Raw genomic sequence first — 60,948 nt, 5'->3', positions numbered from 1 at the left:
ACCCGCGTCTTTCGGGTCAGCAGCCAAGAGCCTCATATTTTGTCATCGTTCACACGCGTGACGTCACACCCACACACACCAAGCTCCACTCCCATTCACCCTCTCTCCCCTTCCTTCTTTCTGCACGCTTACATACGCGGTCAGCCTCACTGACGAAATGGAGGCGTCGCCGCGGCAGCCCCTTCTGCACAAAGGGGTTGGGAAGAGGAGCGGCTGCGGCCGAGGCGAGCGTATGCGCGCACACGCAGACGCACCGGCCGTCACGACTTGGTGCGGCGGCTGGGTTTCCGGCTATCAGGAGTGACCTCCTAGCGGTCGCCGCCGCCGCCGCCATTCTTCCCTCGCACCGTTCGTCGTCCCGCGCCCGTGCGAGCGGCACGCTCGCCGCTGCAGCCGCGGCGAAAGCGCTCGCGAAGTCGTGAGGTGGTGTACCGCGCACGCCTCTGTCTCTCCGCTAGGTCTGCACGTGACGTGACTGCTGCTGGCTGGAGCCGCGTCCCGTGGTGGAAGCATCGCGCGTGCAGAGAAGAAGCTTGTTCGGCTCGGATATGATCCTGACGACGACCGGTGAGTGGTGGACTCTTTTCTTGCCGCCTGTCAAATGGGCGCCGACTGTCTTTCCTGGTTCGTTCTGGCGTGCACTGTTTTTGGCCAGGGAATGGTCTTGGCGCTTTGCAGCGAAGGGGTCCGCGCTTGCTGAGTGCAGAGTAGGGAGTCGCGTTTGGAGTAAAAACCCAAGCAGCACAGGTCATCGGCCCAATATTGCAACAGGATGGTCCCATCCTGGCCCTTTGTAGGGCCGGCCTTTGCCAATACGGTTCCAATGTTGGGCCAATCACTTGTGCTGCTTGGGAATTCAATGGAAATCCATATTTTGGTTGTGTTCAAGGCCAAGAAGGCTGTGGACTATATATCGTGAACTATACTGCAAACTCAATTATAATTTCAAGCTACTCACATGTCTTTGGCTGGCCCTACTCAGAGGGTGCTGTTTTTTCGAGCGTGTACGAAATATGCGGAAGGTATGACCTAGCAATAAAAGCTGACACGTGCCGTCATTTGCACCTGGGTGGAATGGTGGCGGGGGATACATACGTACGGAAATTTCTGTGGTAATGTTTCTAACAGTTCCAAGACGGAAGAAATCCTGGTTCGAGGCTTCGCACGAGGAATCCGCATGGTCCTTTCTTGTCCTTGGCGGATCAAATTAGACGCGGTGTCACTTGCCTCCAGAAGAAAACGCTCATTATAAGCCGTGTTCACTGCGTGTGAACAAATGCAGTGTTCATAAAATGAAATTAAGTTTCAGTTTTTAGTGCAAAAGCACTAATCCGGTGGTTCTGAACCGAGCAAAATCGTCTAACATTTGTCTGTCTGCCTGTCCGACACCAACCTGGATCGCACAAATTCCACCGCTGGCAGAACCTGCCATCTTACGCCGTGCTTTCGCACTGTATACGAATGTTCTCAACATTCTCTTTTTTTATGGTTTCGTGGTGTTTAACGTCCCACAGTGACTCAGGCTGTGAGGGACGCCGTAGTGGAGGGCTCCGGATAATTTCGACCACCTGGGGTTCTTTAAAGCGCACTGATATCGCGCAGTACACGGGCCTCTGGAATTTCACCTCCATCGAAATTCGACCGCCGCTGCCGGGATCGAACCCGCGTCTTTCGAGTCAGCAGCCGAGCATTGTAACAACTGGGCCACCGTAGCGGCACAAAGTTTCGATGTCCTTATAGATTGTAATAAACTGTTTATCACATCCACGTTCACCTCAGTTTAAAAGCAAAGCATGTTCAATGAAGATGATGATGATGGCATTGGAACTACGATGCGGCAAACTTGTGCTTCGTCTGCCGTGGCAGTGTTCGGTAACGCGAGACAGTTCGACAGCCCACCCTTGGCCGCTGAAACCGTTATGGCTTACGGTGGGCATACCGCCAGGGTGGCGATCTTTTCGTTCGCAACATTTAATCAGCTCCCCCGCTATGTAGCAGACAGCAGGTGCATTCCCGCACTATTTTGCTCTGATTTTGCTTGAACACGTGTGCTCACATCTTTTCTTTTTTTCGTCACTCGCCTTATCAATCGATCATCTTTTCCTTTTCTCATTGCCGCCGCGGTGGCTCAATGGTTAATGGTGCTCGGCTGCTGACCCGAAACACGCGGGTTCGACCCCGGCCGCGGCGGTCGAATTCCGATAAGGGGCGAAGTGCTCGAGGCCCGTGTGCTGTCCGATGTCAGTGCACGTTAAAGAACCCCAGGTGGTCGAAATTTCCGGAGCCCTCCACTACGGCGTCCCTCATAGCCCGAGTTGCTTTTGGAGGATAAATCCCCATAAATCTTTTCTCATTGGTTAAGGTCAGTGTTTAATGGGTATTTTTTATTCGGTGCTCAAATCTTGAGTTGATCTGGGAAGCACTTTCGCGTGATATGAGGTGTCGTTATTCCAACATACATAGCGACACCTTATAGCGCGTTACACACCGCATGCCAAAACTGCTGAGTGCTATTCCGGAAATATTCAAAACGTCCGCCGACTCATGCCTAGCGCCAGGAAATTAAGGCTCCACGGTATAAACGCATTCAAGAAGGTTGCAGCACTTGCAAGCTCGTTAGGCGAGCCGCCGAGGACGAAAATGCAATTCGAAAACTCGCCAGACGCCCACGTCGGTGAAGATGCAGAAAACTCTGCGCGTATACTGTACTCGAATATTTTTTTTTGAACATCGTGGTCGTGTCTAGACCCCAGACTGAACAAAGATTAGGAAAGCCTACGTCTTTCTAAGTGAATGCGCCAAGCATCACACGCAGAACCGTCGCAATTCCAGACACGCCCGCGGCTCGACTTCAACTTCACAAGTCCCTTGGAAGGTAAATTTCATTGCCCAAGTTATCTTACTATATTTCAGCACATCTTCTATTCACTGCAGTGCTGCTCTGGTTGCGCGTAGCGTTTTTTTTTTAGATCAAGACCTGCCTGTGCGAATGCAGTGCGAGCGCTGATGGGAGACGCAAGAAAGGAGAGAAAAATTACTGCCCCGTTGTCTGGCTTTTCTGGCTTCAATGGAACAAAGTGCCTCCGCATTTCCTAGGGCCCTTGATCATCGCAGCATTTGAATAAGTTGGCACAAAGTCCTAAAGCACTTATCACCTGTGATCTGCATGTTAAACACGCGGTAAGTTATAGTATATGAGGATGGCAGCTGTAAGGTGGTGGCAAGCGTTCCTAGATAATAGACTCTGCCAATAAACGTGGAATCGCTGATAAGACACGCGTCTGGAATGAGTCAGACGAATGAATAGTACGGCACCGTTAGAGTCAACCTGGCTACTGGCTAGATTTCGGTGAAACATCCTGACGCACAGCATGAAATTGGGACATAGAAAGGAACTAACAGGGCCACGTGTCCTGTTTCTTTCTTAGAATGAAAATCTTAAACACTGCCACTGAACAAATATGATGACCACTCTAGGTTAAGGCTTGAATATAATTACCTGTTGGTGGTTTAATAAACAGGTAAGAATGGGCTTACTACAATATCGGTCTCTCACGCAGCATTAGCTGACAGCAAGAAGTCATATATTACCTGCAAGGCGCCAAATCATCTAGACTGCATGTATACTAGGTACCCCAGAAAGAGGGGAACCACTTTTCTTTTTCAGAAGTGACTTCTTTAATTAATGCATGCGACGGAAGATGTTGACGCACTAATTCGAAGACATCCTAAATATAACGAAGGCAGCTTTTGTCCTAATTAATTTTCTTTGCGAAACTTCTTCGTCTGTGGTGGCCGGAGATGCATTCAGACTTGATTGCGCTATAGGGCGCACGCATGTAATACTGAAAGGCTTTTTGCGCCAATAAGAATTGCAAATTCACCTTCATTTCTTTAACAAAAATTTCCACCTCCCATTTCCTGTTCCTTTTATTCCCTCTTATGCTGGCAACAACACTGGTTGTTGTCTTTGCTAGAAATGGCACTCATAGAATGAACCGACTTATTAGTTAACAAAGAAGAGTATGTGTCCTGACCATCTTACGAGCAGCTTTTATTTCGAGGAGGCTGAGGACTATTTTCTCGCTTTTAATTTAAAAATTATAGAGTAGTTCTCTCTGAAGCGACATTTTTTTTAGCCAAGGTGTAAAAGTGTAAAAGGTGTTTCGCAAGGACCAATAGTTACCAGAAATGGCATTATTGCTGTTTCAACCAGTGCTTGTGAAGAATTTCTTGCGAATATTTGAAAATAGTAAATAAAGCAACATTGTAAAAAGTGTAGCATTTTCCATAACGACTGCAGCACAGGTCAATTTCCACAATATACCTTTTGCTGCAGCAGCTGGAAATTACGGAAGCCACTTTCAAAATGATAAAATTTCGTAACTTAGTCTATCAAGCAGTTTTATGATTTTACACATTTTTTCAGGCCTAATAACAGCCAGAAAAACGCTTGCTGCAGGAACATTGATACTTTCGCATTACGTGGAAAAGGCTGTTGTGGCATAAAATATTATTTTCGCGCCACTAGACTACACCGTCATACACCGTCGTCACATGAACGTTTAGATCGCGGGTGGGGCCATGCGAGGGCCCAGAGCCCTAAAGGGCTGCACACCTTTGCTTCAATAAATTTTTCACCACCACCACTCCTGTTTCTTTTTTTTTTTTCTAGTCTTGAGCATTTTTTGCAACGTGGAATAAGTCCTTAAAAGTGGAAATGCGCTTCGTGGGGCCAGCAGCGACAAAATGCTGTTGAAGTTTTACCTCTCCAGACCGGAAGCGGTCAGAGTGGGTCAGGGAACAAGCGCGGGTTAATGACACCCTAGTCGAAATCAAGAGGAAGAAATGGGCTTGGGCAGGGCATATAATGCGAAGGCAAAATAACCGCTGGTCCTTAAGGGTATCGAAGTGGATTCCAAGAGAAGGCAAGCGTAGCAGGCGACGGCACGTGTCTTTTCTTTCGGAACTTCGGAACTCTCTATGAACAACCCGCACAGCCACAATTTTTTTTTACTCATTCTCCATGCACTCCTAACCACGCCTCTATAACATTTTTAACTTAGCACGGACCGCTCCCGACTAGTTTTCCCCCTGAATACGTCCAAGCATTAGATTCTAGGCGAACATTTACAACTTCGGACGGAAAGCGCGATGCCAAACCTACGAATAAAAGTTTCCGTTAACCGCAGGCTTCCTAGTCTTCATTCGTGTAAGAATATGTTAAAGGCTGTGGTCCGAGTGGTGAAAATAAGAGTGGCGTAAACGTGTTTCAGGGAATAAGGCGGGAAGCTTGTGAAGAGAAGAGTCATACAAGCCGCGAGTACAGCGAGAGATATATTTCGCGAGGCGAAAACAAGCGTACCTGACATCGTCACTTAACATTCTTCCTACTCTGAGCACTAAGTACCAGCAGGTACAGCATTTACTAATATGATTGGAGTAAAGCAAGCACCTTTGTTCAGCCTAAGTAAAGGCTATGTCGCAATGATGTGAACTGCATGTACCGTCAGCATCTATTCTGCCATGCCTACGGTTGACCTACTTGGAGCTCTGATGCCATATCAAGTAATTGCCAGATACGTTGTTTGTTCGGGAGCACTGTTAAGTGAGGCCCATTATACGTGTTTCCGTACGCACGCAGAAGACATACGTATGAGGCCCCAGTTAAGGTGAAAACACCCTATCCCTCTCTCTTCACCCTCATCAATGACGCCTTTCGCGTCATTCAGAAAGCGACCTCTTGGAGCGCTCCGCCGAAGACACCGTTCACGCACCGTGGTTTAAACTGCGCCCGGCCCGCCCGCCCTGAGCCCCGTACTACAGCCGCCTAGTGCGCCATAAGCTCAGCATACTCAACGACTGCGTGGATCGTTTGGATGCAAATGCTGTTCGGTGCGTGTAGCAATCTGCCGACATCCTACGCGCGAACAATGAGTGAGCGATTATGTCTTGGCTACAGTTGGCCGTTGGTCGACTGCATCGGCGGCGTTGGAGTCGTTTGTACTTGGGGCCTTTCTCTCGGTTCGATAGCCCCCCTCTCCCCACACCCTCCGTTAGGCGCCGCTGTTGTGCAACAGGTTTCACTCAACGAGCGCTCCCCTCCCGCCGTGTGGCCTTGGCGCGTCGTAGAGAGCGCTGCCGCCAGCACATGGCGAAAGGAAAAGCAGCTGCACAGTCGCTGGCTGTCTGGACCGTTTCCTCGGGAGTATCTCGCACGACGGCGCGCGACTCCTCGTGCATTCGTGCTTCCGGCGTCCCGGCGCACCACGCCTTTGTCGCAAGGTTTACAAACTTGTGCCGTCGCTGCAGGTGTCCGCGGGGAGACGACGCCCGGAGTTAGCGATGCGAGGTGTCTTTGTCACGTGAGATTGTGAAGTTTGCGACTCCCGATTTCTCGACACGTCTAATGACACATCCGGTGTTAGTCTTAGCCTGTTTCTTTCCTTTGTTCTTTTCTTTCTTCCTCTCTTTGTCTTTTTCTTTTCCTTCTTTCAGCTGGCGTCACTATAGTGCAAATGCACCCTTCACCGACCGTCGGCGAGGTGCCAGCGGCCTTCTTGCGTGTCCGCCTGGCATGCTAATCAGTGTGGTTCCATTCTTCTGTGAAAGTTTCTTGCAGTGTCTCGAGATAACTGGTTGACCCTTTACTCGACCGGCCGCTCCGTTGCTAAGGCCACGGCACATAGTCCAAGGAACAATCGTGTTCAACCCGTGCCCGAGCTGGTCCAAGAAAGCATAGTGGCCTGCACACGCCGGCTAATTCAAACGCCTACTTTTAGGCACACCTTTTGTCGCAATACCGTGCCGACGACGTGTTGCCCGTCCAGTCACCTGGCGCCATTTTCGGGGCACTCTGTACCGCCCTGTGCTGTCTTCCTCTCCACAGTCTGTCGCGATAGGTCAGTGGTTGACTGCGTTGCTCGAGTGAGCTTTGGTTTGCAAGTTACATTGGGACCAGACGATTTGAAATGAGGATAAGCGATCCGAAGGAAAAGGTTTATGTAACATGTGATCCGCTAACTGCTCTGCACGGTAAACTGTGAAGCTGAAGCCCTTTCAAACCAGTTTTTTTTCCTTACCTGCCATCATACACCGTATCAGGACTGCACAGCCCGGAAAGTATATTGTTAGCTCGATCGTTGCTTATAACAGGACGTGAAGCCGTTGGGTGAAGATGCAGTTAAGCCTGATATATCGCTCCTCTCATCTTTCCCCTCATGTCTAAAAATTGCTAGAGTTTTTGTAACGCACAAAAGCAGGCCATATGAAGCACTTGCAACGCTTCCAATACTCAGCCAGTCATTCCCTATATGGTTCTGCCCGTCTCAGACGATTCTCTGCTGCCCCTACGTACAGAGAAACCACTGGCCACCAATCTAGGCATATTATTTTGTGACGCAAGAGCCTCCTTGACGCAACACAAGTTGCGAAAGGAAGCTACGAAAAAAAAATAGGGGAAACGGTCGACGAGCGACAGTTCCCGGACCCCCTCTGATATCACTGTCCTCCTATTCTTTGGCCCTGTCCGTCTCGGTCCTATTCCCTCCACTGTATGCGCAATGAAAGGATGTCTGCACCAATGGCCACTTAAGTGGGCCGCCCTGCTGGACAAGCCCATATGTCTGCCTTGCACAACCCCCCCCCCCCCCCCCCCACCCCCTCCTCTTCTCTCTTCAAAGCCGGATATGTCACATTCCTGCAAGTCGTTCTGCTCGACGGGTCAGACCACTGCGAAAAGAGCTCTCCGGCAAGTGACACTCGGTCCATTGCCGTCAGCAGAAAACGCTGCGGCCAGTTGCCCCACGGCACGACGTCTGTGTCCGTCCTGCGGCCTTCCCTTCCCAGCGGCGGCTTCCATAATGCTCGGGGAATGGGGTCAGGCCCGTACCGCCGCCGCACGTCTTTATCGCGCCGGGGGCGGCATGGGCGGGCTGCAGTCTCCAAAGACTCGTGCCGAACGACTTCTTGTTTCCGCAATGCACGCGGTGACGCGGAAGACAAGCCGTGGTCTTGGCTGATGCGGTCCACTCCTCACACTTAGTGCAGGGGGAGGCGATGGTTTTGCTCTCTTTCAGTCAGTTTTGTTTAGAATGAAAAAGAGAAATGGGGCAAGTGGACGGGGATTCGATGAACGTTTAGTTCTGCTCTCGGGACGTGGCGGTTCATTTTTTTTTAGGGCGAACGGCTTAAAAAGAACGACGGCTTGGCTCGCGTGCATGAGAACTTATTCCCGTTTTGTCTCTAATCCCGGCGAAACGCGTTTATGCCCTCCAGCTTTTTCTCGGTAATAGGGCGTTCAGTATTTCCTTCTTTGCTCAGCTCTCAATAAGAGTGGTTAACTAGACGCAGCTCCTGGTAACCTCTTTCTGTTCCGTCATATTTTATTTCTCGTTATAGTATACACTTATTGTTTCTGCGATTGCAATGCGTGGAACCGATAGCGCCTCGACAGGCCTCGTAAAACCAGGGAAAAGTAACGCCTAGCAGTGAGTGGGAAACTTTCGCTACCTACTAATCTCCTTCCCGTTACGCTTAGGGCCTTGAACCGACAGCCTCACGACAGTCGTCGTAAACCAAGGAAAAAGTAACGCTACCACCCAATCGGCTGCCCTGTCACGCTTAGGGCCGCGTGCCAAGCCCTCGTCTATAAGCCCCAGCTTTCCGCTGAGTCATTCCCTGCTTTCTCGCTTCACTTTCCACAATTGAAGAAGGTGCGCTGCAGGTGTTCCTTCCGCACGGATGAGACCGAGCGGCCTTGCTTTGTTCGCTTTTTCAATTTAGCGAGAAATGACGGTAACTCACGACGACGAAGCGACGCCGGAGCGGCGTCCGTCAAGGTTGTCGCAAGGCCGCTCCGTTAACGAGAGAAAAATACTTGACAGCCGGGCCAAGCTTGTTTTGCGGATGGCCACCGAGTGCAACTTCCCCCCTACCGGCTTTTACTATTTGTCTTCTTATTAATGCCGGTTCAAGCAGCCAATGCACGGGGCTGACGGTACATCGCGGGTTGGAACGTAAACCATAATCACTGCGGCTTCACTTTTCGTCCGTCCCTGATTAGAGGCAACGCACGGCGCCGTAACGCTAACCTAAATCCACGGAGCGCGTGGCGGCAGCTATTATTGGCAGCGGGCGGCCAACGGCAGCTTGCAAATGCAGAGATGGCGTTGGCTGCGCGACAAACGCCTTTCTGGAGAGCTCGCTTTAGAAAGCAAGACGGCCAACGAAATCTGCGGGGCCTGAAGTGGCGTCGCCAGATCGTTGGCGGTCACGAGCTACTGCCAATAACCACCGCCGACTTCCGCTCCACAGCTGGCGATGCCCAACTGCCCCAGATCTAAAGCTAATGCAGTCTGAGATAATAAAGCGCCCGAATATTCCCTTTCCTTCAAATAAAGTGCTCCGTCTTCTTGAGGCTACTTGTCTCTAGCAACACCGTCTCGGGTGTGCTGTACCAGGAGCGGTCACAGTCGTGAGACTAGCGGTCCACTCGTCTCAGCCAGGGAGTCTAAACACACCACCTTCCACACTTACCTGCGCATTTAGTCTGCCCAAAATCCTGTCCTTATGGGTAATTGTTATACCCTTGCCAGCATAGACATCAGGCATGTCGCAGAGCCGGAAGATGCAGCGGAGTTCAAATGTTGAGTCTGGCAAACAATAGCAAGACAGTTTGGGAACAGCCGTTTCCCATCTGGAAGTATGAATTTGAACATTGTTCTCTCATTTCTTCGTCTTTTTTTTTTTTACTTCGCCCAAATCCGAAAGACCGTGTGACACTCTTTCCAACTGCCTCACCCCAAATAATGCCGATCACCTGGCTGGTTGGGGATGTTTGCACTTATCTGAAGAATTGTTTTTTTCTTGCGGTGAGGGATTCAAACCCAGCACTTCTCGTGTACGAAGCTAATGTTCCACCTTAAACCATTCTTGTTTTTTTTTTTTGTCATACGGTGCCCTTGAGAACGACGCGGTTGGTGTAAGCTCGTGGTGGCAGTCTGCTCTTCAGACCTGAAGGCACCGTATTAGCTCCTCTACGTGTTCTTCAGGAACGGGATCGCTCAATAACAAGTAATAACGTGCCCGCGCATTGCAGTTTTCGACATCCGGATTGGCGTGAAAAACAAAGTCCTGTAAAAGAAGCGCTGACACTCTGTCAACACCTTCAGACCACCTTTTTAGCATGAGAAGAATAAGGGGCTTGTGATAATTCTCTTCTCGCCGCGTATTTCGCGTAGCGCTATGGCATATCTTTCATCCGCGCTTGGAATGACCACGTAGCGGGTTCGCTTCTGTGAAAGTGCACAACCGTAGGGGATATCAATATTTTCAATCAGGCTTTTTTTGTTATTTGCTTCAATTTAAATACATATAATATAATTTTCAGCAGTATGTCCCAAAGTGGAACTGCAGGGGGCCTCCTGTACAAGTTAGGTATGAGAACGCGCAGCACATTCCGCGTACATAAACAAAACATGCTACAGCTTGCAAGTTCATTATTCCACAAATCGAAGAATACATCCGACCGCACGAAGGCGGCAAAAAAACAGTTGGTTCGCGCAAATTACCAATAAACTCAGTAAAGTATTGTAGGCAAGGCAAGTAAGTGTTTCAGTTCATGTTTGAGAAAGTAAAAAAAAAAAGCTGACCGTGCAAAACGGCATTTCAAATACGCAAACTATCATTATTAATAAATATATTACAGTATGCTAGATACAAGGTATTTCTTAAGTTGTCGCTTGAAGCTATATAAACATTTCCAAGTTTTACTTCATAACTAAGATTATTCCGTATGCATATGCTAGCAAAAACCAAACGTCCGTAATTCGTTTAAACGGCGGGAAGAAGCAGGTAATCTGGCTGCGAAAATCGCGTGTTGTTCCTATTTGTGATGGTAAGCTCAGGAAATATGAGTGGACGTTTATTTAAGAGGATGGTGGATGGAGCGCATGTGGGTGAGCCCTCAGTCCAGGGCTCCGGTGGCTTCTGGCGATGAAAAGGAGCGCTGTGTGGTCGTCGAAGCGTGCGCTGGTCAGCTTCACCTGCCACAGCTCCAGGGCCGCATTACGCAGCTTTAGATGGCGGGGTTTTTGAGGACATGTGCATGTGACATGTGTCAGAGTTGGGGTGTCGCCGCACCAAGGACATTTGTCTTCGAAAAGCATTGAGTGTAGGCGAGGTAAATAGTGTAGGTTGGGATAGGTGTTTCTTTGAGGACGCCGCAGTAGGCAGGAGTCTTCAGAGGAGAGGGAAGGATGAGGGAGAGGGAAGAGGCGTCTATTAAGGCGTTGGGTTTCGAGCCGGGTGGGAAAGTGGGAGGATAGGGGGTACAGGGTAGGAGGGGATGGCCACGCTCGGTGAGTATATTCTCGAGCTAAGGTGTCCGCCCCAACGCTGCCATCAATACCCTCGTGGCCGAGGACCCAGGTGATGACGTGATCTTGATGGACAGTGTACCCCAGGATGCGTAGCGCCTGTTGTGGGACACGGCCGCTTGTATACGCTCGACAGGCGGCTGTTGGAGTGTGTGAATATGTCAGCGCTGCTGGAGTGGGCATCACTCATTTTTATGGTCAGGGTGATGGCGATCGCTTCAGCGGCGGTGGGGTCTGGGGTTCGGACAGAGGCTTTCAGAAGTGGAGTGCTGGTGCTCTCTACGGTCACACACGCGAATGTCTGTGAGTGGGCATAGGAGGCGATGTCAACGTAGACAGCGGTGGAATCGTGCTTGTACTGTCTTCGCAGACGCCGAAGTCGGGCTCGTCTCCTGGCGTTTTGGAGTTGTCTACTAAATATCTGAAAAAAAAAATCAAGGGAAGGGGGGGGGCACTCGAGACATTTTAGGGGCTTTGAATGCATTAATTAGGCATTGATATTTAATGCTTGCTTAATCTTTAATTAAGTATTGATTTTTATTTGTATTTTTCCTTTCTAATGACACCTATTCATTAGTGTTGGTCAGTTGTTGAGGGGAATCCCCCAAGCTGGAGTAGATTTGTAATAAGGGCGCAATTACTCATTGACATCCACCCAAGCGCAACCATATGGCTACAAAGGGAATCTGTACAGCTTTCTCAAAAACTTCGCAGTTAAAGAAAAATTCGTTCTGGTCCGGGGTTCGAACCCGGGCCCACCGCTTCACCGGAGCTGTCTCAACATTTGACCGACACTGTTCCCACTTCGAGTTATTGATCAATTCGCTCTCGCCCTACCATAAGCTTGCCGTCCCGGTTAGCGCAGTTGGTAGGGTGACTACTCCGGTGAATCGGTGGTCCCGGGTTCGAACCCCGGACCAGGACGATTTTTTCTTTAACTGCGAAGTTTCTGAGAAAGCTGTATAGCTTTCTTTTGTAGCCGTATGGCTGCGCTTGGGTGGATGCCAATGAGTGATTACGGCCGTATTGCCTATTCATCAGCATATGGTCGTAAGGCAACGCATACACTATAGGTTCACTTTTATTCGCCAAGAAGAAATGCGGTTCCTGAAACAACTGAACATTGCTTCATCAGTTGTAAGGACTCACCTGTGTTCCGGGATGTCTTGCAACAGACGTTAAAAAATGGGATTTATTTGGTTTCTCATACCATACGATACGTCACCTGAGTGCAGTATGTATGTTTTGTTTTCTTTCTGGTCGGACTACACACCTTATGGAAAACTAGATTGATGGACCATTCTCTTTTTTTTTTGTACCGTTGAACGTCCTCAAATAATTACTTCTACATTACGTCGTTTTATTTCTTTAAAATTAAAATCATACGTTCTTGACGGGGGCCGAAGTACGTTTTTCGTTTCACTTTTGTCACCTAAACGATAAACACCATTCATCAAAAAAAAAAATACCACGTCAGGAGGTCCCTGTTTCCGTATGGGACTGAAGTTGGGCTTATTCGACAACGAAGGCCTACGTCACAGCTTTCCTGATGAACCATTCATGGAAGGCGAACACGAATTTCCAAGACATGCCATTCCACGAGACCTAGCATCCATGCTGGCTGAAGATGAGGACAACATAGCTCAGGTGTAAACACGAAGCTTCTGAAGAAATGAATATACCGTATATATGAGGGTAAGGACCGCAGTAGTATATGGCCTGCTCCTTCCAACATGGGAGCCGATGACCCTAAAAAAATATTAAATATATAGGTTGAAGTCAACTCCTCTACGCGTGTGCACGTATTCATCGAGAAGCTGCCAGATGACGACAGCTGCTTGCTTCTTTCATTACGATTTTCTAGCGTGCACCGCTGTGTAGCTGAGTGCTATCTCTGGGTGTCTTAAGGTTTCGTCCGCCCAGTTCGGCATCATTCTCATTTGTGCTATATATTGAGCCGTCCGTTTTGCAGTTTTGCTAACCGGACGACTAAAAAGAGCACCACTTCACCTCGTGTGCTGCTGGATTTTGAATGCATGGCGTGCTCAGTGCTCCGACGTCGTTGTTAAACGATTTAAAGTTACAGGCATTTCGAGTAGAATGAGCGGAATAGTTGGTTTATGGATTATGGGGGGTTTAACGTTCCAAAGCGACTCAGACTATGAGGGACGGCGTAGTGAAGGGCTCCGGAAATTTCGACCACCTGCGGTTCTTTAACGTGCACTGACATCGCACAGCACACGGGCCTCTAGAATTTTGTCTCCATCGAAATTCTACTACATTTACAGGGATGATGACGGCCCGAGATCAGCCGTAACAGCGACAGTTATAAAGATCCTTAAAGCTATTAGTAACTATGGACTGGATATAGCGTCGAACTGTAACGGGCAATAGAGTAGTTTCTTCAGAATATCCCTTGAAAACTGAACTGAATAATGCCGCTTTCAGGTGAGAGCCACACCCCGCCAAAATTTTGAAAAAAAAATTGGAGGAGATACACAAGCTCCGCCTTAAGAGTATGACGCGATAGCTTTAGTGTGTTAACGCCCATATAATGCCCCGTTTAAACAAGTCACACGACCATGCCTGCGTGGCCTAGGGGTTAGCATCCCATACAAAAATATCTTTAGACAATCTATAGAGTGTCCATAAACTTTTGTCTATAAAGTTTGTAGACACTCTATAGACAAACCCTACAGAACAGTCTATAGCCAATACGAATCTTATAGACAGTCTTTGTACAAGCTATAGATTTACACTTTTAGTAGACTTTTGTCTAAAGATTGTCTATAGACTATGAATAGACTAAAAGAAGTATTTATAGGAAGGTTATAGAGTCTATTAAATGTCTACATACTGGCTATAGACCATTTTTACAAGAGATGTACCACTCGGAATTTAAGGGTGCTGTAGGGTTCGATTCCCCTCAGCCTCCCATCTGATTTGAAAAGCACGAGTTGGCAGCTCCTCCCAAATCTTCCACGTCACGTGAAGTCGCACAACCCTGCGACCAATCTAAGCCCGGCCATGTCACCTGCCAACTACCACCTGCCAGAGCCACGCTTGTGATTCTTCGTGCACAACGCCGACAACGCCCGTTTTCGGGAGAACGGGGCCTTTAACGCTATCACGTTAAAAACGTGCGGCTCGTAACCACATATATACTGTGTGTCGCGGCTTCGGACAAGCGGGCTCAAGCGCCATTCTCTGCGCTGAATTTAGTTTCCCGAGAACAGCCCACCATGTAGATGGCGCTCCTCGCGCGCATGGGCAATAGAGACTCATCTGCGTGGGCCCGCTCAGGCCACGTATCGCGGGTTCATGAATCTCCTCCAAGGCTCTCCGTTGTTGAGCCTGGCCACCGGACGCCCACGATAGCGGAGCGTGGGATCGCGGCGGTGATTAGGCATCTCGGCAGCCAGCAGCAGAAGCAGCGAAGTGAGCAGGCAGTTACCTTACCCTTGACTCTGAAATGAAAGAGCCGCTAGGATTCTCCGCGGCGGCCCGTGTTCTCTCAAGCGTCGCCGGAATACCTTGCGAGCGCGTCTAACAATCGCGTCTCTTTATTCGGTCACTGAGAGTGCGCAAGGCGAAGAATACCGCGTCGCACATATTCCTCGACCTAGCACGCCGCTGCCAGGGTCTTAATTTTCTCGGAAAAACGCGCGTGAGCGTTGTGCATACGTGATCTGAAGGCTTCATTTGAATTCCACGTGCCGCGGGAGGCGCACCTTTGCAGCTGATATAGACATCTACAAAGCACTTGACCTGGTCTGCGTGGCGCCTGTACACACACACACGCTTTCTGAAAGTGCTGGTGAAACCACAAGGCTTGTCCTTGGTAGCAGTGTTATCTGCTTCTGCACGGTTCGCTACCGCTGTAACAATGCAGCTAGCCAACAATTCTGAAATTGTTTTTACGGGAATGTACAAGGGCTTCCTTGCAAAGGCAGGACCGTTTGTATTTGTTCCTTTTCACTGCACTTGTGGGTATTTTCCACACTTTAGGAGTGTTTTTTTTTACCGTGTACTAGCAAAGAAACGCCGTCAGCATTGCCTTCTCAGCGTTCCAATACCGCCAAGGTACCAGTCAGTGCTAAGTCTTCTAGTTCGCTTGTGGATACACTCTGTAACCGCAGTGTGCATTAGTGAAAGCACTGTCGTTTGCATTGTCAAGGTGAGACTGCGCTCTTAGAACTCTCGAGGCGAGAGTTAGCGCTCGCAAGGCTTTTCACGTGGGCTTCGATTCGGGTACAGATGACGTCATTGTGTGGAACAGCGGCCCCATACCCAGCAATTCTGCACAAAAGCATTTTTCAGCGGGAATCCGTTTATGAATTCAGTTTTTTTATATAATGTAAGATTTCACTATAACAATAAACATATCCGCAGATCACCCGACGGTAGTCTTGTATTTTTTTTTATATTCACACTTTTTTATATCGTCAAAAGCGTTCACCGTTGGTTTTCTGTGGAAGTCTTAACTGTTCGATGCGATCGATGGAAACGCCTTAAAAGAAAAATTTTGCTACATACCAGAATAATGTGCCATTACCTTCAATATTTCCACAACAGCGTCTTACAATTTTATAATTTTCAAAATTTTTACCCGAGAAAGCTGGGCTCGTATGCGGAGCAGAGAAAGACGCAGCCGTGGCCTGTTGCCATGGCGTCGCACATATTTGTTGTTGTTGTTGTTGCGTTAATAACTCATATCAGACGCAGCTGCTGCGTGTCAGGCTTGCGCCAGAGGCTGAAAGAAAAAAATCTGCGCCGACGCTGCAGTTGCTGCCTTCATTTCCTCCTCATTAATTGCTTTAGTAATTGCCTGCAGCGATTACTTGTGGTTAGCAATTTGCTGCAGTGATTACTTCATCAGGTCTCGGGAAGATACGAGTAGACGTTGGAAACTAGTTGTAGTAGCCCTAAGCCGGAACGTCAGTACACCGGTGAATAGAATCAGTTAGGCCCGAAGGTTTGATGAGTGTATCACGTTATTGTAAACTCAAATATATATATTCTCTTTATTAATCCACACCTCTAAGCAGCTGGGGAAGAATTAATAAAGGCTTTATTTCCAGGGGTCACAAATATGGGTCACAAAAAGATACTGACAAAAGAAATGTGGGGCGCTGAATAGTCTTTGTGCGGCCCGAAACAGCTCAGAGAAATATTTTATACTCTAGAGCGCGAGTGTGCATGTGCTCAATTTGTCCTGAATAATATGCGCAGGTTATTGTATTATGACATCATTTCCTACTTCCACTCTCTCGCCATTCTTGTAACCTCACCTTCCGCTTCATGGGCGTGGTCTATCAGACCAGGAGCGCGTTCCTCTGGCCAATCCCACCCTTCCTCACACTAAAGCTTTTTCTCTAGTTTAATGCTCATAGGAACATTTCATGCTGGTACGCTTTCCCAACGCTGACGGACCTGTTATTGTGAATTACGGTGTCGCACCATCGGCCACTTTTCTCTGAGCAAGTTCTTTATATCTCCAACTGTTTCGTTAACGATGGCCTTCTTCACTAACTGCACCAGGCGCTTTTTCGCCTTTACTCTCTTCTCCTTGTAGCCGCCGCGGTGGCTGAGTGGTTATGGCGCTCGGCTGCTGGCCCGAAAGACGCGGATTCGATCCCGGCCGCGGCGGTCGAATTTCGATGGAGGCGAAATTCTAGAGGCCCGTGTACTGTGCGATGTCAGTGCACGTTAAAGAACCCCAGGTGGTAGAAATATCCGGAGCCCTTCACTACGGCGTCCCTCATAGCCGCTTTGGGACGTTAAACCCCAATAAATCAAATCAAATCAAATCAAATCTCTTCTGCTTGCAAGGCTTGCAGTACACACATCGCGTTCAAGACTTAAGACCACGGCAGCCGCAAATGGAGAGAAATAATAAAAATAATAATTGGTTTCTGAGGAAAGGAAATGGCGCAGTATCTGTCTCATATATCGTTGGACACCCGAACCGCGCCGTAAGGGAAGTGATAAAGGAGGGAGTGAAAGAGGAAAGAGGTGCCGTAGTGGAGGGCTCCGGAATAATTTCGACCACCTGGGGATCTTTAACGTGCACTGACATCGCACAGCGCACGGGCGCCTTAGCGTTTTTCCTCCATAAAAAGCAGCCGGCGCGGTAGGGTTCGAACCCGGAAACTCCGGATCAGTAGCCGAGCGCCCTAACCACTGAGCCACCGCGGCGGGAGAGAAATCGACGAACCTAAATTCCACCGCTGCGTGGGTGCGCATCCTGCAGCTAGAGGGCGCTCTGTGACTGTGCTCATGCGTGTAAGTGTGGTGTTCAACTTAAAGCTCCACGCTACGCTTCCGGGCGGCGACCTTCCTTTCTCGGAGCAACGGACTTTCTGGGTTTCACTGGCCCGTGAAACCTTGCTGCAGACGGTACACATGCCACAGAGCGTTCACGCATAACAAAGCGACACACGCCAACCGCCGCGCGGGTTTCCTCTGCAGAAACAATTCAAGTCACCCCGCCTACTCTAGAGCTATTGGTCGTTGTCGTTGCCTTGCGCAACGTCCAGCAACAACCACAGCCATCTCGCCCAAGGCTCTTGTCGTTCAATCTAGGCAATTTGCACTGAGGAAACCGGCAAGTGAAGGCAAGGGTTTCGCAAGGCTACATGCATTCGAAAGGCCCGTGGAGTTGGAAAGGAAGGATCCGCGAAGCTCGGATAAAGCATTTTCGGCAGTCATGTGGTTAACAGATGTCGTGTGCGACCGCTCAGCAGCTCTCACTTTTTTTTCCCCCTTGTATGTGTCGACACACAAGGAAAAGCACGTGCTTCTGAATCGCAGCTATAAAGTGGTGTTCGGTTGCGGGCGAAGGTAACCACGCGCTTCGTAGTAGATGTAGAGCTTTTTTTTTTTTTGCGAAAGCCAGTCGCCCTAAAAAAGTTGCACAAAAAGACGAAGAAAAGGAGAAAAAAAACCTTGCAAAGGGTACTGGAGCGGAACTCTTTCCTATTGTCTGCTCGTTTATGTCATTGTTTGGCTGTTATCGCAATCCCCCGAGGTCGTATCATGTACAGTGTCAATTGTGGTCGATGACATCAACCAAGAGAGTGTATTCTGCGTATAAGTTTCGCTCACAATGGCAACGCGAATTATTGGCGCTGCAGTAACATAGCTGATAGCGAAGCTGCAATGACGGCCCAGTTGCAAAACGCGCGCCAACGATAATCTCACGGAGGCGCTCGTCGCGAGAGTCGTGGCCGTTTCATTGTTCCTTAGCGAGACGTAATCATGTCGCGAAATGCCCGCGCGTACTAGACTCTCTTAAATATCTCGGTTCTAAGCAGAAACCTTCAGCGTTGTGCATGTCGTAAGAATGGCGACTTTCACCGATTCGCCTCTTGCTTCCTTTGTATCTTACAATAATTTGTTTTAACGGTCCGTAAACATTCAGCATTCTGAGACTGTTAAATCAGAAATCAGTTAAGAGGTATCAATTAACAGGTGTGGACAAAAGTAAACGAAGCACGCTTTTTGCTCCTAATATTTTTCACGGATTTCCTCATTGAAATTGGCAGCTATGGTATGTGCATGTTGGTAGTTCATGCTAGTGAGCTTCCTCACGGTCAAATAATGTTGCTTAGATTCCTAAAAGGTAAGCGTGACTGCCCTTGGAACGGAATGGCGTGCTTCGTTTACTTATGTCCGCACCTGTATACTACCTATATCGACAAATTTACAGACTGTATAAGCCAGTCTATGAACTTAAGTTACGACCTTGCCTATATTTAGCCCACTTTGATCTATAAGCTGCCTATAAGGATAAAAACTTATGTATAGACTGTTTCTAGACAAGCATTACACATACTTGGTCATGGCCCGCACGTTTTCCTGCACATCATCGTTTTCTCGTCCACAAGGAACTGAAATGTGGGCACATTTCAGTGCCTGTCACGTAGACAAGGAACGTGGGCAAGGAACCTGAAATACACCAGCCCTGGGGCGCATAGCGCACGACAGCAGAAGCAGAGCCCTGTCTTTCCTTATTCTCCCGAGGGCTGGAGAACTGTGACCGGGTGGGTTAAAGAAAAATCCGTGACAAGGAGGCGCCAGCAGGTCGCTCTTAATGTGAAGCTTATCGGTTGGCTATCGGCGGTAACTAGTTTGACAGCGCTGCTCCAGCCGCCACAGAAAAAGGTTGCACAGCGATGACGTCCGGACTGGGGCGTATGTGCAAGCGCCTAGTCGTGGTTAATCACTTATGTGTAAAATGCAGCTACTACAGCCCATTCAACGGTGCTCTCCCGGTCCGCACGCATTCCTGGTTGCCATCACTCGCAGTACCTACGAAGATGAACACGGGTACGACCTTGATAGCGTTAGACGAAGGTAATGAGTACTAATAGTTGAGGGTTAGTGGCAGAGCGACGAGTAAGGACGTACAGATAATCCAGCAGCTGTTCCCGCAAAAAAAATCAGACATTTTAGGTAGCTAGTTAAGACGGACATGTTCCGTCATGTTGTACCGATTTCAACATCTCAATCGTGCTGTCGGTAGCTCAAGCTGCCGAAGTGCAGGCGCGAGCGATGCGAAAAGGGAACAAGCGAATGCGGTGCAGATACGGGCTGTTCCAGAAATCGAGCGTACGCCCCGTCTCTACATTTGCGCAACATTTGCGCGCACACGATGCAGCTGGTCGCACTGCTGCCTCGCAGCGCTTACTCAGAGATGGGACGCTTAGTACAACGGGCGAGAGTGATCGATTTCGCACTCCCTTCCCACACCCACGCGCAGTCCGTTGTGAAATCGAGTCGGGCGCGTGATTCACCGCGATCCTCTCGCTTGTGAGCGGATCCCGAAGAACGAAACTTCATTGCGCCGAACCTTATCCTTCCCAGCCATGGGAACGGAGGCGACGGGAGCGAGCGAGCGAGAGAGAGAGAGAGGCAGATAGAGGAGGTCAGTCCTGCTCTCCCTACGTACACACATCGCACCTGGGTCGCTCCAAAAGCCGACTAAACACGGGCCGCGTCAGTTCCGCAAAGCGCTACAAGTAAAAAAAAAAAGGCAGGCGGACGAAGCGGCATGCGGATAGGAAGGAGGCTGGGTTCGGCTACAACGGCGTTTCACAACCCCGCAGAGACTTACCTACATCCCCTCCTCCTCCACTTGCCTCTGCTCTCTTGGCGCGGCGCGTCAAAGCAGAGGCGTCCTGGCGCGGTTTATGCATCCATCGGCCGTCTCGTCGTGCAGTGGGCAAAGGCGCGGCGGCGCTCGCCAGGTACTATACATACTCCTACACTGGAGGCAACGTCCACCGGTGGAAAGTGCAAAAGAGAAGCAAAGTCTGTGCATGCCGTTGTTGCGGCATTATCTCGCACAGCGGGCAAGAAAGCGAGCGAGCAAAAGTGGCCCTGCTGATAGCGGGATACGACGGTTCGCTCGCGCCGTCGTTACACGGACGAGGTGTTGGAGTGCTGCAGAGCTCCCAGACATCGCTGTCGCAAGGTTGCCAGCCGTCGTGGTCCGTGCCGTGATCGTTATTTTGAATAGTGGAGAGTGCGTGTATGTGTGGTGTCGGTCATCATTTCGTTCGTCGCAGTGGTGACGGTGCGTGGAATATTAACACTGCTTCTTCCGCGTCTGTGCCCGTTCGTTGTATCTGCGGAACTAGGGATGCAAAGAAAGTGGATATCAGAAGGTAAGTCGCTTGGACTGCGGTGCTTATTATATGTCCGCTGTAATCAAGTCCTGCTTGCGTGCGATAACGTGCGACCGCGTGACTAGAAGAATTTGTTGAAATGGTATTTTCTTTCCTTTTTTTCTTTTTTTGGTTTTAACGTACGCTAGGTCATATGCACTGAGACAGCTTCTGGTTTTTTACTTTTTTTAATGGATCCGTGATTCTTGCTGGAAAGGGGAAACTAGCACATTCTGTGTCCTTGACACATGTGCCCTCGACTTCACCGGTACCTCTGGTTTCCTGCTGCGGCAGCACGTGCTTGGTTGTACTGGCACAGCTGGTTGTCCTCACGACCTGCTTACTGTCAGCGTGCGCGCGAATTAACGATGTCGCCATTCATCATGCATCAAAGAAATTTTCATACAGCACATTTGGTGGAACGCCGACCAAATTAGCCCGCCACCACACAACCCTTTTTTCCCCTTTTATTAGTCCTCACGAAAGGTTAAAAAAGACCGTAAGTGAAAAAGAGAGGGAGCCCGGACCAGCATAGTTTTGCCGAACTTAGATACGATTGAACATTAAGGAAAAAGCGCTAAGTTCTCCATGACATTCACGCATACTTGAGCTAATGACGTGGTGCACCATAGTCGATGCTCAAAACTTCCTGGTGTTTACCGATTCCGTTGGCGCCGAGCGTTGAAACGACCTCTAGAAGGCCCGAAACTGAAATATTCGCGGAATTATTCTCACCGGCAACGCTTGCTCCAACCGCATGAAACTTCTTTGCGTGTACTCTCAGGGGATCTCTCGTCAGTGTTACTTCCGGTTCGGATGTCCCTACATCGTTTCTGTGAGTAGGAAACGAAGGCCAGATAAAGTCCGTTTTCAAGACATCCAGGCAGTGCGTCATTTTCACGTCGTCTTACTTTGTTTGGAGAATGATATTCACAGGACAAGTGCCTTGCTAATTCTGTCCTCTTGGAACAATGTGGAAGTTAATTATGTGAATAAACGGTCTAGGCTTTTTATACGAATGTACAGGATATGCAGGCGCGAACGTCTTGTCCTCTTTCGTGCAGTGTAGTCTTCTTAAGTAACAGTGTAATAATTGGCTGGCACCCAGACTTTGGCTCGTGATAACCGCCGATAAGGCAACCCATTCTAGGTAACCATTGATAAAAGCTTACAATTCCCGAACAGCTTTCTCGTAGGAGAAGGGTCTTGAATCAGGCCCTAAAGTTGCTAATTTGCCCTATATTGAAGACTTTAGAGAAGCATTTGTGACTGGGGACAAATAACCAATGCCACGCTGAGCGGATTTTTGAACTCGTCAAGCCTTTTACAGTGGTACTTGTACGGCGAACTTCCACGGAGACAAACGCCGTTGCCTGCCGCTTAGCATGTCGTGACAGAAAACTCCCGCACACACATGCTAGACAATGCGATTGTTATTCAGGGGCCGTAGTTTGAAACGATCCTTTTCCCGATTCATTCTTCATTGCTCCACCCTTTTATAATTGGTAGCTGCGACTTGTGACGTCATGACTGAGAGCTAAACAAGCAGTGTTATTTGCAGGCTGCGGTGTTGGGTGTGGTGCTGACAAAAGGCGAGGTAAGCAAAGGAATGCATTGAGAAAAGTCTCACCCGAGAGTTGTGCAGTGTGAGTGCACGTTAAAATATCCCAGATGGTCGAATCTCCTACACTACACGGCGAATCTCTCTCTCTTCCTTCTTCTCCCTCCTCCATCCCTTCCCTCACGGCGCAGTTGAGGTGCTCACCGAGAAGTGAGACAGTTACTGCGCCTTTGTTTTCCTCAAAACCAATTTATTATTTTTTTTTTGAAGGCCTCCAGATGGTTCTCGGCCATAAGGCTATGTGGGCGCCGGAGGACAGTGTGCTCTCTCGAGTCACGTGGTGCAGATCACGAGAGAGCGTTGTCGGGAGAGGTGCAGCACAGCTACCGCTACCTCTCTTCTCTGAAGAATCGGGCAGCAACGATATAAATAAAAAATGAAATACTTTTGCTCTGCGACTTTTCACTTCACAGACCTAATCGGGCATAGCTTGCCACATGTTAGGAAACGCGCTTAGGCAGGCTTAAAATCTGCAAATGTACTCGTAAATTACCGAAAACGCTGTGCTTTCTAGAACGTTTCCGAACATGTGGGGCATGCGCACACCGTGTCCTTAAGTACCCGCTATCGACCCATTGTTATCGCGACGCATTCAAACACACGCTTCCGCCGAAGAAAGTTTATCTCTGACTCACGCGCACTCCACGCGAATTCGACTGAAAAAGCACTGCCCACATCACCTGTTGCTCTCGAACGAAGGCTGATCTCTCAGCTATGCTCGAGAGGAAAGATATTAGCACCGAAGGAAATAATGGGGCCGAACGTTCATTATGTGCAAGATAACAATGAGCGCAGAAAATGTTGCCGCTCCTACTGATCTCCTAACACGCAGGGATGATTTTCGTGCGTGCTGTAGAGGGAGCATGAAAGTCGACATTCTGTAAGAGTATAAAGTTTTGCTCACCGTTGTCCTATATCGCTGCCGTTGTCGCTTTCGAAGGGGGCTAACTGCGAATATGTATAATTATAATCATAACTATATAATAATTATATTGCTGCATATTATGTATAACTATATTGCTGCATTCCAATGACAGACGCTGCTTTGAATGAAAATGGTGGTTTAGTGAGCTATAAAATGCAAAAAAAAATTAGACAGGTGGCGCCATCACCGGCAGAATTTGCAAGTAAACTTCGAGCGGATCCTATAGAGGCTAGTCTACACCGCTTTGCATTTGAATCAGAGATCACGGTGTTCTTTTCTGCGTAGTCGTCCCGAGTTGGAATGGAGTGGAGGAAAAATTTCTTAATGCTATTTTTTAAGCAATAAATGCGTTTTGCTGCCGGAAGAGCATTAACAGATCAAGTAAAGAAAGAAACATACAATCGATTTTTACCAAAAGCAAAAACTGGATGGGGTCAGTCCTGTAGACCCTTAGACGCTTTGCATGACACCGCCTGGAGCTTGCAAAAACTCCGTTTGAAAAACAAAAAGTCTCCAGAGTGGATGTGGGCAGAAAGCGCTCTCAGAAACCCACATTCCTGTGCTCTAATTCAAGTTTATCTTGGAAATTTGGGGCACAATCGCGCCTTTTCAAGACGACTTGGCAGCAAAACAATAAACGTGTGCGTCGACGAATGGCGAAAGATAAAACGCCAACGCGTGAGTAAAACGAGGCTGTTTCGTGCATTCGCGCGGCTATTAGTGCCCGCTGTCTCCACCTGCCAAAGTTATCGCTCTGCGGTGGCAAAACGCTCATTGTCTCACGGTGAGAACTGTTGGCCGCGCCGGACACGAAAGTTGTTCTTCGGGTTCGTGAGCGGGGCGCCGGCCCCACCCACTTCGAAGTGCCAGGTGTAATCGCTGCCCGCTTCATGCACGCAGGTATTACGAAAGATGCCGATCTCGACGACTGCGTTGGCGTGGCCTCGCCCGCCTTCGAGAGGCCAGCGTTTCAAAGGCAGACGTCCGAGGTCATCTCCGCCATCGATGAGCCGACAGAGAACATCAATCTCAGCTGGTAAGGCTGTAGGGTCATTTGGCGCCGGGTACGTTGTCCGCCGCCTTAGTTCCGCGCTTTCATCGTAAACCTTCAAAGCGGGCGTCTAAGTAGGCCGCTCCGATAGCCTGTTTGGCACTAATTTACCGAGATTGCCAGCTCTGCAATGCCTATGAGGAAAAAAGTGACTCGATAGCTGTAACGTTATCCTCGTGGAACAAGAAGGTCGTTGGATTTTTTCCCTTAATTATGCCCATTGGTAAAGTTCGAAACATTGGGAGCGGTAAAGAACGAAGTAATGTGTTAGACAAACACGTCCTTGCATATGCATATTCATGCAGCGGCCCGTTTTTGTTATTCGAAGAAAACTTCACCGCCAGTCGAATAATGAAGTAACTTTTTGTTTTAATTTCGAGTTTATGCGCCTGTTTAAGTGCAGGCAGGGCAGTGTCCTCTTATAAAAAATGGTCTATAGGCAGTCTATAGACTTCATATAAACTCTTTTGCCTTTCTATAGATTTTCTTTTTTCTCTATCTATAGTCTATAGACTGTCTATAGACAAAAGACTACTAAAAAGAGTGTTTGGCCATAAATCTATAGATTGTCTGTAAACTGTCAATGAGATTTGTATTGCCTATAGCCTTTTCTCTAGGATTAGTCCTAGAGAAAAGGCTATAGGCAATACAAAATAGGCAGTCTATAGAATTTATAGACAGAAGTCTATAGACTGCCTAAAGAAATTTTGTAAGGGTTGTTTTCATTTCTTTTTATCTTGCCCAATCTAGCCAATGTTTAAGTGGGCTTGGTCAAACTATTCCTCAAGAAACTCGAGTTTATGATGAGAAAAGCTAATCCGCCGTATAAAAAAAAAATGGAAAGGGCGATAAAGTGAAATATAAAGAATGTATTTCTACGAATATTAGGTACTCGGGCTAAATTTTGACGACGAGTTTCATGATGCATTTGTTCCCTCACTGCATTTTCGATCTTGTTCTTTTTTGCTTGCTGCAGGAACGCGCCTGAGTTCTACAAAAGATTGAAACGTTTTCGGCGGCCTCAAGTTGAATGTGAGTGACAGGTAATTTGGAGTGAGCCTGAACACTTGCAGAACACTTGCAGAGAAATTTTTCTAGTTGCCCTAGGCAACACAAAGCACCGGCGAGAGCATCGCACACGCAGTGGTAGCTTTCTCACTAATCGTTAATTTTCAAGGAACGTTGATGCAAAGAAACAAGGAGGCATTTTTTTGTTGCAATTTTTTAGCCTTGTGGCTTGTGGTGGAAAATGTCAGGCCCGAAAAGCGGCGTGGAAAAAAAAAACTCAAATAGTTTGGCAGTGTGTTCTCCTGTTGTCCGCCTCGTTGTCGTACTCGGGAGACAGCTCAGACCTGGCTGAGGCAGCTTGTTGCCAAATGCACTGGATGCATGAAAACTGCAACGCTTCAGCCTAAATTCTATACCAAACATATTCAGTATATCTAGTCTTAAGACAGATATAATTCAAACTTTGGCGAACTGATATATGAAAGCTGATTTATTAAGGTAGTTTCCTGCTAGCTCAGTTCTACAAATTATATGTTCGTGACTATTTACGCTCTTTTGCAGTACTGAAAGGGTATAGAATTAGAACATTTATTTGTTTTGCGGAATCAGATTGCTTATTTAAACAGAAAAAATAAAAAAATTCTGCGTAGTCATCTGGATCCTTAGCCGCTGTGGCTAGTGATGGATCCATTACAAACACTATCAAGCATAAAAAAAATCAATTTATGGAGAAATGCTACGAACAACATGTATTGAGCTTGGTCCGTTGAATTTCTTGCTAAGATAGTAGCGTTTTAGCGATGGCACAAAGTTTGACGCTTGTGTACACTACCCAAAAGCAAGTCTCATACAAAGGCAGACTGCCACGCCTGAGACCCCAACGCATTTGTCAGTTCTCAGTAACGTCCAGTGAGTTGTTTGAATGATTGCTTGTGGCGCATAGTAAGAACTGAAGGTAATAAGAAATTGCGAGGTCTGGTAAACATCAAGAGAGACTAAGCTCATAATTTCTCGACGCACTGCCTCTGGTATGGTGCGTTGTCACATAACAGCCGTTAAGCACCTATTCTTGGTCTGATGGTCTCTGTTGTAAGGTTGTAATTTGTTCCACAAAAGAAATATTTTGATCCACAACGCCTAGCTTAACAGTAAAAGCATGTCCTTGCAGTGATATTTTCAAAATGTCGTCCGATTTTTTCCGAGTGGAAAAGAATCATCCATAATGCATCACCTATCATATTCATAAGCAAGCAACTACAGTATATCACGTGCTTCAGTTTCCTTGAAGAAAACGGAATCATAGATTTAATTTCCATCAGGACAAGGTAGGTTATGCTTCTGTTCATTCTCCTCCCACGTCAGGACACTTGAAACCAATCGCGAAGACGTTTCTCTTGGTAAGACACCGACGGTAGGTTAACGTGAACTCTCCGCGCTAAAATTTTCTCATACGACACCACAAAAGGCAGCCAAGTGAGAGTTTAAATCCTCGAACTGATATCGTGAGACGTAAAATCCCTTTTTAAAAGCATGATTTTCAGCTCGGCTTGACGAAAGTGGCTACTTTTAGGAACGAAGTCCAATGAGCCTTTGAGGCGGTACCTCGATGTAAGCTGTCTGCTTGCTTCAAAATTCTTCAAAATTCTTCAAAATGCTTGCTTCAAACCTTCAAAATTTTGATTTCATTTACGAAGCCTTACACTCCATTGAATGATATGTAGTAACACGATAAGACTTGGCACACAGGGTGATCATCCTAGCTGTTGAACACAAAAAAGCCGGCGCGAAATATAAAAGTTTTATGCAAAAAAAATGCTCAGGGTTAAAGAAGCCGAGATAGTCAGAATTATCCCAGAGTGGCCTACTACTGCACCCCTCTTAGCAAACAGTAACCAAAAAAAAAGCCTAATTTATCTTAATTCCTCTCGTTTATTCAATCCTTAGACAGTTAAAGCACTGTGTAAGTCGCCATGTGCTACCGTTGGAAAAATTTGCGTGTTCATATTTTTTTGTCCACAATGTTACCCAAATTTTTTAAAAGTGTACGGAACTATGCTGTGCTTTATGCGTTATGTCTAAGCATTGCTCAGGTGCAAATGACGAATATTTTGCTGTGTCATGGTCACGCGGTTGAACCACTGGATTTTTTTTGTTTGCAATAAGGCAGGAAAAGCAACCATTATATATTGTTATTTCTGTCTCCTTCGCACTCTTTTTATTTTCATTTTACTCTTCACTTTTTCTCCCGGCTGCTTCTTTCTTCTCTGTCCTTGCTTCTTTTCCCTGCTTTTCACACGCTTTTTGCCCTTTCTGTTCTGTGTTTGAACATTGACTTCGTCAAAGGCGCACGCACTCGGTGCTTTAAGCGAGTAAAGGCACATGTGGCAGATAAAATTTCTTTGGACGACACATTTTATCTTGGACTACATACAAATTTAATTAATATTAGCTGTCGTGTTGAATTTCTCGCAACACGCACTTAGCCAACTCCAAATTTTGCAAGTGAGTTTAGCATTTATTGGCAAGCTGCACGAAGTCAATGGCATGAGCTGGTCGTGTCACTAGCCACAACCTGCCCTCTTGTCGAGAGCAGAAATTTGGGGTCGTGTAAGCGCATAGTAGGATGACAGGTAAGTTTTCCGATCCAGCCTTGCCTCAAACTCTGCAAGCGCTCTGCATATATGAGTTGGAGGCATAGGGGCAGTTATATAGATGTGAGTAATTACAGGACACGTCTGTCACTGAATGCGATGGCATTCGTTGACTTGATACCCGTCCATTCGACCGCAGATTCGACAGCGCCCGTTCTTCACTTTGCATGCAGAGCATGGACTGCTTCTTTCGTCCTGCTCAGTGACTTTTTTTGCTGCTCTGATTTCGCCACGCTAATGCGATGCAACGCCTATCTCTCTGAGACATGTTTCCTTGCGTGGTACGGACACTGTGTGGCCTCTAAAAGTCGCCTGCCCTAATGTCACATTCCTTGCGACTCTCTTCTCGAAGGTGACACGTGGAATCCGAACCGCTGGGCCAGCTGTCCCGAAGTGGTGCCCTCGCCCCAGGCACTCGGGACACCCAACCCCAGCGTGCGATTCTACGTCGGGACCAGTCCTTCGGGCCACAGCATCAGCGACGACGACGAAGAGGCACGCTACAAGACGTACCTCTACTACCTCCTCAGCACCACGCGGAGCGCGAGCTCCGAGATCCGCTTCCTGGACATCTTCCAACAGGCGCAGGACAACATCCGCGCCCTTCCTCGCCAAGAGAGCAACTGCACTCTGGACGTGATACTCTCTTCCCGGCAGCACCTGTCGTACTCACCCTCACACTCCTCTTCCACGGGCCAAAGGGCCTCCTGGTCGTCGGGTGTCGACGAATGCTTCAACAGGAGGCGCCTGGTGCTAGGAGCTCACGATGACGTCACCGAGAGAGTGTTACCTTTCGGACACCATCACGCCTACTCCCAGCCAGTTAGCCACGAAGGATCTCGCGTCAGCGTGGCCACCATAAGTGCTTCCGTGAGCGAAAAGGTGCCAATACCGAGGACGCTGAACGGCGCTCGCAACACGCGCAACGGCAACTTATGGTGTCGCGCCTACGACAACCCGTGTTTCGTCAAGACGGGCAGCCCGGAGCCCTCGTTCCAGGAGAGGCCTTCTTCCGCGATGTGCAGTGTTTCCAGCGGGGCCCGCGTGGTGGCGCAACAACCGGCGCCTGTTCCGCAGACCGACTTGCTGCTTCGCGACCGCAAGTGCAGTGTGTTCGACGCGCGCAGGTTAAACGCCATTCTCCGATACATGTTCTGCTGTGACTGCTGTACGTGGGACACGGAAAACACGCGCCGCTCACCGCAGGCGTAGCGACTGCGTCGAACGCGTTGACCGATTTGTGATGTGATACGTGCCCGCACCCAGAACGTGCGTTTACAAGGCTAAAGCTTGCCAAGAAACAGAAGTGCTCGTCGCGTTATTCGCGTTATTGCAGAAGGAAAAAGAGAAAAATGCAATGTTAGTCGAGGGCTTTTTCAAGATTGTTTTGTATTGCGAAAACACTTTTAGTAATTTTTTAGGGCAATTTATTATTCTCATAAAAATGAGGCACATGGTGCCCTTTGTTTCGCCTTTTATTCCAGAGTTGATATGCAGTTCCCGAAACCATGGCTGTGGTAATCCAAGCCCTTGTACTATAAGGGAAAAAAATAACTGATCCCCCCCAAGCCCCCTCCAATTTGCGAACCGTGTCGCCATGCATATGGGCCCACATGCCCTCCACGAGAAGACGCACACTCCTGGTGCACTGCGCCGGTCTTGACACCAGGATTCGTCGTCAGGTGGGCCCAGGCCTCTAACTGTATGAAAATGAAATTTTTTGTTGGGGAAAGGAAATGGCGCAGTATCTGTCTCACATCTCGGCGGACGCCTGAACCGCGCCGTAAGGGAAGGTTGATGAAGGAGGGACTGAGACAAGAAAGGAAGAAAGAGGTGCCAGTGGAGGGCTCCGGAATGATTTCGATCACTTGGGGATCTTTAACGTGCACTGACATCGCACAGCACACGCGCGCCTTTTGCGTTTCGTCTCCATCGAAACGCAGCCACCTCGGTCGGGTTCGAAGCTGCAGTGTGCAGGCCCGCGGCACCGCAGGCGAGGAGCACTGCCAGGAAAGTGGCACACTTCTTATTGCGGTCGGTAACGCGGTGAAGTGGCGCAGAAAAGCGAAAGAGCTGCGCAGGCTAGCCCGAGAGGGGAAGTGTTGCTCCAACTGCTGTGCTCGGCAGCACTCGGCGCGGTCGGGCAGCTTGGCAAGAACAACTGTGGGAGTTAGGGTATGGGGGAGAGGTCCACCGCTGCTATACGGGCGTAACATCGCGAAGCGAAACAAGCACCACATGCGCGAGCATGGCAACTGTCAGGGCAGGTGGTGACCGCTGATCCGGAGCATGAGAGGGAAATAACTAGAATAAGAATGGGGTGGAGCGCATATCACACCTTCTCTCACATCATGAATGGCAGTTTACCAATATCCCTCAAGAGAAAAGTGTACAACAGCTGTATCTTACCGGTATATTCACCTACGGGGCAGAAACGTGGAGGCTAACGAAAAGGGCTCAGCTTAAGCTAAGGACAACGCAGCGAGCCGTGGAAAGAAAAATGATAGCCGTAACATTAAGAGACCGGAAGTGTGCAGAGTGGGTGAGGGAAGAAACGCGGGCGTCGAAATTAAAAGGAATAAATGCTTGGGCGGGGCATGTAACGCGAAGGCAAGATGACCGCTGGTCCTTAAAGGTAAGGGAGTGGATTCCAAGAGAAGGCAAGCGTAGCAGGGGGCGGCAGAAAGTTAGGTGTGCGGATGAGTTTAAGAAGCTTGCCAGGATACGGTGGTCGCAACTGGCAAAGTACAAGATTAATTCAGAAACATGGTAGGGTAGAGGCATTTGCCCCGCAATAGGCGTAGTAAGGCTGATGATGATCACTGAGTCAAGTCCACTACGCAGAATGGCGTAGACGTCAATTTTTGTTTATTTGCTATCGCTGTGCAGTCATGTCATGCATAAATAGATCAGCATGCATAGATAGAAATCAGCATGCTAATACATCATAAAGGCCTTACCGTCAGTAACATAAAATTGGTCGGCCACGATACCTCATTAAAGTTTTCTTTCTTATTTTCTGCGGACAGTGAGCACATATGCTCCGAACCACATTTATTTCTAGAGCCGTTCGTTAATTATCCAGGGCTCTCAAGCCGCTCTGGCCTATCTGCCGATTTCATCCGAGCGTTTTCACCCTGGTTTCATTCTCGTCGATTCGATTTAGAGAGATTTACACAGAGATTTTGGAGCAACGTCTTAAACGAGTAATGCCCCAGTAGTATATAGCGCAATACTGCCTTAAAAAGACATTAAGGCCCGCGCTGCCCAAGTTCACAGTGCGCTATACAGACAAGCACTGTAACTTAAAGTTAGGCGTGCTGGGGAGGCACGCTGCAGTACGCGTATGCAGATTTCGTAAATAACGATTTAAATGCGAAAATTTGCCTCTCCACCAGCATAACCAGTATAGGAGCAAAACTGCTTGGTATTCGCTGTCACAATATCGCCGCGAACATGTCCCATATGCAAGGATTTCTCCCTCATTCCTGGTATGTTTCGGACAATGTGCACATGTGTCCTTTGTGACCCCCTTTTCGACCCCACGTAGTGCCTTTCTCGTTTACTTTTCAGTGCGAGAGCACTACTTCACGAGGTCGAAGCTTGACCTTGAGCGTGACCTTGGCCAAACCATAAATAAAATAAATATTGCCGCGACTGGGACTCAAACCCGGGGTGGCGCGAACGGATCAGCTTCGCTGGCCACAGCTCGAGATCACTGTAGGCTATCGCCGCAGCCTATGACGCCTCGTGTTAAACTGCATCCTACTCTCGTGCTGTGCATTTGCACGTCGTCTTCTTCATGAACCAATACTACTATAAAACTAACATTCGTGCTTTGGGCTATGTGGCGGTGGTAGTGACAGTGAGATGTGCGCTGCGTGCGTTGGCATGGACAACTTTGTGGCAGAAGCAAGCCACTAGAGCAATACGCGTTGGCGTTGGCAACATTGCTGCAGAAACGCGGCACAGAAGCATAGGCCGCCGGCGTACATTGGGTAAATCGGCATTGACGATAAAAAATAAAAGACGCGCATAAGTGGCTCTTTGCGTCAGTGGACAACTCAATTGCGCTTGCAGGTACGTGGCTGTGGTGTCCACCTGGAAAAAACTGTTTTCGCGCTATATTTCGTGCTTAACAATGCTAAACCGCTAGCCATTTTTTTGTAGCGATAGCTACATTACGGTAACATGTCGAGCCTTCAGCGTGGCGGCGCCGCCACGCTCTCACGTGGTTGGTCACGTCGGGCGGAGCAGCTGCCGGCGGCGCGGCGCCGTGACTGATCACGTGGTTCGTCACGTGGTTGGCCACGTGACCAAGTTCCACTCAGCCAGCTGTAGCTACCGCGTCACTCCAGGTTTAACCAGAGCTAAAACACCGCCAATTTTTTTCGTACGACACCGATTAGTCGCCGCAGTTGCTCAGCGGTTGATGACGTTGTGCTCATCAGCTCGCGGTCGCGGGATGGAACCCGGCCGGGGTGGTCAAGTTTCGATAGAGGCGCAATACAACAAAACGCCAACATTACCTGGAATTGGGGACAGCGCCAATTCAGTGCCGCTAAGCTTAGCGGCCTTTATCGCTTCAGTGCCATGCAGACACTCAGTCCGTCTCTTTCGTTTTAAAGTCACGAATGACGTCAGCGCGCTATTTTTTTAATGTTCGAAGCCATGCTACACGTGGTATCAACCAAGTGAACTAGAACCGCTTGCCTCTAATTCCTGGTAATGTTGATGCAGGTTAGAGAGACACGTGCGGTAGGAATTAATGCCGAGTATTCCACTGCGGCGTGCATCGGAGCCCACAGGGAAGTTTTGGCACGGTAAAATCTATAAATCGAAAACAAATTCTATGAAGCTCTGGCAAGAATGCGAGGCGCCATATGGCGACGATTAAAAGCACTAAAAAAAGGAAACCAAACACGCTTCTACTGCGCACCGTGGCCGCACAGTTGCTGCGGTTTTACGCACGCCGTTCTTTCTGCCAGCATTTCGAGCGGAGAGAGCTGGCGTGGAAAGCAGCTGGATCTCTCTGACTCCAAAGCGCAGTCAACCGTTGCACACTGGCTGGTTTGTTTGTTTTTCGTGCGCGCAACCTTCGTTTTGATCTCGCTGCTGATGGGAAGCTAGGTCGTTGATAACCGCGCCATGCCATCCAGGGTGAAATGTTTGCTGGCATACTCTGAACGAGGCTTCGCGACTTAAGCGCGTCGTTCAAGGAACAATAGACCCTCCGCCTCACCACTTTCCCTACAGCCGCGGACAGGTCTTGTAGTAAAAGATAGGAGCACAAGTTGACAGTTTCCAAAAATCGGGTTTCCTCGCGCAGGCTGCAGCCATCCGTACAGAACGAAAGAATAAATACATTTTTTTAACAAATATTCGAATAACTAATTTACTAATGCGTGGAATAGTTCTCGCCATATCACGACAGCAGAAGTGGATCAGGGCGAATTTGCAGCATTCTCTTGTAACGCGAGGTAAATGGAAAATAGAGTTAGGAAATGAGAAAGATAATTAAGCTTGTTTGGTATGTGAGATTTAGCGCCCACGCTGCAGGCGGGCTCCAAATTAACTTCAACCACCTCGGATTCACTAAATTGCATAGACATCGCACAGCACGCGGGCGTTTTTGCATTTGAAAAAAAATTAAAATTGAAAATTGGTTTTGAGTAAAGTAAATGGCGCAGTAACTGTCTCACGTATCTCGGTGGACATCCGAACCGCGACGTAAGGGAGGCATAAAGAAGGGAGTGAAAGAAGAAAGGAAGAAAGAGGTGCCGTAGTGGAGGGCTCCGGAATAATTTCGACCACCTGGGGATCTTTAACGTGCGCTGACATCGCACAGCACACGGGCGCCTTTTTGCGTTTCGCCTCCATCGAAACGCGGCCGCCGCGGTCGGGTTTGAACCCGTGAACTTCTTCTCGGTAGCCGAGCGCTCTAACCACTGAGCCACCGCGGCGGGTTGCATTTCGCCTTCATAGCAGTGCGGCGCCTTGACCGGATTCGACTCCGAAACCCTAGGTTCAGCGGCCGAACGCCAGCCGCTCTGAGTCACTTCAGCAGGTTAAGCTCCACGTGGTTAACCTCCACTGTGATGACACAGTCTAACCGTCACATTACCTACGTTAACAACGTGTCATGTGCAAAGCTGAGACCTCGGGATAACGGTAGCATCGAGCAACTTGCGACTCGCGGGCTGGGCTATAATTCGGAACGTTCGGCAAAAAGCCGCCGATGCGTCTGGTATGTTGCCAGCGAACCGCGTTAAGACCAGTAGCACTTTCTTCTAACGCTCACGTCCTAGTGCTTTCTGGCGCCTCGACCAGAACTTAGGCGCCCTCACATGTCCTCACACGTTCTTCTGGAAGAGACGCGATAGATGCGACTAGCAACGCACTGACGGCGGCTGTAGTGCACCTTACGGCGTTTGCATGCGCCATGATACACATTGTATAAATCCAACCCTTTCGTCTGGCAGCTATCAAGGCAAGTTTCAACAACCATAGAACTTCTGCTACCTCATCAAGTAACCTCAGACCACGTGTTACGTGTTTCAGGTTGTACTGAACGTAGCTGTCTATTTACTTGCAAACGGCACAAGGCTGACTATCCGAGGCTCGTCCTGTTACCACTGGTTAAGTAGCCACTGCGTGTAACTAAATGAAAAACTTGACATTGCTTTTCTCTTCCTTTTTCGTCGCGCTCGAGGTACAAGATGCGCCATCCTAGTATTTTTCCTGCGTCCTATTTGTTTCTGAATGCACGGTTCTGTTCGCGCCTCTTCGCCGTGTTCTCTTCTGGCGCCGTTACTCACGACAATGGTCCCGGGCTGTGAAACGGAGCGCACGACATTCAAAGGCAGATTACACGCTGCACCATCTATGGGAGCCGGCTGAGGAGTCGAGGGGTTTATAATGGTTGGCTCGGCCTTTGCGGTCAACACTAACAACACGCAACCCGACTGCGAACCTGATTGTTTGTGGCTCTATAGCACTGACCTTTTGCGTGCCCAGAGGTAGCTACAATTTCACTTCGGGCTTCGTCACGTACAGCCACAAGGGATGGTGATTCGGGTGGCCTAGTGACTTGCCGTTGTTGTGAGCGTGACCGCGGATAACGTGTAATTTGTCTGAGCTATTGTAAACGGCATTCCTTTGCTGAGGCCATTGCTAACCACGCATACGCGGAGCCTTATAACCGCTTCGTTGCAACAAAGGATCATAATCTTCCAAGATCGTTTCGCTGCGTGTAGCTGAAGCCCCGTCGAGCGAAGCCGCTTTTTCTACAGCGCTACCCTGGCGTTTTATACGAGACGATCCGCACTGGATGCGATTCGCGGGGAATACGACAAACTGAATCAAAGACGGCATTCAATTTCGCCTCTGTATAGGATCCCTCCATGAACGGCTCGGAGTGATTCGGCAATTTTAAAATATTTTGGTAACAATCGCCACCCCCAATTACTGGTCACGAACAGCATGTTTCAATGTCGAGCCACAAAATGAATGTTGCCTTAGGTAATATACCGTATTTACCTCTTTCTAGTCCGCACCTGCTGCTCCGTCAGCAGGTCGAATATTTGCGGAAAGTGAGGTTTTTGCACTGATGACCTGAAAGTACACATTTAGGCGCAAGCAACAGTAAGCCTGGCACTTAAGCAGATCTTGTAGAAGCCACTCTTCTAATCCGCTGAAATTGTTCAGGTCTCCATTTTCTAGCTCAAGCGTGCCTAGGTAAAGGGGAACTTTGAAATTGTTGCAGCACTTGCAAAGCTTAGCGCTGTTCAGGTATATCTTCTTATGGCCACTGTTACCAACGCGGAAAAAAAACACCGCTAAAATCCTAGAGCGCGCAATGCACCACCCCCCCCCCCCCCCCATTCTTCCCCACAAAAAAAAAAAGAACATTGGACGCACTAAAAAAAGTTCACCCGCACTTCGTTACGCCTGCCAAATCTAATATTGTTATACTGTACTGTGCGAGCGCTCAAGTTGAATTATGAACTGAACTTATGCGCGAGAATAAATCGCCCGCTAACAGCAGTTGGCGACAAAAGCCGCCGTCCTAACAACAGGACGGGATATATCTCGCATATTTGTCGCAGGCCAACTAAATCACTTAAATTTCAATAGGACAGCTGCCCGCAGCCTTCGACCGTTCCTTTTGTTTACACCATCCCAGCAAGCAGCGCCCCGTCTATTTTGTGAGAAATATGGACCGACAGTACTCTTTTTGCTTGCATGAAACCGGAAAACCGAAGCCGTCGCACTTCGTCGTTTGACGTCAATGGGGCAGCTGTTAAGCTGCGGTTACACGTGAATTCCTGACAATGTTTACTTTGCCCAAAATGGCTTCCCAGTGACGCAGTATGTTCTTCCGCATTTAGCCCACTTTCAAGCTCGATAAAGTCAGAAGCTCCCAAAAAGTGTTTTCCTCTGGAATGAAACGCCCCGCTGCGGTGGCTCAGTGGTTAGGGCGCTCGACTACTGATCCGGAGTTCCCGGGTTCGAACCCAACCGCGGCGGCTGAGTTTTTATGGAGGAAAAACGCTAAGGCGCCCGTGTGCTGTGCGATGTCAGTGCACGATAAAGATCCCCAGGTGGTCGAAATTATTCCGGAGCCCTCCACTACGGCACCTCTTCTTCCTTTCTTCTTTCACTCCCTCCTTTATCCCTTCCCTTACGGCGCGGTTCAGGTGTCCAACGATATATGAGACAGATACTGCGCCATTTCCTTTCCCCTAAAACCAATTATTATTATTATTGGAATGAAACTCCGAGCGGGATTGCATCGGCGAGAAGCAATTTCTGGGACCGTCGTATTGTACGCCGTCAATACAAACGGTGCCATGGACGTGGATAAATGTCTTCCTGCTGCCAGAAGAAAACATTTTTAATGTACGGTTGAAGGTTCTCTCTGCGGAGGGTCACAGCTACAAAGTGAGGTTGCTAACGCTGGAGATCCGTGATTCACAATCACGAAAAGCTAGACGGCGCCGGCTTTTGTTGCTTGTAGCAAAAGGTTGAAACAATGAAGTGAAAGTGCCTACAGTATACATAATAGCTGCATTAGCTACCCTCCATTGTCTCTGTAACGTTTTCCTCGTTCGCCATCTGCGGACGCCAGCAACTGCGCACTTTCGAGCCCGTCTGATATCCCTCTTCCAGCCTAGTGTACAGAATGGGGCTGCCAAAAAAAAAAAAAGCTCGCATTTGCACGTCTTTGTAATCTGAATGTTGACTCAAGCGTTTATTCATACCCAAAAATTCAGGAAAAAAGCATTTTTGAGCAGTAAACCGTTTATGAACGCAATTGTTTTTTCATATATGCAAGATTTTAATATATAACAATCAATATATTCGCAGATCACCCGACGGTAGTCCTGTATATTTTTTTTAATTTGAAGTTTTTTTTCTATTACCGTTTTTGGTATCGTCAAAACCGTTCCCCATTGGCTTTTTATGGCAGTCTTCACTGTTCGATGCGATCTATGGAAACATTTAAAAAAAAGGTTTTGCTACATATCAGAAGAATGGACCATTACCCTCAATATTTCAGTTGAAGTGTTCTGAAGTTTTAATAATAATAATAATAATAATAATTGGTTTTGGGGGAAAGGAAATGACGCAGTATCTGTCTCATATATCGTTGGACACCTGAACCACGCCGTAAGGGAAGGGATAAAGGAGGGAGTGAAAGAAGAAAGGAAGAAGAGGTGCCGTAGTGGAGGGCTCCGGAATAATTTCGACCACCTCGGGATCTTTAACGTGCGCTGACATCGCACAGCACACGGGCGCCTTAGCGTTTTTCCTCCATAAAAACGCAGCCGCCGCGGTCGGGTTCGACTCTACAGTTTTCCAATTTTCAAAATTTTGGTCCGAGAGTGTTGGACATGCAAATACAGCTGTAAGGCTAGCAGAACAGGATGAAAAACGAAGCCTTACTGGAATTTGCAACATATAATTAAAGGTGTAGGGCGCTGCATGAGACCTAGAAACAAGAGAAAACAATGCGGACTTCATGCATCATGACGGATTAATTCCGGTACGTTCCGTAGATGATATGCGCAGCCTAAACCATGAGAAATCACTTTTGTCTGTTTCTTACTGGAGCAACCGATTACAACCTAGGTAGTAACGCAGACCTGAAAAAAATGGTGCGCAGAGGACCCCCAACGGAATAAGCAGTCTAATGCTGTTCTCGAAAAAGTAGAAAATACTGCATCAATTTCGTCAAGCTTAAGAACTCCTGTCGTAAAAGCACGCTTAATGTAATTAAGGCGGCGAGATTAACGGTTTATGCACAAGTGAAACATACGGAGTGTTTCACCTAAGATTTTACACAGTTTTTAAAAATATGGTTTTTGTTAGAAGGCCGCTTTTTTCGGCATAGAATTGTCAGTGGTGTATAGTACATCAGAATACAGCTAAGATTTGCTAACTACCAGGCTGGGTAACTAATATTGAATTATCAACTTTTTAACTATCACTATTAGTCTCCTTAATTATTCGGGGGCGCCTGGCCAGCCGTAACGAACATCGATATCAGTTTTTAGAATTTAGAAAACGCGGTTACCCTCGGTGCTGTGGTCCAACAAATTTTGGCTATTCCGACGAGTAGGTTGCTTTGCCTGCAAGCTTCTAGAAAGCGCATGCATTATGGCGCGATGTAGCAAAAATTTGTAGGGCTACAGCACAGAGGGTAACCACGTTTTCTAAATTCTAAAAACTGATATGAATATTACTTGAGGTGGGCTACACGCCTCTCAATAATTAATGAGCCAAACAGTAATAGTTAAAAAGTTAATTATTCAATATTTGTTAACCAGCCTGCTAGTTAGCACTTAGCTGTATTCCGATGTACTGCACCACTGAAAATGCTATGCCGAAAAAAGCGCTCTTCTAATTAAAAAAGCCTAATTTTAAAAATTGTGTAAAGCCTTCGGTGAAACTAACCTCTGTATCAGAGGCAAAAATGCATTTTCCAGTTTATTATGACACGTTGCTTTCGATTGCCACTTCCTGTACGCTCTTGTCCAAGAAAGAAAGAAAACCTGCTGTTCCCTTTTATAAACATTTTTTGTAATGTATATGTGCAATCCAATTTCGGTGCAAATCATTCGGGAGGAATCAAAATAGGAAGCAAGCAAGGGAACAATCTGGACGCAATCTGAATCGCGGTACGGCCTTTGTCTCTCGTCTGTGAGAGCGCACTGTTGTGTTGTCAAGCACGGTTCCCGCTTCAAGGCTGGGATTAGAGTAGCCTGGCACAGGTCACTCAGATTTTTTTTTTTTTTTGTAAGCGATGGCACCCAAGTGCGACTTACTTAAATCCACTGTCGTTGTTTTGCGTGGGAGGCGTCCGCTCTCCTCTAAGCGATAAGCGCGCTGGAAGTAACGGGGAAACCATCCGGAGTTTCATGGGTGATGTTTCCATTCCATAATGAAGCAGCATCATGCCTCGTCCTCATTTTTTCTAAATATATCACCCTGCGAACGGCACGCAAATGCCGTGGGGGGTAGTGAGGTGTCAGTAAGAGATGGCAGTAGTACGATATCAGCAAAAATACGCCCGAATGGGAGTAAATGTCCTCCAGCACACACCCCTAAGGAGGTTTTACTTACTCCATCTGTATGGAATGTCTTATTTACTTCCCTATTCAGGGAAGTTATTTAGGGGTATTTTTTTTTCCTTCCCACATAAATAGAACACAAACATTTCTCCGTGTTTATGCATCATCATTCTTGGCTTATTCTTACAGCCATGACAGTAGCGGGAACGGGCAGGAAGCTGCAGAGGCAGCCGGTGAATCAGCCTAGGCAATTAAGCAGCTCTCACGTGATCCTGCACCACGTCTTCTTTTTGCCGCCTGCAAGCGCAGCAGTGGCGTAGGCGGAATCGGAAGGAGTCGTCTGGTTGCGTTTGGCAAGTTAGGTTGGTTGCCTCTTATCGTAGACGCAGCGATGTAACCTTACAAGCTCTGTCAAAAGTTCGGAGCTGAAACGAGATTACACGGGAGCTGTTCTGGTCATGCAGCACCGCTACAACTGACTAAAAACCAGCGCAGAATAAGCTGAAATTGAGGACACGTTGGGACTGCATAGCAGTGTGCGCTTTCATCTCCGAGCTTGATTTATCGATGTGATCTAGCAACAATGAAGCCTCGTAAGCTGTATCAAAAGCTCGGCGTTGAAACTATGCTCAACCGGAGTTCCATACAGATACATCGCACTACAGCCGACCACAACACAATGCGAGAACCCCATCGAAAAAAGGCTGCCAGCATGAGGCATAAGCGGGAGCTCTTGCGAAGTAGCGGCGCGTTTTAAGGGAAATCATGCATCTACTCGAGGCTTCAGAGGAACATGTAGCTTGCTTCAGCGTAAAACGGCGACAATCCGACCTTTTGTATCGCATCAGGCGCCAACGAAGCAGCGGAAGCGAGCTGCGAATCAGCACGATGGTAACGAAGAGCACGTAGCTCACCGCCATTATGAAGCTATATGTACTGACCAAAAGCGGACTAGGCGCTAAGTGGTGGCGTGTGCGATGCGCATACGGTGTTCTTCGTAGTCCATTTTGGGATTTCGGGAGCGTTCAGACGAAGAAACCCCGTTTAAAATGGGAGTTAAATGGAAATGCATTTTCCATTTCGCTCCATTATTCGGTGAAGGCTGTTAAATAGCTCATTTACTTTGTTTCTCTCCTTATTAATGGAGTAAATATTTCCAGATATGGAGCTTAAAGGGCGACGTCAACCATATAAACTCCCATTGCGGTTGATTATTATTTACAGTGTAGATTTAACGTGGTTGTCTTCTCGCCGTGACAGGCAGTGTGTAGTGTAACTTCAAATGACCCACTTCAGGCGTCATTGTACGGCGCCAGAAAGGAGTACACGAAACGCGTCAAACAACGTCGTTGTCTTTTTCTCCTTAAAGGACTTTCACGGCCCAACAGGTGCAGGGGGGATCTCTCGTATTCTAGGGCTCTTAATAAATTTTGACAGCCTATAGCGTTGCTTTAAATACACAGAGGCATCAGTGTACGAGCAACTGCATTCTGCCGCCATAGCAATCCCGTTGCTACCACGGCCGAGATCGAACCGGCAGCACGGTATGGTATGTGCGAATAAACGTTCCGATGCTGTGCCTGCATTGGCGACGAGGTACATAATAAACCAGAAATTTTCACTTGCTGGAACGAGTCCTTTGGATTCACACTTCCCGGCTATTTTAGAAAGGCGCAAGAGAAGACATGTTGGAAAGAGGCGGCGCTAGTCCCGCAGTTTGTGATTTGCCGAGTGTATTTATGAGAGTGCTAGGGAGTATGAACTCAAGAACAGTAATAGATGCCATAATGGGGGGCCTCTTTCTAATGTTCGCTGCTATGTCGGTTTTTAACGAGCACTTAAATCGATCGCTGCACTGATTTCGACCCCCATACCTCGTAACCAACAACAGGCGGCCTTAGACACTAAGCCACAGTAGCGGGCGCATCGACATCGTAAACGAAAGATGACAAAAACGTGCAAGCAGAAAGTATAGCTTTACGCTATACAAAGTTATATTTTCTCATAGGAACGAATGGCAATAAACAAACCCGGTCATTGTCCACATCCTGCTCGGTTCGAGCGGTGCCCTTTGAACAGTGCTTCCGCCGCAATAAAATTCAGTCTTCACAGCCTGTGCAGGTCTTGTTGACAGGCAACCGTATACGGCGGAGAACGAAATTCGCAGAAGAGATCATATCAGTTCTGTGCAGTGCTCGAAACTTCACCCAAGATGTTGTGAAAACGAACCCAGCTTCCACGAATTTCGTCGCAGAAAATAACAGGGCTTACGGGATGCGGTTATGCCAATGTTCTTTAGAGTTGGCGGCTGAATGTTTGCCGTACTTTTTCGTAGAAGCTAGGGGAAACTGCGAGATTAACTGCGGAGCACGACATGCTGACTTCGTGCCAGCGAGAAGCAAGGCACTTTTGCCCGTTTTTCACGCGACAGGTGTTCGTGCTCTTCCGCATCATTAATTTTGCACGATTTCAAAAGGCATCAAAGTTGAACAAAGTCAAAAGAAGAAAGTGGCTGTCACTAGGGCTAAAGCGTCTTTTTTTTCCTTTTTGAATGCTACAGCTTAAAGCGTGCTCCCTGGACAGTAAGCTTCTGTATTCGGATGGAGTATTGGGCGTGAGGTAAGTCGTGCGTAAGCAGGACATCAACAGAAAATTTATAAGATAAAAGCTAGTCTCTATGCTTCATCACTTCACTTGTAGCTTTTATCCTGCTTAACGACCATTTATAAGCTTTTATTAACAAAGATGCTTAAAATTTCCTTTACAAGGATGCATTAGACAGCTAAACAAGATTACTAATGGCAGAAGCTCTTACAAAAGGCGTCGGTTTACTCGAAATTCTGCTCACGCTCTGCTTAAAGAATAGGACGTTCTTAAAAGTGACACAACCCGTAAACTCGCGTTGGCAGTTTCAATTTCAATTTCAATTCATTTATTTTACCAGAAGTTTGGAAGGATATCTGGACTAAAAGCTATGAATCACAGCTTGACATGGTCCACACAACCTCTACAAGACAGTGCCGACATAGCTTTTAAAAATAGTTAAGAGAAACAATCGATAGATCTAGAATAGAAGATAATATACAATAGTAACTTTGAGTAGTATTGAAAACACAAACAAGCTTAGTTTCCAAATATTATCAGAAATAACCCAAGAATACATCATACATACATATTTGAATAAAACTGTAGATTTGTACAATCATAACTGAAATCAAGATAGCATACAGATACAAGAAATAATAGGTCAGTGAAGCAAACATATATCAGAAACGCGACTACTTATAGTTTAGAAAAGGAAAGTTCATTGCTACAGTCCAAAAAATTTTGGCTTAGGGCGGCGGTGAGCTATTGCAGCCTCATTTGGAATGGCATATTGAGATCTGCATCCTGTCACGGAGTGATGGATGCACAGGAAGCTTTGGCTCAGGCCGACCTCCAATTTTTCTCTTTAGACGCACGGGTACCGCTGAACTGCTTTCGTTAGGACACCGCTGCGCCGATTTAGGTTAATTTTGCTACGTTTAAAAGGAAAAGCTTAACATTCAATGATTCTCGAAGCACAGTTTTTATTACCCCTTGCATGTCCAGCTTTCTTTGTAGTAAAGTGCCGAATCTCACAAAGTTTAGAAGCGCTTCGGTTTGATTTCATATCTCTGTTCATCCGTAGCGATGAAACAAATGTCGAAATCACGTGAAGAACATCTCATCGGATGTTATAAGGCGACGAAATAAACTTAAGAAGTTACAGCTTGCGTAATTTTATTATAAGCGTTCCAACTCCACAAAATTCCTGCTTGCATTGCAGTATGTGTGCTTTTTACCCAAACCACAGATTTAAGAAAACGCAATTTCAGAATCTTCAAGTACCCAGATTATTCACGATATTTATGTGTGAAAATAAATTAAAGCGAGAATCAAAATTCCACCTCTAAATTATTCTGGGCCGCAACTTTGCTCTTTTAACATTCTCAGTTTGTATCTCAATAGATTCAGTGGCTAGGCACCAAGACCTTTTCCCTGACAGTGTGTGCTTACACATATGATCTCCCTGCGTAAATCTTCCTCTTAAATATTACACCATTTTCTAGCGATGCATGTTATCCGAGTAAGCGAAACCATAAACAAGAAAACCGAAAAAAAACGGAGAAAGTTAAAAATGAGTGTAAGAAATCCAGAGCAGTCGTAATAATATAGCGGAATACAGCAATATCAAAAATGGTCGTCTCTTTTAGGACATGCAGGTTTTTTCGCGTGCCATATTTACTCTCATAACGCACGCACTCGCGTAATGAACGCACCCTTTAGTCTGGCTCTCAAAAAGTACCATTTTTCTCAATATCTTACCCCGTGTATTCAATGCATCCTCAAAATTTTCAAAATTTTTAAGTGTGTCTATTATATGAGTAAATGCGGCAGCGAAATGACATTCTAAAAAAATGTGGGACAAATATCGCTAAAGTAGAACGGAAGTAGTGTTGTCGACGGCCAAATATGGCGCACTTAGTGAATTTCGATCGCTTAACTGTTTATTGATAGCGAAGCTTGGTCAATAATACGGTTAACATCTGAAGATGCATAATACGTTCTAAGTGTAAAGTAGAAGAACGCCACAAGGCACTCCAACGGCATCAGTTTTGTAGCCCCAGCTTCTTGGACTTAAGCGCCATCCTGATTTGCTCACATCAACTGCTCAGCTCAGTCAGAAAATGTTTTATGGGGTTTAACGTCCCAAAGCGACTCAGGCTATGGGAGACGCCAGTCAGAAAATACTTAAGGTGCAGCAACAAAAGTTGTTAGGTGCCACCAGAAGCTAACAGGCAGCCACCATATGTCTGTTAACACACAGAAACTGGCCGCAGTACATACTGGGGTAATCCGGAGTTTTGGCAATGGAGCGAATTAAGTACAGCCTTTGCTGAAAGTGTACCGCCCACAACGCCGTGGCTGTGAACAGTTTCCAAGGCCATGGTTTGGTACATCTTTTAGTTAGTAGTGACTTAAAAACACTACGTACTATCGCGCTCAATATGAGTTGCAACGCGCCGTCATCGACCGGAGCTGGCTCCCTCGTCTGCATCCTCTAACAATCACACGGAATTCTGGGAAGAACTGCCATTCCAGGAAACGACCACACTCCCTCTCAGGAAACAGCTTGGTATAACTGAAATGCATTCTCTTTGACTGTGGTATTCGACTGCATCCCAACTACCATCGATAAGTTCATTATATATTTCCTGTTATTGGCCCAATTAAGAATTGGACGAAATATTTGAGACTGAATTCGCTTGCATGAAATTGAATTAAGTTTCAAATATTTCGTCCAAATCTTAATCGGGTCAATAACAGGAAATATATAATGAACTTATCGATGGTAGTTGGGATGCAGTCGAATACCACAGTCAAAGAGAATGCATTTCAGTTATACCAAGCTGTTTCCTGAGAGGGAGTGTGGTCGTTTCCTGGAATGGCAGTTCTTCCCAGAATTCCGAGTGATTGTTTGAGGGTGCAGACGAGGGAGCCAGCTCCGGTCGATGACGGCGCGTTGCAACTCATATTGAGCGCGATAGTATATGCTCATCTCTGCGATCTCGACGCAACAGGCCAGCTTCACAGGAGTCTGTCATGAAAGCCTGAAACCGCACGGACCACTCACGAACATTCATGTCAAAAGTCACGCTCGGAGCGGAAAACAGGAATGACTTTCATAGCGCATATATGCCTGCAGTCGGCCTTCGATTATTCACGTGATACTACCATGCCGTTGCCCTGGCAATGATCAAGTTCCATGTTACGATCATGAGCAACGCCGCCAGCGCTCCTAAATTTACTCCGACAAAACTATCGTCGTAAAATATCCTAGTTTTTTTCGCCCTCAGCTGAGCATAGCCGTCGTTCTAACTTCTGCACCGCTTCCGAAAGAGTCGCATCGTTACAGGCGAGCCACGTTTCCAAGCCATCATGTTACATGCGCGTAAAAAACGAACAGAAAAGAATGTTGCTGCGGTCCGAAAAATACTTCCTTGCCCTGACAACTGATGCTGACAGCAAGTGTGCGGTTGCACAGAGCAACTGGTGAACGTTCTCAGAGCCATTTGTGGCATCAGTGTGCATCGGCAGCGCCGAACATTACGAGGCAATCTGGCGCGACGTGTGAATGCTGAACATACATTTCTTATCCACTTGGCAAGCACAGCAGTGGTGAAATAGAGGCGATATTCCTAGAGAAAATTTTGCACCTTTAGATCTATTCTGGCATTTTCCTATAATTTTCTTGAAGTGCATTAAAACAAGCTGAGTGGCTAACTCATTACTATTTTGCATTTCTGCCCGATATGTTTGTAGGCGCTCTCCAACTTTCTGACTGAGCATTTTGCCTAATCTCCAATAAATAAAAAGACGATGACTTTGTTCTAAAACCATCTGACTCATTCCAGCTTTCGATTACATCGAATTTATTAATCTAGATCATATGTTTATCCCCTTCGAGAATTAACCCTTACAAAAATGGTCTATAGGCAGTCTATAGACTTCTTATAGACTTTATTGCCTTCCTACACATATTTATTTTTGTCTATTCATAGTCTATAGACTATAGGCAAAAGTTTACTGAAAGTGTATGGCCATAAATCTATAGATTGTCTTTAGACTGTCTATAGGATTTGTATTGCCTATAGACAGATATCTAGGTTTTGTCTATAGAGAGTCTATAGACTTTATAGACAGAAGTATATGGACAGTCTACAGTCTGTCTAAAGAAATTTCTGCAAGGGAAGGCAAGTGAATTATATCGCGATTATGTGTATGAACAGCATATGTTTATATAGTTTCTCAAGTTTCGTCTGTCAAGGTGGACAAGCTGCATAGAGGAACTATAGTATTGCGTATTCCGTATAAAGCTGAACAGATCACATAATATTGGTGGGCTAGGAACGGCAGAGCAACAATTTATGCACCTGCCAATTCATCATGGTTTGTGCCAGATCTTTCGACGAAACTGTTCATATCCAGAATCTTCAGCCCCTCTCTAATCCGCTAGGTGGCCGCATCCACCCATAATCACAATGCACTGGTACAATGAAACATTTAGCCAAGGGAAGCACTTTTATCTCACTAAAGTACAAAATTTATTGCTACTTTTGCGTCGAACCTGAAAAGACATTTCGAAGATAGCGTATCGCTACAAAAACTACGAATACTTTTGTTTCTCCCTCATATACGGACAGCAGTCATTGACTACAGGTTGATGAAATGTGAACTTTCATATCATTCTACCTGTGTCATGCCGCTCATAGCGTAATAACTTAATAAATGGGTTAAGGCCTTGAGTGTAGTGAATTTCGATTTTGTATGACACGCTAATGTGCACGGCACTTTCTAGTCTTTCATCCCTACTCGAAGAGTTTTACTTCTGATAAAATTCAACGCGGAGAAAGTGGCTACACTATTCTGGCCCTTGCGCTAGACGCACTAATAGTTCGCATGTCATTTTAGTCATGTTAGCTTAGTCAGTACCACTACAAATCCCAATATGACCAAGCCGATTGAACAGGGCTGCACTTCTGACAACATATACCGCTCTCAGCACGGCCATATTTGCAGTTTTAGTAACGTCAGCAGTAGCATTGAGAGAAAGGAAGTAAAGAACAACCAATGATAATGTCCGGTTGGCTGCCATATATAAGGAGAGGGGTACAGAAAGAGTATAAGAGCAAAAAGGACAACAGAAAATACAAACAAGCCAAACTGAAATATTTTTTTTGTAGAAGAAGAAAAGCGGACATCCTTCTTCCTCCGCATCCTTGCGTACAAATTAAAAGTACGAAGCAGAGGCCGTGCGCCCCTTGCTACCAACAACTGTTGAAACTATAGTTTCCAAAACTGTAGCAAGGCCCAGTTAAGCAAGGAGAGCACTAGCTCAGTGAAGGTACCGTTCATCGTGAGCATTCGACAACGGTGGGCGCGAGACAAGGCCTGCAGTGCCGGTACACTGCGGTGAACGCGAGCGGTGAATACAAAGCACGAGTCGGTTTGCTACCAACGCTCTTGGAGAGCTTTACGCTGCTGAAGGTACACTGATGGCTGCGCACTGCATGTCATTGTATGGCCTAAAGCACAACGTATATGCATAAGTATTTTTTTGCCAGGAAAATCGCTTAAGCTTTCCTCCTCTCACTTGAATACTAATTAGGTGTTCTCCAAAACTATTACGAATGCACACTCACAGGCTATTTTTACTAACCATCAGTTAAAATGTGCGACGTCCAGACGAGGAGTGTTGGTCTTGGCTGTATGTGCGGTGACGGCCTGCCTCAAAGCGAAAGGTGGCCACTTTGTTCCATTGTATAATACTGTGCTGCTTTTCTATTTTTTACAGCAGAATACGTGTACTAAAAATGAGTTACTGTTCTTTGACGAACGGTTGATAATCAAACGCATCTGTCTTTTTTTATTTTTACTTCGACTCGCTACAGCCTGTTCTTTATTATCAGTCTCTGTCGGACGTTCCTCTCCGGACCTTCCGCTGCAGTGGCTTTCGCTAGCTACCTTAGAACGACTGTATTAAAATCCGGGTGCCCATAGCTGTTAGGTTTATAAAGTGCACCTAAGAGACTCAGCGCCCAATGGCCTGCAAGCGTTTGATTAAAGAAAGAGCAACCACTACCTAATATCGATATGAACAAATATAACAAGAATTAACATAGCAGTTCTTATCTGCTCGAATATCACATTTAGTTTGGGGCCTAAAGGTTCCCAGGGCCAGCAACTAAATCCAATCAATGCGATTTTATGGAATAGCATACAACTGCCCATTCTTGCCACGGCAAGTAGCCCCTTACTTGATGATAGTGGAAATTCTAGTGATTTCATTTTAAAGACGCAAGGGCAGCTCAGCCAATGAGCGTCATTCAGCACCAGGTACGGCCTACGCCCGTTTGCCTCCCATGCGCACACCACAGTGACCTTCGTGATAAGTGTGCATTAGTAGCAGCTCGTCGGTGCTCGAGCACCGGACCGCCACAGCTGCTTTGCGTGCGCCATCGCTTGCGCATCAGTGTAGCTGCAGTGAGCGTACACCTACCTTGCCGTCGAAACCAGACCGCAACCGTCAAAACACGGCCGGAAGCTGCGCAGATATAGAGACAGCGTCAACGCACTCGCGCCCGCAGTCGCCACATGTTGGATGTTCGAGTAAGCTGTTCCCCTTTTTGCCACAGCGAGAACAATGCGCACTGGGCGTGTTCAAATCCGTAGGGGTGACTCTGTGCGCGGTTCTCCTGCAACCGACAGTTTCCCAGTGGGCTCGTTCAAGCCTTGCTTGCCAGACGCTAAAGACGAATGGGTACGAAGGTGTTCAGCGATCGTCAACTCGACCGGGCGCCGAGGTATCTTCAACGTGCTGTTTCAACACGGGTGGCATCGATGCTACGCGCTGGACTCTGGTGCTGCTTCCGAATCAAGCTCCACACCATCGCGCCCAGTTAGGTACGAGGCGCGACGCTCCAGCTCTTCGTCGGTCTGCAGTGACTCGTCGGTGTCCCTGGACTCGCCCATCGACGTGGCCGAGTCCCTCGACGAAGACGAGGCGTCCAAGATTCGCCGGGCGTTCGAGCTCTTCGACCAGAATTGCGACGGCGTCATCAGCGCTCAGGAACTCGGAGCCGTGATGTGCACCCTCGGGTACGAGGCGACCGACGTGGAGGTCGAGGACATGGTCGCCGAAGCGGGCGCCTCCGGTAAAGGGAACGTCGATTTTGCGGAGTTTCTGGCAATGCTGACGCACCAATCCGAAACTCGGAGGAAAAGCAGCCTGGGAGAAATTGCGCTGCTTTTCAGGGTGAGTACTTTTCGGTTGTGCCTGAAAAACAAACGCAGTGGCCTCTTTTGAAGGAATGATCCTGAACACCCTGAACAGGATTCCTCATATGTGTTTTTGTGCTTGCTGATGACTGCTAACAAATCAAAAGTAGTAGTAGTAGTAGTAGTAGTAGTAGTAGTAGTAGTAGTAGTAGTAGTAGTAGTAGTGGTGGTAAGTAGTGGTGGTAGTAAGTAGTAGCAGTGGCAAGTAGTAGCAGTGGCAAGTAGTGGTAGTGTAAGGAGGAGGAATGGCGATAGTAGTAGCAGCAGCAGTAAAACAGCAGCAGGTATAGTATAGTACCAGTAGCAGTAGTAGTAGTAGGAGCAGCAGTAACAGTGGTAGTAGTAATTCTGTAGCAACAGTGGTAGTAGTAGGAGGAGGAGCAGCAGTAATAGTGGTAGTAGTAATATTTATAATAGCCGTAGTAGCCTTCCCGCGATTTAAGCATGAGTGCCTAAAGCCGTAAGCAGAGCGCCTGCACTTTTAGCGGTCAGTTCATTGTAAGGTTAGCCGCTGTCTTTTACCACGAGAACGCTACTTCACTAGCAAAGTGAAAAACCTGACGGTTGTGTGAAGCCCCAACCTCTGACCTTTGACGGAGCACAAGCGTCAGAGGCCTTGCGCAGCTGCTCCGTCAGCGCGCGGCACCAGCACCCCCTCCGCCTCTCTACTCCATGCGCGCGGCTGCCGATAGCGGCTGACGATAAGATCTTGCATGCGGTTGCCATTGAGGCGGTGTTGTCTCAAGTAATTTGGCACGTCCTACTCGGTTTATCTACGTTAAAACCCTGCCTCTGTTTATTTTACTTGAACTTACTAGAATTATTCTCAATATTTTCGCTGCCATTTTGTTGCACTGCGACTCCATTCCGTGCACCACCAAACATACTGTTTTACTTTTTTTTTTATTCTAGGCTTTCGACCGGGACAGGCGGGGGCACATAACCGCAGAGGATCTTCGTCACGTGATGTCCTCTGTCAACGAATCTGTCACGGATAAGGAATTGGACGCCATGATGCTCGCAGCAGACGTGGACGGTGACGGGCTCATCAGCTACGAGGAGTTTGCAGCTATCTTGTCACCTGAATGCGTCGCTGAAGAACAGGAATGAAGGAAGCTAAAAGAATACGCAGTATTAACCACGGTCTTGTTTGCTGGCGATGGCTTTGGCGTGACTGACCCTCAGAAGTTCCTGACAGACGCTCCCTAATGGGGGAAACCCGCGATGCCTAACTGTTCACGGCAGTATTTGCGCGGATGGCCTAAAAACAAGCGCAAATTACGAAATATGTTATTCACAGCCAGTACAGAAGCCTCGCAGCAGAGAACGGGCTAACTGGTCGGAAAGGCAACATACTGCTGGCAGCATATGATCGAAAAAATAAGCGAATGAGTCTGGTCACGGATGGAAGCAAAGAATAGACAAGAAGGTGGAGTGGATATATGCCTAGCCCTTCAAAAAACCAGTCCCAATGGTTTGAGGACTTTTTTGTTTTTTCAGCTTCGAATGCAGACCCCTAGAAGTCTACTTGATGGCTGCCGTCGCGGAAAAGCGTAGCTGGTACTGCTACGACACCAGGGATGACGTCAGGGTCGTCATCATTAAGGTGGTGACACACTTGTACAGAGGAGAGATCAAGCACTCTTGAAGCCAGTTCAAGCACATGTCTGAGTTTGAGTGAGTCGTAAATATCACCTTATTCCATAAGCACCCCCCTCCTCCCCCACCTCTTGTTTGCTTCAAAATAAAAGCTGCTTAATGAGACAAAAAAGGACACAGTTCTTTAGCTTTAAAAATCTTGAGTTCATAGCCTTTATATGCAACGTCCTCTAATTTTTATGCGCGCTCACTCGCATCTTCACTAGAAAAACGCTTTCAATGTGGCTGCTGGTGTTTTTCGAGCTTTCAGAACCCGGTCAATGATGTCATTGCAGAAACCCTGATCGGCGACCTTTCTTGCACTCATTGCGATAAAAAATGACCGCCTTTCTCGGCCTGGTCAAGTTCATTAGCAAAGGGCATGGAAAACCAGTAAGCCAACAGGGATGAAATGACATACAAGAATATATCCCGTTAGTACTTCAGGACGTTAGGAATCGTCCGTACTGTGCTCCGTTAATGCGCTTCATAAGTAAGCAAGAACTCTGGAGCACTGCCAAAAGTTATGAATGCGTCTCATACAGAGCATTCTGTAACATACGTGGATAACAATGCTCATTTTAGTGACCCTTTAACACCCATTCGTTGATCTGCCGCGTTATTCCAAATGGAAAGCATATGCAATAATTTTCTTTCCTTCCTTGAGCGCTTCTCTTCATGCAGTTATTTATCAGTTTGCTTTGACTACCCTATACAAAGCACTAGCGTTTCTCTTCGTGGCACTTAACTGTCTTGTCTTATACTGCATCAGATACTCTCTGCCGGGAAGCTACGCAACTGACTGGGCACTACAGTGACGTTTGGTTTTGAAAATAGCATTATATAAAAATATCGTAATAAAGGACCCAATACTGGCAACCAGCTCTCACACCGACCTGGCCCAGAGCTTTCGAAGATGGCTCAAAAAGTAAGTACTTCAAAAACAGACATTCCAGAACTACTTTGTCAGGATGCGCCTCTCTTTACAACGCAGTTCTTGTACCGATGCACACATCTTTTCATTACATCTGCAATAAATTATTTTGACTGTGTCCTGAGCCAGAAATGAGGCTTTTTGACTACAGGCCGCTCCCAAATCTTCGACCACGCAGGGGGTGCTTTTAGTGGTCCAAAAGTCTGATAACTCCTAAGGGAAACCTCATAGCTGTGGGGGCTGTGGAGTATTTAGAATTAGGCCAACTTCCAAACACTAACGCAATTTTTTCTTCAAAGATCTGATCAAGAAGGCCCCAAGTTTTTAATATTGTATTAGTTTGTAATATTTAATTACTTTCTTATTGTAAACAGGCTTTTCATATAAAAGGAAAAAAATGGGAAAAAATTTTCCACAGGCGATGATTGCTGAACTCACCTTAAACTGAAGAGTAGGAACGGCCTGGAACTCTCTAGAACCGGCATGCTCTAGAACCGCAACGGCCAGCTTTGCCATTGCGCTGCTCCGATGATCGATCACTTGTACTAATCTTTTTCTACTCGCCACTGTACCATGCGCTGTGCAGGACATGCACGGGTACGTGGCTCGAGCGCATCTGTGTTCAGGAACTGCCCGTTGTACCTCGGCAATAAAACAGGGCTGGTCGTTTCTCTAAGACAGCTGTTTAATAACATGTTCCGACATCAACTGCGAGGCGTCAGCACTTTCTCTAAGTTTGATTATTATAGGCGTAGGGGTTCCATATGTTTGACACTATTGATTTAGTGGCACACAATCAGTTTTAATTCCGTAGCACTAGAACCCTCATAACGGAAAAAAAAACGTCGCTGTGGCCTGTCATAAAATCTGCTGATTCTTCGAGCCGGCGTTGTGGTCTGTCATGAAATTCTCTGATTGGTCGGGGCAGTTATGACGCCATCAGGTCAAGTTGAGTGGCACCTGCCACCTCCCCCAGCCCCTTCTCTCAACCTGCACTGCAGAAAACATAAAGAAAACAGGCGTTGTTGTCTTTCTTAAAATTCGCTTATTACAGTGCAATGGCATTTCCCACACGTAATGTACGTACGCCTAATTGTTTCCACTTTTTTTTTAACCCGCCATCGAGAAAAACTTTGGGGACTTCTTAGCCGAATCTTAAAGAAGAAAATGCGATAGGACAATTAATCCCCTCTAATCCACCTTATAAATCTTCCGAAGTGGGTCTACATCCAAAATCTTGGGAATTTTCGGGAGTGGGCGAACTTCCAAATCTTGGGGTCCACCTGCCGCCTGCCATGGTGGGCCAATTGCTCACAATCCGGTGGCCAGGGTTCCACCTGCCACGATGGACAGGTTGTGATGACGTCACAAAGTTAAGAGACCTCTCTCGACTAATCAGGATGGCCCATCAGGGCAGGTTGTGATGACGTCAAAAGGTCAAGTGACCTCTTTCGACCAATCGAGGAATTTCATTACGGAGAAATCGAAAACTGCATGATGACAACTTAAATTCTCTCGCATGGATAGAATCTATAGCTAGATCCATCACCCACCTTAGTTCGGCAAGCAATGAAAAATCACCATTGTGCGGTGAAGTCGCGGTCTGCATGTGCTTATACAAAGAACACTTCCTTATTATCAGACAAATGCTTCAGCCTCCCTTGTTGCAACGTTCCCAGGGCATGTTGGCTCTCGAAACGATGAGAATACTGTCTCTTGACATACCTGACACAAAGTAACGGTGCACGTGCGAAGAGATGCGACAGTTCCTTTTTAGCAGCCATGTTTTCGAGAGCACCTCGCTTTGTCTATGTGAACATGGCACAAGGAACAACTTTCCCAGTGCGTAATGTAATCTGGCCCGCGCCACTGGTTAGTTCAAGCGTAGTCACGTCGCAGGTATTCTCCACCGCGTTCGGAGAGACAGCTAACCGCACCGTGCAGTTGCCGCGAAGCAAATAGGGACAGACCTGACCGCTTGTTCATCCAGAGAACAGGATACGTGGCTCAGTTGACAGCTGCAAACAAAGCTCTCCTACCTTGGCCGAAGTCCAGCTCCGCTGCCCGAATTTCACCCTCTTTGCTCAGAAACGCGAAACGACCCAGGAATTTGATATCGGCGTTTGTGCACGCGCTGTTGCGACGTCAACAAAAGACAAGCCGGGAGCGGTGTGCGTCAGCTGTTTCTGAGAAGAGTGAGGAATTCTGCGTGCCGAAGTACAGGGAGTGCTTGTACGCTCGCTTGGGCTCAGTCAGCATTATAGAGTGGGTTCCTTTTTTTTCTAGACAGAATATATGACGACGTGTACGCGTACCCGAGCAAAAAAAAAACACAGCAGACAAACAGGCAAAGCGTCACAGTGCCACCACTACATGTGCCAGAAATGAAGAGCAAACTGTCGTCAGTGCAGCGATACCATCGTAATGTGTGTGATCTTCACTGTACACTTTCTCCGGCGACTAGATATTTTCACCCACAACTCGACACGGAAACAATGCAACAACCTTGTCTTCATGAAGCCAGTTAAGCAACGTTGGTAAGTCGCACGCCCTGTTCTATACTTGGAGGATATCATGAAAGCGAAAATTCCCAGTCATATCAACTAATGCTGGGAGAGAGTACTGAACCAGTGCATGCGCCTTTGCTCTGCTTGTAACGTCTTCAGTGAAACTTGGTGCTGGGCTAGTCGGTTAGGCATTCCTTTGAAATGGGTTAGCGCTAAAAATGGCGAACACAAGGTGAGAGCGCTCATCTGTGTCGTGTCGTCGTTCTCTCGCCTTGTGTTTGCCTTTTTTAGCGTTAACCTATTTCAAAGAAATTGTAACCTCTTCTCTGCTTCAGCTCGATCCACAGTGAGCGCAACCGGCCCCCCCAACCGACACATTTCAAGAGTTGCCCGTAGATCCGCCCGGGCATCTACTGAATCTCTGCACTTGTATTCGTTGTAGGGTTTAACGTCCCTAATCCGCATGTCACGGAGAGCTCCGTATTAATTTCGACCACATGGGGTTCTTTCACGTGCACAGTACACGGACGTCTTTTAGTGTGAAAGCACTACTCCAGATGCAACCAACCCCGAGCTAGAATATTCTCATTTTGTCATCCTGCCTTGTGCTCCGAACTAACCCGAGCTTACCCGAGCTACTCGGGTGAGCTCGGAGGAGCGTAGCGCAAGCTGCAGCAAATGAGATTAAGCTCGGGTAAATTCGGACAAGCGTCGCGCAAGCTGCAGCCGATGGGAGTAAGCACGGGTAAATTCGGAGGAGCGTCGCGCAAGCTGTAGCCAGTGGGAGTAAGCTCGGGTAAGTTCGGAGGAGCGTCGCGCAAGCTGCAGCCGATGGCAGGAAGCTCGGGTAAGTTCGGAGGAGCGTCGCGCAAGCTGCAGCGGATGGGAGTAAGCTCGGGTAAGTTCGGAGGAGCGTCGCGCAAGCTACACCGGATGGGAGTAAGCTCGGGTAAATTCGGAGGAGCATCGCGCAAGCTGCAGCCGATAGGAGTAAGCTCGGGTAAGTTCGGAGGAGCGTCGTGCAAGCTGCAGCCGATGGAAGTAAGCTCGGGTAAATTCGGAGGAGTGTCGCACAAGCTGTAGCCAGTGGGAGTAAGCTCGGGTAAGTTCGGAGGAGCGTCGCGCAAGCTGCAGCCGATGGCAGGAAGCTCGGGTAAGTTCGGAGGAGCGTCGCGCAAGCTGCAACGGATGGGAGTAAGCTCGGGTAAGTTCGGAGGAGCGTCGCGCATGCTGTAGCCGATGGCAGTAAGCTCGGGTAAGTTCGGAGGGGCGTCGCGCAAGCTGCAGCGGATGGGAGTAAGCTCGGGTAAATTCGGAGGAGCGTCGCGCAAGCTGCAGCGGATGGGAGTAAGCTCGGGTAAATTCGGAGGAGGGTCGCGCAAGCTGCAGCCGATGGGAGTAAGCTCGGGTAAATTCGGAGGGGCGTCGCGCAAGCTGCAGCGGATGGGAGTAAGCTCGGGTAAGTTCGAAGGAGCGTCGCGCAAGCTGCAGCGGATGGAAGTAAGCTCGGGTAAGTTCGGAGGAGCGTCGCGCAAGCTGCAGCAGATGGGAGTAAGCTCGCGTGAGTTCGGAGGAGCGTCGTGCAAGCTGCAGCCGATTGGAGTAAGCTCGGGTAAATTCGGAGGAGCGTCGTGCAAGCTGCAGCCGATGGGCGTAAGCTCGGGTAAGTTCGGAGGAGCGTCGCGTAAGCTGCAGCGGATGGGAGTAAGCTCGGGAAAATTCGGAGGAGCGTCGTGCAAGCTGCAGCCGATGACAGCAAGCTCGGGTAAGTTCGGAGGAGCGTCGTGCAAGCTGCAGCGGATGGGAGTAAGCTCGGGTAAATTCGGAGGAGCGTCGCGCAAGCTGCAGCGGATGGGAGTAAGCTCGGGTATGTTCGGAAGAGCGTCGCGCAAGCTGCAGCGGATGGGAGTAAGCTCGGGTAAATTCGGAGGAGCGTCGTGCAAGCTGCAGCCGATGGGCGTAAGCTCGGGTAAGTTCGGAGGAGCGTCGCGCAAGCTGCAGCGGATGGGAGTAAGCTCGGGTAAGTTCGGAGGAGCGTCGTGCAAGCTGCAGCGGATGGGAGTAAGCTCGGTTAAGTTCGGAGGAGCGTCGCGCAAACTGCAGCGGATGGGAGTAAGCTCGGGTAAATTCGGAGGGGCGTCGCGCAAGCTGCAGCCGATGGGAGTAAGCTCGGGTAAATTCGGAGGAGCGTCGCGCAAGCTGCAGCTGATGAGAGTAAGCTCGGGTAATTTCGCAGGAGCGTCGCGCAAGCTGCAGCCGATGGGAGTAAGCTCGGATAAGTTCGGAGGAGCGTCGCGAAAGCAGCAACCGATGGGTGTAAGCTCAGGCAAGTTCGGAGGAGCGTCGCGCAAGATGCAGCCGATGGGAATAAGCTCGGGTAAGTTCGGAGGAGCGTCGCGAAAGCAGTAACCGATGGGTGTAAGCTCAGGCAAGTTCGGAGGAGCGTCGCGCAAGATGCAGCCGATGGGAGTAAGCTCGGGTAAGTTCGGAGGAGCGTCGCGAAAGCAGCAACCGATGGGTGTAAGCTCAGGCAAGTTCGGAGGAGCGTCGCGCAAGATGCAGCCGATGGGAATAAGCTCGGGTAAGTTCGGAGGAGCGTCGCGAAAGCAGTAACCGATGGGTGTAAGCTCAGGCAAGTTCGGAGGAGCGTCGTGCAAGCTGCAGCCGATGGGCGTAAGCTCGGATAAGTTCGGAGGAGCGTCGCGAAAGCAGCAACCGATGGGTGTAAGCTCAGGCAAGTTCGGAGGAGCGTCGCGCAAGATGCAGCCGATGGGAATAAGCTCGGGTAAGTTCGGAGGAGCGTCGCTCAAGCTGTAGCCAATGGGAGTAAGCTCGGATAAATTCGGAGGGGCGTCGCGCAAGCTGCAGCTGATGGGAGTAAGCTCGGGTAATTTTGCAGGAGCGTCGCGAAAGCAGCAGCCGATGGGAATAAGCTCGTGTAAGATCGGAGGAGCGTCGCGCAAGCTGTAGCCAATGGGAGTAAGCTCGGGTAATTTCGCAGGAGCGTCGCGAAAGCAGCATCCGATGGGAGTACGCTCGGGTAAGTTCGGAGGAGCGTCGCGCAAGCTGCAGCCGATGGGAGTAAGCTCGGGTAATTTCGCAGGAGCGTCGCGAGAGGAGAAACCGATGGGAGTAAGCTCGGGTAATTTCGCAGGAGTGTCGCGAAAGCAGCAGCCGATGGGAGTAAGCTCGGGTAAGTTGGGAGGAGCGTCGCGCAAGCTGCAGCTGATGGGAGTAAGCTCGGGTAATTTCGCAGGAGCTTCGCGAAAGCAGCAGCCGATGGGAGTAAGCTCGGGTAATTTCGCAGGAGCGTCGCGAGAGGAGAAACCGATGGGAGTAAGCTCGGGTAATTTCGCAGGAGTGTCGCGAAAGCAGCAGCCGATGGGAGTAAGCTCGGGTAAGTTCGGAGGAGCGTCGCGCAAGCTGCAGCTGATGGGAGTAAGCTCGGGTAATTTCGCAGGAGCTTCGCGAAAGCAGCAGCCGATGGGAGTAAGCTCGGGTAATTTCGCAGGAGCGTCGCGAAAGCAGCAGCCGATGGGAGTAAGCTCGGGTAAGTTCGGAGGAGCGTCGCGCAAGCTGCAGCTGATGGGAGTAAGCTCGGGTAATTTTGCAGGAGCGTCGCGAAAGGAGAAACCGATGGGAGTAAGCTCGGGTAAGTTCGGAGGAGCGTCGCGCAAGCTGCAGCTGATGGGAGTAAGCTCGGGTAATTTCGCAGGAGCGTCGCGAAAGCAGCAGCCGATGGGAGTAAGCTCGGGTAAGTTCGAAGGAGCGTCGCGCAAGCTGCAGCTGATGGGAGTAAGCTCGGGTAATTTCGCAGGAGCTTCGCGAAAGCAGCAGCCGATGGGAGTAAGCTCGGGTAATTTCGCAGGAGCGTCGCGAAAGCAGCAGCCGATGGGAGTAAGCTCGGGTAAGTTGGGAGGAGCGTCGCGCAAGCTGCAGCTGATGGGAGTAAGCTCGGGTAATTTTGCAGGAGCGTCGCGAAAGGAGAAACCGATGGGAGTAAGCTCGGGTAAGTTCGGAGGAGCGTCGCGCAAGCTGCAGCTGATGGGAGTAAGCTCGGGTAATTTCGCAGGAGCGTCGCGAAAGCAGCAGCCGATGGGAGTAAGCTCGGGTAAGTTCGAAGGAGCGTCGCGCAAGCTGCAGCTGATGGGAGTAAGCTCGGGTAATTTCGCAGGAGCTTCGCGAAAGCAGCAGCCGATGGGAGTAAGCTCGGGTAATTTCGCAGGAGCGTCGCGAAAGCAGCAGCCGATGGGAGTAAGCTCGGGTAAGTTGGGAGGAGCGTCGCGCAAGCTGCAGCTGATGGGAGTAAGCTCGGGTAATTTTGCAGGAGCGTCGCGAAAGCAGCAGCCGATGGGAGTAAGCTCGGGTAAGTTCGCAGGAGCGTCGCGAAAGCAGCAGCCGATGGGAGTAAGCTCGGGTAAGTTGGGAGGAGCGTCGCGCAAGCTGCAGCTGATGGGAGTAAGCTCGGGTAATTTTGCAGGAGCGTCGCGAAAGGAGAAACCGATGGGAGTAAGCTCGGGTAAGTTCGGAGGAGCGTCGCGCAAGCTGCAGCTGATGGGAGTAAGCTCGGGTAATTTCGCAGGAGCGTCGCGAAAGCAGCATCCGATGGGAGTAAGCTCGGGTAAGTTCGAAGGAGCGTCGCGCAAGCTGCAGCTGATGGGAGTAAGCTCGGGTAATTTCGCAGGAGCGTCGCGAAAGGACAAACCGATGGGAGTAAGCTCCGGTAAGTTCGGAGGAACTACGCGCAAGCTGCAGCCGATGGGAGCTTGGTTAAGTTCGGAGGAGCGTAGGGCAATCTGCGCGATAGATTGTTCGGAAAAAGCAACACGGGTCGCACAATCCCTACCGGTGGCTGTGATAGGACCAGCGACCTGCCATTGCTGTGGCACATCACTTAACCGCTGCGCTGGTAGTGGTGTATGAGGACTCGCGGCGATCTACGAACGTTAAGTCGAGAATGACCAATTCTGCATATATGGGCAATAACCTACTAAAGGTATCACGTCATACAGTTAAGGGGAAGCTCAAGTGTCACCTCAAATTGAACAATTTTTACTTTTTACTAGCCGTTTGAATAAAACTGATTGATTGATTGATTGATTGATTGATTGATTGATTGATTGATTGATTGATTGATTGATTGATTGATTGATTGATTGATTGATTGATTGATTGATTGATTGATTGATTGATTGATTGATTGAATGAATGAATGAATGAATGAGTTAATGTTTACTCGGTTTACGTTAAGTCCCTTACGATTTGTGCACTTCGCCTCCATCGAAATGCCGCTGCCACGGCCGAGACATGATACCGCGACCTTAGGATCAGCAGCTGAACGCCATAGCGACCGAACCATCTCGGAGGAAACCCCTCGTGCAATAAATAAGAGGTGCATTTGTATGAGAACGCGGGTTTCATAGAAGCCCTTGTGTTCTACTGAGGTTATCTTCTTATAGGTACTGTGAGCAAGTGCATTCTATACCTATAGAAGCTCGCGTATTCTCTTGAGGCTATCTCCTTCTTCGTCTATTACTTCTTTCTATTCATTTCCTTTCAAGTTGTTGTTGTTGTTGCCTCAGAAACGATGGCACATACCCACCGTGCGGGATTCCAGGGTTCGGTGCAGATCCAAACAAGAAAAAAACTCATCCAGATTTATCTCAAGCGGCTCATAAATATAGACGAATCCGTGAGGAAAAAATCACGAATTTTGAAAGATCTTGAGGAAATCGAAATGAAAATCGAGGAAACAAAGCGGCGTTGGTTGAATAACTAAATTTCAAAGAAAAAATCCGAAATAAAAAATTTTGAGAGGAAAGTAAAGGCATCCAGAGGTTAAAAATCCCCGCACAGCATTCTCTTTTTCTTTCTTCGAGGCCCCATGTAGGGCCACCTGGACCTTGGAATTCTTTGTGTTCGAACAGAAAACCGCCTATGTGCCGGCAGCTAAGTTCCACGGATGTTGAAATTACTCTAATTCCTGCCTTAAAACAATAAAACCAAAGGAGTTTTTCGTTCGCTGTTCGATTTCTGGCTATAGTGTACCACTGTAGCTGAAATGCTATATGGCATCGGAGCTAACGCGGCGGCAAGAGACCATCATCCAGGCCATTCGCTAAAGACG

General features: G+C 48.1%; 3 protein-coding genes across 4 annotated transcripts in view; all 3 read left to right on the top strand.

Moving 5' to 3' along the window:
* Positions 1 to 250: 250 nt before the first annotated feature.
* LOC144124969 (uncharacterized) lies at positions 251 to 29,781 on the top strand. 2 transcript variants are annotated; one of them, XM_077657963.1, is made up of 4 exons: positions 251 to 567; positions 24,496 to 24,631; positions 25,623 to 25,678; positions 28,658 to 29,781. In XM_077657963.1, exons 1-4 carry the CDS (start codon positions 549 to 551, stop codon positions 29,515 to 29,517), a joined length of 1,071 nt encoding a protein of 356 aa, XP_077514089.1. In that variant the 5' UTR covers positions 251 to 548; the 3' UTR covers positions 29,518 to 29,781. The 2 variants fall into 2 exon arrangements, with proteins under 2 accessions (XP_077514089.1, XP_077514088.1); XM_077657962.1 differs by lacking the exon at positions 251 to 567 and adding an exon at positions 20,676 to 21,049.
* Positions 29,782 to 48,676: 18,895 nt separating this feature from the next.
* Positions 48,677 to 51,697, top strand: LOC144123340 (calmodulin-alpha-like). The gene is made up of 2 exons (XM_077656193.1): positions 48,677 to 49,719; positions 50,655 to 51,697. Exons 1-2 carry the CDS (start codon positions 49,108 to 49,110, stop codon positions 50,850 to 50,852), a joined length of 810 nt encoding a protein of 269 aa, XP_077512319.1. The 5' UTR covers positions 48,677 to 49,107; the 3' UTR covers positions 50,853 to 51,697.
* An 8,731-nt stretch (positions 51,698 to 60,428) lies between these two features.
* The window catches only part of LOC144124151 (semaphorin-2A-like), a 27,775-nt gene continuing 27,255 nt past the window's right edge, over positions 60,429 to 60,948 (top strand). The window contains exon 1 of the mRNA XM_077656809.1: positions 60,429 to 60,948. This exon is cut by the window's right edge and continues 494 nt beyond it. The gene's annotated coding sequence lies outside the window, so the exon portion shown is untranslated.

This window comes from Amblyomma americanum, chromosome 3, assembly GCF_052857255.1.
Source record: "Amblyomma americanum isolate KBUSLIRL-KWMA chromosome 3, ASM5285725v1, whole genome shotgun sequence".
Classification (NCBI taxonomy): domain Eukaryota; kingdom Metazoa; phylum Arthropoda; class Arachnida; order Ixodida; family Ixodidae; genus Amblyomma; species Amblyomma americanum.
Note: the sequence above shows the minus strand (reverse complement) of the source record. Positions and strands in the feature narration are given on the sequence as shown.

Excerpts from the sequence above, each read along its gene's own strand:
- LOC144124969 (XM_077657962.1), top strand. The coding sequence starts at position 21,025 with ATGCAAAGAAAGTGGATATCAGAAG. Across the intron at positions 21,050-24,495 it reads AAGAAAGTGGATATCAGAAG|GTATTACGAAAGATGCCGAT; the intron begins GTAAGTCGCTTG and ends TCATGCACGCAG. Across the intron at positions 24,632-25,622 it reads GAGAACATCAATCTCAGCTG|GAACGCGCCTGAGTTCTACA; the intron begins GTAAGGCTGTAG and ends TGCTTGCTGCAG.
- LOC144123340 (XM_077656193.1), top strand. The coding sequence starts at position 49,108 with ATGCGCACTGGGCGTGTTCAAATCCGTAGGGGTGACTCTGTGCGCGGT. Across the intron at positions 49,720-50,654 it reads AAATTGCGCTGCTTTTCAGG|GCTTTCGACCGGGACAGGCG; the intron begins GTGAGTACTTTT and ends TTTTTATTCTAG.